The sequence below is a fragment of the Peromyscus californicus genome, unplaced genomic scaffold (assembly GCF_007827085.1).
Source record: "Peromyscus californicus insignis strain IS unplaced genomic scaffold, ASM782708v3 Scaffold_7__1_contigs__length_154581171, whole genome shotgun sequence".
In the NCBI taxonomy this organism is placed as follows: Eukaryota; Metazoa; Chordata; class Mammalia; order Rodentia; family Cricetidae; genus Peromyscus; species Peromyscus californicus.
In genome coordinates, this window is record NW_026294595.1 from 62,288,145 (window position 1) to 62,360,233 (window position 72,089).

Here is a 72,089-nt window from a genome sequence, read left to right on the forward strand (position 1 = left end):
TTTTGCTTTTCTCAGGTAAAGTTTCCTGCCCTTTTGGGCTCTCTGTAGCTCTTTACCCACACTCTCCCAAGCATTTCCCTCAGGGTACTCTGACCCACTGTCTTTTTCTGGCTTGAAGAGACAGAGCTTAGAAGAGGCTTTTAGAAACTTGTCCCTGCCTCCTGCATTGCAGGGAGGATTTTTAAAGCTTGAAAGAGAACTTAGAGAGGTTTTGCTGTCTTAAGAGGTTTGTTGTTTTCCCTTAGAGCTAATCACAGGTGGTCCCCATACTAATATCTTCAGGTGATTCTAATTTTTGTCCTGAGAAAGTTAAAGGCTTTAGTTTTTAAGTTTAAGAGCTTTTGAGAAAGATGGAGGCTTTTTAGAGAGATTTTTTCCCCCAAGTTTTCCAAGAAAAGCTTTATAGTTTAAGAGAAAGATTTTTTTCCCCAAGAGAGAAAGACCAACTTTTCCCAAAACTTCCCAACTTTAAACTTTTTGGCTTTTTACACCCCCATATTTGCCTCAGGGAGAAATCACTTTCTCCTGCCGCTTGGATTCAGCATTTCAGCTGTCCCCAGGTCAAGAAGCTTCCATAGGAAACTTTTTCTTCCCCAAAAGCTCAGAGAGCTTTTTTACTACCCGAAAAGCCCAAAGAAAGATTTTTTTCCCAGTTTGCGTTAATAGCCCCCAAAGTTAGAAAATTGGAGAGTTTTTCTGTCTAGTTGCCTTACTTATTTTTTCCTACACAATCTTACATTTCTAAGTTTTTCCTACACTATTTTACTACCCTATGCCTTATTTTTCACAGATAGAAATTGAGAAAGGGATAGAAGATAGGAAATTTTGACAGAAGAGAATTTTGCTGCAGCATCGGACATCCTTCCAGTCCGCTTTTCTTTTCTCTCGAGGATAAAACCCCTGCCTCTCAATATATATAAAAAATATATATTTTCCATAACACTGGCATGCCTTATCCACTGGCAGGGCTGAACTCAGCACTTTCGCCAAAAACTCTGTAATAAAACTATTATTTTCCTTTATCTTTAGTCCCTATTACTTTGTCTTTAGTCCCTGTTCATTTGTCTAGTCCCCCCTTTTTTTAGTCCCCCCTTTTTTTCTTTAGTCCCTTTTTTTCTTTTTTCTTTAGTCCCTGTTCATGGTGCCATTCTGTGGGGCGTTTACCCAACCACCCCCACAGTTCCCCAGAGTTTTCTTGAGTGCGAGCAGCAGGAACTATTAGATAGAAGGATTTATTGCGGAGATAAACAGATAGAAAATAAAGGATAGCCTCGAGAGGGCCTGGAACCTATTCCAACGGGCCCTGACTGTCTCTGCCCCAGGATTTTTATAGAGACGCCAAGGGGTGGAGCAAAAGACCTCCTCCCCCAGCACAGCCAAGTGCAGACCATCCCCGACACCTGCACTCAGGCCCGTGGTCTAATCATCCTCTATGCGGACCTGCTGGGTAAAGCCTCGAGGAACCCGAGAATGGGCTCCCACACAGATACAGAACACACTAGTTAGAAAAAGAAAGATCCCAACCCCCTGCACCCAAGGCCAAACTAGATACCAGAAGTCCAGCCCCCAACATGGACAGAGACTCCCTACTGGATCAGAGGTCATACCAGCTGCCAGAAATCTCGGACACAAAGACAAGTTGATCAAAGAGGAATCAGAAACCAAGGAATAAAATACACATCCAACAAAGACAGACTCAGAAATCAACAACTAGCTGTACAATTAACCCAAACCCAGATGCCTAAAGGCCCGTGTTAAGAACACAATTAGCAACAGAGAGGGCAATATAGCTCTACCAGAGCCCAACTATGTAGCTGAAGTTTTCTCTGGTCCTGCCTAGCACCTCAGACCCCGCAGCTGCTTATAAAATAATCACTCAGAAGCTTATATTAATTAAAATTGTTCAGCCATTAGCTCAGGCCTACCACTGACCAGCTCTTACATTTAAACTCAGGCCATTTCTGATAATCTATATGTTGCCACATGTTTCGTGGCTTTACCTGTGTGCTGTTACATGCTATTTCCTGGACAGCAGGCTGGTGTCTCCTGACTTAGCCTTCCAGCCTTCCCACAATTCTCCTTGTTTGCTTATCCCACCTATACTTCCTGCCTGGTTACTGGCCAATCAGCCCTTTATTTATCAACCAAGTAGAGCAACACATTCACAGCATACAGAGTGATATCCACAGCACTTCCCCTTTTCTTTTTTTTTCAAAAAGGAAGGTTTTAACTTTAGCATAGTAAAATTACATATAACAAAACAGTAATCAAGCAAGAATTACAATTACAATATCTAGTCTATTTGTATTTGACAAAATTAAAGAAAATATCTATCTATCCTATATTTGTGACTCTAAAGTTTCATATCTAATTTATCTCTTATCATAACCAAGGAAAATTATAACTATCTAATCTTCAACTACATCAAACACCTCAGAAGGATATAATATTACCTAAGTAAACAGAAAGAGCATTGTAAGCAACTTCCAAAAATCTAAAATGACAGAGAGAGCTGGCTACCTGGACAGTCATCCAAAGAATGTTGGGGCATCCACTTTCAGCCCATAGGCCTAGTCTCTCAGTCACTTTTCTCTGTGTCCTATAGAATGTCTGGCAGTTCCTTCTGTGAAACAGGAACCTGAAGGACCATCTTGCCTTGCAAAGTTCAGTGGTCACCTTTCCATGGGTCCTGCATGTCTAGTCAATAGAACATTTTGTCAAGCAGTCCAGGCAAGGACAGTTTCTTGCCCAAATGGCTATTTTTGCCAAGAAGATAAACTCTTTATGGAGTGTCTTTGATGCCCATCTTTCACTCTGAAGTAAATCAGTGCTGCCATGAGCAAACATGTCTCATTGCCCAGAAAGTCTAAGTTTTTAAAACATTTTAAGTGCCATATTCTGTAGGTCTTTGAAGATTACCTAACTAATTGAATTATATCTATGTATACCTAGAAAACTTAACTAACATGACATTAAGTTTTACTATCATAGAAGACTAATTATTAATCTGTATTTCTTGATTATCCATTACAATCTAAATGAACTGCACAAACATAATACCTTAAACAAGAGTAGAAATATACATACAATACAACAAAATTAACTTTAAATTTGTATCAATAAACTAAAATCCATAGCAATGTAAAACATTTTTAAACAAGTTGTTGCTCTTTAGATTCATTAATCTACCCTTTTATTCTATCATATCTACATCCTATTTTTCTATATCATATCTAGGGTGATTGTCCAGGCAGCTGGCTGTTTCTGTCAACTCACATTTTTTTTGGAAGCCACTTGCTTGCATTTCCTATTTTACTAGGTAATATTCTTTCCTTCTTGGGTCTCTGAGGGAATCAAAGATTAGATAGTTATAGTTATAGTTAGTTGAAGATTAGACAGTTATAATTATAGTTTTCCCTGTTAAGAATTTCAAAAAAGAAATTCACTAAAGCGATGAAAAGTGTATAAATTTGAAAGACATTATAAGACAGTTCTCTGTTAGTGATATAAGTTAGGATAGAAAATGATTAAGGTACATTTTGGGCTTACCAAAATAGGATAGATAATGGAATATTTTCTCTGAGTTTGTCAAATGCATATGGACTAGACATTGTTGAGGTATTTATTGCTTGTATATATTGTATATAGTTATTATACTTATTGTATATAGTTTTCCTTATATTAGTTATAACTTTTTTATTCTTTTTTATATTTGTGCTGAAATGTGATATTTTATTTGTATGTTAATAAATAAAGTTTGCCTGGAGATCAGAGATCATAGTCAGTCATAAACAGAAGTTAGGCAGTGGTAGCACATGTCCTTAATCAGATCACATGGCAGGCAGAGTCTCTGTGTGTTCAAGGACACAGCCAAGTGTGGTGACACATGCCTTTAATCTCAGTACCAACCATAGAGACCTGGAGGTCTATATAGACAGGCAGTGATGAGGAAGTGATGTGGCTGGGCTTAGAGCCAATGAGAAAGCAGAACAGGAAGGCAATAAAGGCTCAGGTTAGACAGGAAGAAGCTCTCTTGGGAAGCTATGGCGAGATGATAAGCTTAGGTTAGTTGGAAGCTATTGCTTTGATCACTACAGCTTATACCTTTGTATTTGGCTCTGTGTTTCTTATTTAATAAGACTGTTTAGAAATTCGTCTATACAACTATCTTATGACAGCAAGACCTGAATATTCCAACACAGCTGAAACACAAGAAAACAACCTTAAAAACAACTTTATGAAGATAGAGGTCCTGAAGGAAGAAATGAAACAAAAAATCCTTAAAGAAATTGAGGAAAAGACAAACAAAAAATTGGAGGAAATCAATAAATTCATTAAGGAATGCTAAGAAAGCCAAGAAAAACAAACAGCCAAGTGAAAGAAACTGTTAAAGACCTGAAAATGGAAGTAGAAGCAATAAAGAAAACACAAATTGAAGAAATTCTGGAAATGGAAAATCCAGGTAAGCAAACAGGAACTACAGACACAAGTATCAGTGACAGAATACAAGAGGTGGAAGGGAGAACTTCAGGCATTTCTGAGCAAATGGACCTAAAAAGCATGCTGGTGTAGCTATTCTAATATCTAACAAAATAGACCTCAACCCAAAATTAATCAAAATTAATGGTGAAGGACATTTCATGCTCATCAAAGGAAAAATCCACCAGGATGACATCTCAATTCTGAAACAGACCTATAATACCAGGTGAAACAGAAGCAATCATTGAATGTCTCCCAACCAAAAAAAGTTCAGGGACAGATGCTTTTAGTGCAGAATTCTATCACTTTCTTAGGCAGGAGCCTGTTCTGGAACTTGCTCTGTAGACCAGGCTGGCCTCAAACTCACAGAGATCCACCTGCCTCTGCCTCCTGAGTGCTGGGATTAAAGGCATGCGCCATCACCACCTGGCTTCAAATTCTACCACTTTCAAAGAAGAGTTAATGCCAGCACTCCTCAAATTATTCCACAAAGTAGAAACAGAAGGAACACTGCCAAATTCATTTTATGTGGCTATAGTTACCTTTATATCCAGACCACATAAAGACTCAACAAAGAAAGAGAATAATGGATGAATTTTTCTTATGAATATAGATGCAAAAATACTCACTAAGATACTCACAAACCCAATCCAAGAACATATAAAAAATGATCATCTGCCATGATCAAGTAGGCTTCATCCCAGAGACGCAGATATGGCTCAATATATGAAAATCAATAAATGTAATCCACCATTTAAACAAACTGAAAGAAAAATCCATAAAAGGCCTTTGACAAAATCTAACAGTCCTTATTGATAAAAGTCCAGGAGTGATTAGGGAGACAAAGGACTACCTCAACAAAATGCAGTTTACAGCAAGCCCATAGCCAATATCAGCTTCAACAGAGAGAAAATCAAATCAATTCCGTTATAACCAGGAACAAGACAAGGTTGTTTGCTCTTTTCATACCTATTCATTACAATACTTAAAGTTTTAGCTAGAGCAATAAGACAACTGAAGGAGATACAAATTGAAAAGGAAGAAGTCAAAGCATCTTTATTAGCAGGTGATATGATAGTAAACATAAGTGACACTAAAAATTCTACCAGGGAACTTCTACAGCTGATAAACACTTTCAGTAAAGTAGCTGGATACAAAGTTAACTCACAAAATCAGTAGCCCTCCTATATACAAATGACAAATGGTCTGAGAAAGAAATAAGACAAGCAACACCTTTCACAATAGCCTCCAATAATATAAAATATCTCGGGTATAACTCTAACCAAGCAAGTAAAAGACTTGTATAATAAAAACTTCAAGTCTTAACAATTCTTGCTCATATAAACCCTCCTCATCCTCACTAATTGGACTCCCAGAGATCCACCCGGGGCCTAGCCATGGATCTCTGCATCCAGATCCCTTAGTAGTTGGATGGGGTTTCTAGCACGACAATTAGGGTGTTTGGCCATCCCATCACCAGAGTAGCCAAATGAATGGAAACACATGAACTATGAACCAATGGCTGAGGGGTCACCAACTGGATCAGGCCCTCTGAATGGGTGAGACAGTTGATTGGCTTGATCTGTTTGGGAGGCATCCAGGCAGTGGGACCGGGTCCTGTGCTCATTGCATGAGTTGGCTGTTTGAAACCTGGGGCCTATGCAGGATCACTTGGCTCGGCCTGGGAGGAGGGGACTGGATCTACCTGGACTGAGTCTACCAGGTTGATCTCAGTCTGCGGGGGAGGCTTTGCCCTGGAGGAGGTGGGAATGGGGGGTGGGCTGGGAGGAAGGTGAGGGGGATGGGAGGGGGGAGAACAAGGGAATCCGTGGCTGATATGTAGAACTGAATTGTATTGCAAAATAAAAATTAAAAACAAAAAACAAAACAAAACAAAAAAAAAACTTCAAGTCTTTGAAGAAATTGAAGAAGGTATCAGTAGGTGAAAAGATTCCCCCATGCTCATGGATCGGTAAACACAGTAAAAATAGCCATCTTACCAAAAGCAATCTACACATTCCATGCAATCCAAATCAAAATTCCAACACAATTCTTCACAAAACTTAAAAGGAAAATTCTCAGATTCAATGGAAAAAGGAAGAAAAAACCCAGAATAGCTAAAACAGTCCTGAACAATTAAAAAAAAAATAAAGAATTGCTGGAAGTCTTACCCTTCCCAATTTTGAGCACCACAGAACTACAGAGCTAAATTAATAATAATAGTAATAATAAAACCTCATGGTATTGGCATAAAAACAGACATGTTGATCAATGGGATTGAATTGAAGACCCAAACATAAATCAAACCTCCATGGCCACCTGATTTTTGATAAAGAAGCCAGAAATACTGAAAAAAAGGCAGCATCTTTAACAAATGGCACAGATTTAACTGAATGATGGGGATGTAGAAGAATACAAATAGATCTGTACTTATTACCCTGCGCAAAACTCAATTCCAAATGAATTAAAGGCTTCAAGATAAAACCAGGTAAACTGAATTAGATAGACAAGAAAGTGGGGAATAGACTTAAACTCATTGTCACAGAAGACTTTCTGAACAGAACCACTGTTAGCATAGGCACTAATGTCAACAACTGATAAATAGGGCCTCATGAAATGGAAAAGCTTCTGTAGGCAAAGGACACTGTTATTCAGGCAAGGCAGCAGGTTACAGAATGGGAAAAGATTTTTTTTTTTTAAATCAACTACACAGCCAATAGAGGACTAATATCCAAAATTTTATATAATGAAGTCAAGAAACTATATATCAAAAAACCAAATAATACAATTAAAATGGAGTATAGATTGAAATGGAGAATTCTCAATAGAGGAAACTCAAATGTTAAACGTCCTTAATCATCAGAGAAATACAAATCAAAAGTACTTTGGGATTTCATCTTACACACCTGTCAGAATGGCTAAGATCAACATAAGAGACAGCGCCTGCTGGTGAGGATGTGGAATAAGGAGAACAGCTCATCCATTGCTGGTGACAGTGCAAATTCATACAACACTATGGAAATTAGTGTGGAAGTTCCTCAGAAGGATGGGAATCCACTTCAAGATCCAACTATGCTGCTCTTGGGCGTATACCTAAAGCATGCTTCATTATACCTCAAGGACACTTGCTCAACCATGTTATTTGCTACTCTGTTCATAATAGCCAGAAACTAGAAACAACCTAGATGTCCCTCAACAGAACAATGGATGAAGAAAATGGGGTAATTTTCACAATGGAATATTAGGTTTAAAAAAATTATATCATGAATTTTGCAGGCAAATGGATGGATCTAGAAAAAATCATCTTGTGTGAGGTAACCAGTTCCTGAAAGATAAATATAGTATGTATTCACTTATAGGTAGATATTACCTGTTAAATAAGTGATAACCAAGCTACAGCCTGTAGACCCAGAGAGGTTAAGTATAGAGGATGGAACTACAGCAGATTCACGGATCTCCCTGGGAATTGGAAATAGAATAGATTTTTTTGTGTGGGGGGGAAGACTGGGGGCAGGAGCGGGACACAGGAGCAGGAGGGTCCGCTGGAGAGGTGGAGGGGAGATGGAGTTGGAAGGAGTACAGGGAGAGACAGCTAGAATTGAGGGGCATTTGAGGGTTGACATGGGAAACTAGTGCAGTGGAAACTTCCTAAAAAATATGAAGGTGATCCTAATGAATGTCTCCAAATAATGAGGGAGATGGAATTCCAACTGACCATCTCTGGTCTCCTGTACCAGGACTGGGTTACATCTAATTGAGTTGTTGGTTAAAGGGATCCCATGGCAATCCCCATACAACCCAGGCTATTGCCAAGGCAATAGGTTGATCTCCACAAACTCACAACAAAGCTTTATTGCTGAAGGCAATACCCACACAGCTCATTGAACATTGAGAAGTTGAGTTGGTGCCTACATAGAACCTTCACTCCTATATTTTAAAGTCTAGTATGGGACAGTACTCTTCAGGGTATCAAATAGAAATGTAAATGCCAACCAAAACCAGCCACAGAAGCATCTCTCTACAATCCTGTCTTGCCTGCAAAATATGTTAGGGCAATTGTGGCACAAAGATTGTGGGTAACAAACCAAAGTCTGATTTGACTTAAGGCCCACTGCACAAGATGGAACCCATACCTGGCATTGCTTGGGTCACCAAGAATCAGAAACTAGATAGCTCAGAGATCTAGGGTAAAACCAAATATTACTAGACTTTAAATAAATGTAGTGATGAAATGACTCCTGTGAAATTCTGCTATACTCAGATCAGTGCCTTATTCAGCCATCAATGGAGAAACTTCCTCCTGCAGCAGATGGGAACAAATACAGAGACTCACAGCCAGGCATTACACACACACACACACACACACACACACACACACACACACAGAGAGAGAGAGAGAGAGAGAGAGAGAGAGAGAGAGAGAGAGAGAGAGAGAGAGAGAGAGAGAGAGAGAGACTTTGGATCTAAATGGGGTGTCTCCATCAAATGGCTTTCCTCAGAGCTCAGGGAACCTTGTGGAAGAGGAAGCAGAAAGAGTATAAGAGCCAGAGGGGATGAAAGACACCAGGCAAACAAGGCTCTCTGAATTAACTGGACAAAACTCATATGAACTCACAGAACTGAAGCAACCAGAAGCAACCAGCACAGGGCCTTCACAGGTCTGTGCTAGGTCTTCTCCATATTTATTATACTTTTCAGTTTAGTATTTTTATGGAACTCCCCAGAGTTTGAATGAGTGGGTCTCCCATTCTTGTGCCTTCTCTTGGAGCTCTTTTCCTTCTGTTGGTGTGCCTTATCCAAGTTCAATGAGATACTTTTTTTTCATATTGCATTTATTTATTTAGGCATACATAAACAATAACAAGTAAAGAAAAAGAGGCGATTATTTCGAGAGAAAGCAAGGAGGAAGGGGCACACATGGGGGAAGTCGAAGGGAGGAAAGGATGTAATTATTGTGGGGAGAATTGTTTTATCTTATTGTATTTCATTTTGCTATTTTTGTTGTTATCTCTTAGAAGCCTGTTCTTTTCTAATGAGAGACAGAAAGGAAGTGGATCCAGATGGGAGGGGAAAAGTGGGGAGAAACTGGAAGGAGTAGAGGAAGGGGAAATTGTAATCAAGATATATTGTATAAGGAAAGAATATATTTTCAACAAAAGGGGGAAAATGGTCATAAGAATGGTTTCTCTTCATAATTACTTGAAGTGCATTTAATAGCTGGACATACTAGTACTGTTGGTTAAAATTTTCTGTCAGTATTTATGTACTTATTATTACATAAGTTCTTTATACTCTTATTGATATTTAAGTTCTGTCAATTTTTGAGAGAATTATGTTTGCATGCCCCACTCCAACTGTGAAAACATTGTTTCTCCTTAAAGTTCTATCAATTTTTTTGCTTCATATTATTTTGAAGCTCTCTTTTGCATCGTATAAACGTTTAGGAGTGTAACATTTTCATGATAATTTAGCCTCATTATGACTATAGAATCATCTTCTTTTGCTTGATAACTTTTTTTGGTTCAAACTATACTTAGTCTAAAGTTAATATAGCTATATCCAAGTGAGAGAGAGAGAGAGAGAGAGAGAGAGAGAGAGAGAGAGAGAGAGAGAGAGAGAGAGAGAGACTTGAGATCAATACTATAAATAAAAAATGAGCTGCCAATGAAATATTACAGGAATTTGTGTTAGATATTCCTGATGGGACAAACAATAATAATTTTAGAGACAGTACTGATTGAGATAGGTAATCTGTGTCATCCATACTTATACGTTCTTCTCTTTAATGGGACCCTTCTATTCTTGCTTTCCTTTTTGTGCTAACCTATTCTTGGACTTTATTTCCTCTTCATTTTATCAAAACATTCTTACCTTTCTTGACAATTTTGATTTTTGAAAAAAGTTTTCACCTGCTCCAGATTCTTTAGCAGTTCAATAACCGTTTTTATTTATTTTTAACCTAGAGAGAAGCAAATACTACTTTGATATGTTCTTTTATATGTATGCATGCTTATAATCTGTTCAACCATGTTCCTGACCTCTAATGATAATAAACAACATTAAGAAGCATCTACTTGGTGCTTTACATTTAAGAAACACTCAGTAAACATGTCTAGCCTCTATGTCAACTAGAGATTGTTTCCTTTATTTTGGAGAACAAGGGAATAAGACACAGATAGTCTTAACTTATTTAACATAACAATAAGTAAACCTGGGATTGGGGTTGATGCTTAAATGATATGATTTCATAATGGAGGCAGAAAATGACTTCTTCCCAGATGCTACTGATATATCACTCTGCTAATGGAAGAAAAGATGATGATAAGGAGGACAGATCAGGAATGCCTGCACACACATAGACACAGACACAGACACAGACACAGACACAGACACAGACACACACACACACACACACACACACACACACACACACACACACACACACTTTGTAATGAGATCCAGTTAGAAAATAATACTTGGCCAAAATGCTATTGAGATCATTTAAAGTTTGTCCCTTCAGGTGTAAACCCATGGGGCTTAAGTTCTTTGGGGACCTGGCTCTGAATTATTGTATGCTGCTTGGATAAGGTCTTTTATTCAGTATGTGACTCAGTGTTAAGTTCAGGGATTCTTCTTCATGCCTAGGTCTATCAAGGTGGGAGATCATCTTCCCCAAGTACTTATTAAGTCACCTGTCTCAGAAAGATTACCATAATGAAGAAAATCTGATTTTATATCTTCTAGAAAGTGACCATTTTCTTTAATGTAGATAAAGGAGATGCAGAAAGGATATCCTTAAGATGTGAGTAGACTGGGTTCTTGACAATAGGAAGTTTTGAAACATGATGGAGAAACAGTAATGCTGTGAACTGGGAGGACATGATCTCTGATCCCTAAGATTTTGGTATTTTACAGAATTATCAGAGTTTACAGTTGGTCTATGTGAGTTTTTCTAAACCAATTTGCCTGTTGTTAAAGCATAAACATATAGAGATGCTTGTAGCCATAGTATACTCCATTCTTGAAAATTACTGAGGAATTTTAAATGTCTACACCATAATAAGCAATATGTATGTGAGATTAGTTAGCTTCAGTTGATCTTCATAAAAGGTAAGCATCATTGAAGTATAGTTTTCTAACATCAGAAATACATATAAATTTATTTGTCAATTGGAAACAATTCTTCACTTAATGAATGACTCAAAATAACTTGCACTCAAATAATTAATAAATAGATAATAAACTGCTTTTGAATTTGTAGCAATCTATATTACACTTTGTGTTAACACACCTATCATAGGGAGTTGCACGAGGGTAGATAAAGAGAATGTAGGACACGAACCAACCATTTCTACAATGGATAGTACTCAAGAAAAATCTAGAACTGTACATTTAAAATGCATCCAACATCAACATAAGGATACCACTATAATACTAATAAATCATCCAGGTTAAGTCATTTAAACTATTTGAAATGTGTATGGTGCTTCACTATTACCAGTCATGTGAGAAACTGCTTTTTCTTTGAAAGAGCACTTTGTTGTAGAAGTCACGTATTTTTGTATAGATTATCATACATAATAATCTAGACAATTTGAATTGTTTCTGCTATTTATTGACCCGTGTGTCACACAAAAATATAACGTTGAAGGTTTTATCTGCATTAAGCAATTATAAATTTATCATCTCACTTATTTTATTATTATTTGATTTGATTTGATAGTAGCAGTCCTATATCATAATAATTGATTTTAAGGAAGTTTATGATCATATGGAAAATCATGTAAAATAATTTTATGTTATTTTAACTTTGTGGATGCTTAATTTTCTTTGCAATTTCCATGACAAATTGCCCCCAATGTTTGTCAGACACCCTGATCTCTAGGATAGCATCTCTCATGCTCTTCCACGACAGCATAATCATTTATTGGAAGAATGCAATTGTGAGAAATTTTGACCCCTTTCCCTTTCTTCTCAATCTGTCATCTTACATTCTTTTCCTTGATGCCACTTTTGACTTCCCACCAATCATATACTGAATTTATTTTTTCTTTTCATTGAAAGATCAGTATTAAATGAAAATCATATGTTTTACTATCCTTCCAAATGGCCATCCTTTTTTTTTTCTTTTCTTTCATTTTTTTTTTTGGCCAAGTGTGCAGTTATATTTTCCACATCTCTTTATAGGGAAATACTGAAACACACACATATGTGAACTACATCTTTTTAGTATTGTTATATTTCTCATTATCCAGTAAGAATTGGATGCCATATTTAACATTTCCTTAATATATGGTATAGGATCCTAAACTCCCAGTTGTATTTACAGAGTTCCCAATAAAAGTATATCGAAGTAGAATTTTTAAAAGTGTGTGTGTGTGTGTGTGTGTGTGTGTGTGTGTGCCAGAGGAAAACCTCAGTTGCCATTCCTCAGTAGTGTCCACCTTGATTTTGAAGACTGGGTCTCCCACTGGCTTAGAACTTGCCAAGTGGGATAAGCCAGCTGGAGGGTCAGCCCAAGGGATCTACCTGTCTTTGTATCTCCAGACCTGGGACCATACAAAACACATACCATCAAGTTCAACTTTTGATTCTGAGTTCTAGGGAGCAAATTTTATTACTCATGTTTTCAGGGCAAACACTTTACAAGCTGATTTATTTCCTAAAATACTTTAGGGGGTTTCATTATTCTATCATATAGTAAGATGAAAAATGGAGAGTAATTTTCATTACAAATACGATTTTAAAATCAAAGGGACTGTTAGATCAATGTAGTTAGATAACACTAGATGGGAGAGTGTTCTGATCCCAAAGAGCTCAAGGGTTAAGTTGCTGAAGTTTGCATAAGATTTTGCACAACTGTCCAGATCTAGTAGCTAGGACTTATTACCACTCAGTTCAACAATGCTGACCAACTGTCTGTAATAGACCTGTTGAGGACAATCTGCCATTGATTTCAAATATCATTTGACTGGGTTTGGTAAGCCATAATTCTTATTCTTTTGACAGATACCAACTGACCAATGGAAGAAAAGAATCAGACTGCAGTGCCTGAGTTTCTCTTCCTCGGCATCACAGATAACCTCCATCAGAAGATTGTCCTATTCATCATCTTTTTCTTCATTTATCTTGTCACCCTGGGGGGTAACCTGGGCATGATCACTCTCATATGGGTGGACCCCAGGCTGCACACACCTATGTACTTTTTTCTCAGCCACCTGTCCTTTGTAGATGTGTGCTCCTCTTCTTCCATAGCTCCTAAGATGCTATGTGACATCTTTGCAGAGAAAAAAGCCATCTCTTTTGTGGGCTGTGCTGCGCAGATGTGGTTCTTTGGTCTCTTTGTGGCAACTGAGTGTTTCCTCCTGGCTGCCATGGCATATGATCGGTATACAGCCATCTGTAAGCCCTTGCTGTATACACTCATTATGTCCCAGAGTGTCTGTGTGCTTTTGGTTATTGGGCCTTATGCCATTGCTATTTTAAGTACAATGACTCACACAACTTTAACCTTTTGCTTACCATTTTGTGGTCCATATATTATCAACCACTTTTTCTGTGATATTTCCCCATTGCTGTCTCTAGCATGTACTGATACCCAGATTAATAAGTTGGTGCTTTTTATCTTGGCTGGAGCAGTAGGTGTGCTCAGTGGTCTGATCATCCTGGTCTCCTATGTCTGCATCTTGATGGCCATCTTGAAGATTCAGACAGCCAATGGGAGACGAAAAGCCTTCTCCACTTGCTCTTCTCACTTGGCAACGGTTTCTATCCTGTATGGGACTCTTTTCTTTATCTACGTTCGACCTAACGCCAGTTCCTCCCTGAATATCAATAAAGTGATCTCCCTATTTTATACTGTGGTGATCCCCATGTTGAATCCCCTCATCTACAGCTTGAGGAACAAAGAGGTGAAAATGGCATTCAGTAGAACATTGGAGAGGAAGCACTTCCTAACAGGTGCTTAAAATAGAATTCTCTCTGTGACATACCTAAGTTGTGGAGCAAAATATACATTAAAGACTGCCAGAGTGAGAAACAGAGGTTGCGAGAGAGTCCTTGTTCTGCCTGATTACGGACTGTTTCACAAACTTGTGACAGATTGTGATGGAAACTAGCTTACAGATGTAGCAATTTTAGTGAATTTAACTGATCATTGAAATGATTTTAGTTAACCATGCATCTTCAAGGTGAGAACCATATTTTCAACACAATGTTTCAAATCATAGCGGTGTTCCAAGTGAAACTGAAATTATGGCAAGTTCAAAATCCTAGTGAAAAATTTGAATGTTTTGATATTTTGGCTAAACACAGTCCCAGGTACAGAAAATGCATGTAGTCTTACTTGTTTCTAAGACCTATTTTTATGTATGAATATTTTGCCACATGTATGTAAGTGTAACATGTGTGTACAGTGTCTGATGAGTCCAAAAGAAGGCGTTGGATCCCCTGGAACTGGAGTTATAGACAGTTGTGCGCTGGAAATTGAACCAAGTCCTCTCGAAGAGCAGCCAGTGCTCTTAACTGCTGAGCCATCTCTCCTCTCCCCTACTTATATTTCAAGATTTCCAGAAAAAACAGTGTTTTGAAAAATTTGCTGCTTCTCTTCAGTTATCTTAAACATGTCACTTGCTAAAACTTTCAAATGGAATGCAATGAGTTGCAATATATCATTTAACATAAAGAAAAAATAGACCATGCCTGTCTCCTTGTCTCTGGCTCCCTTTGTTTCTGTTTCTGTCTCTTCTCTGTGTCTTTCTCTCTCCTTCTTGCCCTCTCGTGTGTATGTACACACCTTGGCACACACATAAAAGTCAGAGGACAACCTTAGATGTTAACTTTCACACTCTACGTTGTTTGAGACAGGCTGTCTTGTTGTTGCTCGGCCCCCCCCTCCCCCCGCCATATCAAGGGTAGCTGGCCTACCAGCTTCTGGGAAACTTTTTGCCTTTGCCTCACATCCTGTTGTACAATCACTGGGGCTATAAACGTGAGCTACACATCAGTCTTCATGTGGGTTCTAGGGATCTGAACTCAGGTCCTAAAGTTCACATAGCAAGCACTTTAAAGTTTCAGCTATCTCTTCTTCTGAAAATACCTCTTCAATAGGCTTTTCTAGGTCCTATCTGCCCCAAAACAAACATCCTTGACTTCACTACCATCTTATCTATGCCATCACTTTTTGGCAACACCTACATTTGAGAGCAACTACTTTTAAGAATGTAACACACTAAGTGTAAATTGGAACAAAAATATCCATAAGCACCTTGCGATTTCACTGAGCATTGCAACTACAATAATACCATTGAACCGGATGTTAATATGTTAATTTCATGAGTAACGATATTCCACTAGTTTGAAGTGACCCTTTTTTCTTTTACTTTTAAAATAAAATGTATAAAAAGAATGTCATTTTATTACTTAGCTATACTCATTTACTAGTGATCAGAAACTTGAGAACTTCTTGATAGTTTTAAGTGACTTTTTTGAAGGAGGAACAAATAAATAAAACTAATATCTCACAAAGTTTTTGCTTATCCATGGTGGAAGATGTCATGAAAATCATATGCAGACTGCCTTTTTTCCCTTGTCAGTTTTTGTTAGTGTTTGTATATTGAATGTGTGGCCCAAGACAATTATACCTTGTCCATAGTATTCCAGAGAAACCGAAAGTTGTACATCTGCTCTACAGCATCTACCTCAGCGAGACCATTTTGTTCTGTGTAGATAAAAGCATGTTGTAGTTTAGCAGGGAGGGAGGGTTTATGTTTTCTGTAAGGTGAGAATGTTCAGGAGAGCTGTCGAACCTCAATAACACTTGAATAGATGTCTTAATCACAGTTTTCAGTGTTCAAGTCTTTCACAGTCCCAAGGTTTTGTTTTGTTTTTCTTTCTGAGGCAGGATCTCACTGTGTAGCTCTGGTTGTCCTCAAATTCACTTTGTAGACAAGGCTGACCTCGAACTCACAGACATCCACCTGCCTCTGCCTCTGGAGTGCTGGGATTAAAGGAATGCGCCAACATGCTTGGCTTTCTTTCTTCCCAAATTTTTATCTGAGAAGTGGAGTGTTGTGAATTCAGCTTCTTTGTTCTTGCTTCTCAACATCCATCCTCAGCCTTTTCTTTTCAGCTTGCCCAGTCACGGAGAGCAGGTGATGGTCTTTAAAACTCGTTATCCTTACTTAACTTAAAATTAGTTTGGCTATTTTTATTTAATTATTTTATGTCCAGACCACAGTTTCCCCTCTCTCCTCTCCTCCCAGTCCTCTCCCACCTCTATTTTGCCTCCTCCATCCATTTCTTCTCCGTTTCTATTCAGAAACGGGCAGGCCTCCCATGGATATTGACAAAACATGGCTTATCAAGTTGTAGTAAGACTAAGCACCTTGACTTGTGTTAAGGCTGAGCAATGGTTGGCTATTTTTTAAAAGATGTAAAATTGGCCAACTTATCTAAGAAAAGTGCTCACAATCATTAATTATTAGGAAAAAGTCAAACTGAAACCACAATGAGACAACACCTCACTCCATTGACATTGATTATTAAATAAAAGAAAGAAGAAAAGTCCCATGGAATGCCAACAAGACTGTGGTAAAAGAAATAGTTAGAAGGTAAATTTTACAACCATTATGGAAAACATTGTGGAAGTGGTTCAGAGTGGAAGTAGAAACACCATAAAATCTAGTAATACCACTAATGGGTACATATCTAAATGAAATAATGAAAGATCTTCACATTGATGCTCATTACAAAGCAATTAACAACTATTCAGATAGAAAATAATTATGTGTCCATCAGCGAACAAGTTAGAAAATATTGTGTACAAATACAATCGAACAGTAATCATAAAAACATTAAAATTTTCCATTTATGACAATATGGGTACAGCCAAAGAATAATTGACATATTCTAATTAAAAATTAATTATAAGTTAAAAGAAACAAAAGAGGGATCTCTTGGTAAAGAGATCCCATGGAGAAAGATACCACCCTCTCCCATGCATAGGCATACACATACATACACGCACATATACATGCACAATTTTCCCAGAAATGGTTTCTTTGAAATAAGACGCAGTTAGGGAATAATAACCAAATATTGCTGAGATCATGTTAATTTTACCCCTTCAGATGTATGTCAGCCTTTGGGGTTTGATTTCTTTGGGGATCTGGCTCTGAATTGTGGGCTCCCAGGATGAGGTCCCTGGTTGTGTGCAATATCTGAATCAGGGATTCTCTCTTCATGCCCTGCATGGGAAGTTTATTTCTTCACCATTTACCTAGAATCTCTCAAGAGAGGGTCACCACCATGCAAGGTGTTGAATCATTCATTCTTCCGTCTAGAAAATGGTCACAGCTTCTGAAGCAGTTAAAGCCATTGCAGAAGGAAGTGAGCACACCACATTTTAGGTTATTGATGTGCCTGAAATATGGTGGAGAAACATCAGGATATCTCTGAAATTTGAAACACAAATCCCCACTGCAGATACTCTGAAGGGATCAGACTTAGGTATTTTCTTCACGTTGTCATAAGACTGAATTATGGAATGTGAACAGTTTTCTGAATTGATCTGCCTGGATTTTGAAAAATAATGCAAGGTAATTTTAATATGAATGTTCTGTATTGGAAAATCTCTAGGAGGTTTTAAGTGTCTCATGTTTTTCCTGCATGAATGGGAACAGAACATGATTATATGTGTGGAATATTACATAATAATTAAACTCTATTAATTACTTCACAATTTATACATACTTCAAAACACCACATTTTGTCTATGAATGTGAGAACTTTCATTGCCGTTTACAAGAAATAATTCTCAAAAAAAAGAAATAATTCTCTAAGAGAAAGTAAATAATGTTCTAGAGGAAGATTAAGACCACATTAGACATGATGGGTGAGAGGATTATTCTTTTCACTCCATAGAAGACTCAAAGCAACACATTTAAATGAGCACATAAATAAAACTTAAGTAGATAACTAGTGATTGACAATAAAAGAGAAGAGGGGCATACTGTTTTATTTCTTATCTCCACATGAATACATGGTTGTATTTAATGACTAAAACTAGAAACATTCAACAACAGATAATGATTCTAATGAAAATCAGCATTAGTCTTTGTTACTGCAATGAGGTAGCATTATACAAGTAACATTGATATGATAAGAATATCACGAATTAAATAGTTGATGTCATGATCAACTCTTTAAAAATTGCATATTAAGATAACAAAATTGTGACTAACATGATTTTTACATTTTGTTTATTCAAAGAGGGACATGATTGGTTCTTATAAATAATTTTTAATATAAATCATCCTACATATTGTTTTAGTAAATCTGAAATAGCTCATATTGTCTTAGCTGAGTCACTTATAAGTATTCTCTTGAGGGTTTTCCATGATTAAAATTTACAGTTGTTATTTTATATATTTTATTACTATAGTTTATTTATCACGAATGACTTGAGAGTTTATGGAAAATATGTAAAATATTTTATATTATTTTAACTCAGTAAATCTTAATTTCTACTACAATATCCATTGCATGGCAGATCTCTTAATCTCAGAGGAGGAAACTCTCATGTTAATCATATTCTTTTGTTAAAATTATGCATTTGGGGTGAGAAATATCAATCCTCCCTTTCATTTCTTACCTACTTGGCATCTAATAATATTGGTTCTTCATGCTCCCTTTAAAATAGTATCTATCCTATGGTTTATATATTTTTTCTTTTTTAAGGAAGCTCTTTATGAATGTGAACACATTTCAAATCCAATTTTATATTTCATCTGAAGGAATTTTAGATCATATAGCTAGATAGTTCCTAGAGTTACAAAATTAAACGTATCAAAATGTTGCCCAAAATTTTACAGAATATTTATACAATTGCCCAGAAACAGAATCTAGAAATACTCCCCACCTCAGAACAACATTGTTCACCTGTCTGTAACAAACATGCTTAAGGCAACTTATCATTGAATTCAAACATTTGTAATTGTTAGTGATAGTTTGTAATAAAAGAATGCACATTTGTCTCACAACAGAACCCACTGACAATGGAAGAAAAGAATCAGACCATAGTGACCGAGTTTCTCTTCCTGGGCCTCACTGATCATCTCTATCAGAAGATTGTACTTTTCACCATGCTTCTCTTTATTTATCTTGTCACCCTGGGAGGTAACCTGGGCATGATCACTCTCATATGGCAGGACCCCAGGCTGCACACACCTATGTACTTTTTTCTCAGCCACCTGTCCTTCGTAGATATGAGCTCCTCTTCTTTCATAGCCCCTAAGATGCTGTGTGACATCTTTGCAGAGAAAAAAGCCATCTCCTTTGTGGGCTGTGCTGTACAGTTATGGTTTGTTGGTCTCTTTGTGGGAACTGAATGTTTCCTCCTTGCTTCCATGGCATATGATCGGTATACAGCCATTTGTAAGCCCTTGTTGTATACTCTCATTATGTCCAAGAGGGTCTGTGTACAGTTTGTCCTAGGACCTTATGTCCTAGCTGCTATAAATATCACAACTCATACAACCTTGACTTTTGGCTTACCATTCTGTGGTCCAAATGCCATCAACCATTTCTTCTGTGATATTTCCCCAATGCTTTCCTTAGCATGTGCTGACACTTGGATCAACAAGATAGTGCTTTTTGTCTTAGATGGAACAATAGGAGTGTTTAGTGGTCTGATCATCATAGCCTCCTACATCTGCATCTTGATGGCCATCTTGAAGATCCAGACCACTGGTGGGAGGATGAAAGCTTTCTCTACTTGTTCCTCTCACTTGGCAGCGGTCTCCATCCTGTATGGAACTCTGTTCTTCATCTATGTTCGACCTAGTACAAATTCTTCCCTGGACACCAACAAAGTTATTTCTTTATTTTATACTGTCATGATTCCCATGCTGAACCCCCTCATCTATAGCTTGAGGAACAAGGAAGTGAAAGATGCATTCAGAAGAAAAGTACAAAGGAAACATTTTCCAACAGATGGGTAAGGCCAAACTCTATGCCATGCCTTAGATGTCAATGACAGATAATATAGTAAAAAAGACATATAGAAGAAACAGTTTCTTCCACTTAATAGATTATTTTTTAAAGTGGAGAATTTTCAATGTGTTTTACTGCCTGTCTTAGTCTCTCTGGCATGATTGGTGTTGTAAAATTATATGAAAGTGGTCTGAGAACATAAATATAAATATAAATATATGTATATTTATATAATAACAGTTATATAACAACATAAATAAAAACACATTCTTGGAGACAAAGGTAAATATCTATATAATGTTTACTATGTCAATACTTTTTTGTTTGTGTTTTTCTTTTTTATTATTAATTAAATTTATTAATTTATTTTACGTCTGGACCCCAGTTTCCCCTCCCTCCTTTTTTCCTATTCCCTCCCACCACTTTCCCTATTTCTCACCCTCCAACCTACTCCTCCTTCACCTCCATTCAGAAAGGAGCAGGTCTCTTTTGGTTGTCAACTAAACACGGCATATCAAGCCGTGGTAGAACCAAGCTCCTGCCACTGTAGTAAGGATGGGCAAGGCAACCCAGTATGAGGAATAGGTTCCTGGAAGACAGTCAGTGTTAGGGACAGACCCTGCTTCCACCAATAGGAGTCCCACATGCAGATCAAGCTACACAACTGTCACATCCTTGATTAGACATTAAAAATTTCTTGAAATCAAACCACCATGAATTTGAATTGAAAGAATGCACTAGGGGCTAGAGAGATGGTTCATCAGTTAAGCATTCTTGTCCTTTCAGAGGGTTCTCAGCATCCATGTTATATGGTGCACAATCTCCTTTAACTCCAACCACAGGGGGTCTGGTGCCCTCTTCTGGCCTCTGCTGGCATTCCACACACGTGGTATACATTCACACAGACACATGCACATAAGAAAAAAAAACCCAAAACAACAAAAAACAAAACAAAACAAGCTTCTAAAAACAAGAAAAGAAAGTGAGAGAAACTAGTTTTATGCAGGAGTTATGAATAAGACTGTAACCATATTCACAACCAAAATGACAAATGTTAGAAAATTCAGCCAATGAAGGGGCAGACAAATCACCAACCCAAAAATATAAATTTCTAAAAATATGTGGAAAAAGTGTTCAGTGTATTCATTTAATCATGAAGTTAAACTAAACACTCATTGTGGTACCTTTTAATGGAGCTGAAACATTAATGGTTTTCAATGTTAGCTAAGCTGTTATTCAGTATGTATACTCATTCTTTCCTGCTGAAGGGCTCCATTTTCACAAACACATTTGGAAGTTCCCAATACAAATGATAGAGTCAAGTGACTTACAGCCCAGAACAGTGTCCTCTAGAAATGCAGACCTTAGAAATAATAGTGTTAATGTAAAAATAAAACAAAACAAAACAAACAAAAAACTGGATGTATTACTGCAATAAAAATTAGAAGAAATAATTCCAATATTCATCATAAGAAGAAAAATATCCCTTCTTTGAAATATGAAGCGAATCCAAAAATGATTTAGATGTTTAGGGCCCAGAGAGATGGGCCAGTAGTTAAGAGTGCTTGATGCTCTTGCAGAAGATCCAGATTTAGCATCTGACATCCACATTGAGTGCCTCACAGGCACTTGCAACTCCATTTTCAGGGGATGCAACTCCCCTTTCTAGCTTCTCTGACACTTGCATGCATGTGGTGCACATATATGCATGCAGGTGCATGAACATTCACATAAATAAATAAAAACATATAAATATTATACATTAACTTATTGGCTTGTGGAAAACTATTTTATGCAGCCACAGGTAGGAACAACTCAAGTTGTAGATCAATACATAGTACCAATCATTTATTCACAAAGGCAAAACCATACCCTATATATTGAATAAAAATTAGTTTTAGGAGCATGTATGTAGAACCACCATTTTATTATTGATGATTTCAGTGTGTTTATACTATGTCCTCATGAGTGTGTTTATCTTTTCTTTCAGCTGTTAGGACTATCGTTTGCTTCTCTCCCTGGGCAAGTTGCACAGCACTTTCTGATATATCTTTATTAAAATTTTTATTATTATTATGAGAATATTGTGTGTGTGTTTGTGGAGTTGGTTCTTTTTTTCCACATTTTTGTGGTTCTGGAAACTGAACTCAAATCCCCAGTCTTGAACAACCAGTGTTGTTATGGACCACCAGGTCATATTGCCTAGAGATGACCATATTGCCATATGGCCCCTACAGTACATTTTCCATTATAAAAATTCTCAAATGGTTTTCCAAAATAGAAGTACAGAATACTTAAAAAATTTATTTGATGAACCCAAGATTACCATGATATTTATTCTAAACAAAGACATTACAGGAAATGAAAATTATAGGCCAATCTTATATGAACACATACACCATATTCGTCAAAAAATACTAGCAAGTAAAGTTTTACAACATACCATAATTAATCACAAATTAAGGATTTGGTTGCAAGGATGGCTACAAGCACTACATAAAAAGTATGAACAGAACCATATAAATGCAGAGATTGGTTTGACAAAGTTTAATGTCCTTTAATTATAGAACACATTAAAAAATTAGACAAGGAATAAATGCACTTCAATACAATAATGGCTATGTATGCGACAAGCCCAGAGTTAACATCACATCTAATGGTGAAAAGTTTAAAACTTGCTTTGTAATATGAGTAAATAAACAAGGGTGACTACCACTGCCCTCTTTACTCTTAAAGCAAAAGAAGCCTTAGCTAGAAAAATTAGGAAACAGCTAGTATTAAAAGGCATGCAGATAGGAAGGGAATAAGGGAAATTACCCCCATCTTCTCATGATACAATCTTGTACGTAGAAAACCAGCCACTCCTTCTCCTCCTTTTATGTCTATGTGACCCATTCATTTAATTATCATTGCTCACATGAGCATGGATGAGAGGTTGTTTACTAGAATGAGGGAAGCTTATGAGTAGCTACACTCTCGAAGAAAGCAACCACAAGAAGTTTTGGTGGGAGAAGGAGGAGGATGACAGAGGTAATGGGGTGTGTGTGAAAATGTCTAAAATTTATTATATATATGGAACTGTCAAAATTAAAATTGGGTCTGGGGCAATGTCCATGGCTCCTGTTAGCACTGAGAGTTCTGAAGTTGCCCAGGGTTAGGTCTGCCAACTGAGATCATGTTGGTGACCAAGGGCCATGCTGTAGCTGGGGCCATACTGATCTGGGTGGCCAGTGCTGCCACCAGGCCATGGTGATGTCCAGGACCAAGCTGCTGCCTAAGGCCAGGTCTGGGTCCATGGTCCTGCTGCAGCTGGGGTCTGTGATAATGTCAGGGCCTGTGTTATTATAGGGGGTCTTTGGAACCATGTTGTGCTGAGCCAACTCGCCCTTCACTGGCCCTGGGATAGCTGGTCCTGGCCCTGGCTGGATACCATAGCAAGAGAGCAGGCTCCACCCCTCAGGAGAGAGCGCCCCCACCGCTGCACTTGGGAAAGACAGCCCTACCACCCCATCACTGGTGTGGACCTCACCTGGACAGTACACTAGAGCTGACCCTGTGGTAGGAGACACAGGTGATCAGACCCTGAGGGTGTGAGAGCAAGAGAGCTGACTCTGCCCCCTCCTCAGTGCCCCCCCACCTCACCTCACCCCACCCCCGTCTGCCATGTGGTGGCATGCTTGAGAGAAAGATGCCCTTCACCCCTCACCCGTTACCACCTGCAGCAAATGAGAGAGCTGGCCATGGGGTCACAAGAGTGGGAGAGCTAGTCCTGACTCTCACCAGCTACAGCACACGAGAGAACCGGCTCTTCTCATCTGGGCAGCACAATAGAGCTGACCCTCTTGTCAGGGATGCAGGTAAGTCAGCCCTGAGGGTGTGAGAGGAATAGAGCTGACCTGACCACACTCCCCCTTGTCTGCCCTGTGGTGGCATGGGTGAGGGAAAGATGCCCTCCCGCCTCCGTCACTTGCTACCTGTGGCAGGCAAGAGAGTTGGCCCTGGGGTAATGAGAGTGAGAGAACTACTAGCCTTGCCTCTCACCAGCTGCCGCTCACAGGAGAGCAGGCCTACATCTTGCCTGGACAGCACACTAGAGCTGAGCCTGTTATCAGGGGAACAGGTGAGCCAGCCCTGAGAGTGTGAGACCAGGAGAGCTGATCACCCTCCCGCTCCCTCCCCCCCAATATGCTTTCTATAGTAATTGGGAGAGAGGGCCCTGTACCTCGCCTAGCAAAACAGTAAAGCTGGCCCTGGCGGTAAGTGAGGGGAACTGGAATCTGAGGACCAGAGAGCAGGAAAATGGGCACCGCTCTTTGCAACAGGCTGCATTGGATGAGAGGCAGTGCTGGAGACTCTCTCACCTGGGTAGTGATAATGAGGGAAAGCTGGTGGGCTGACCAACCCAGCTACTACCCAAGCTCAGGGTTATGAGTTGGCCCACCCCAGCATCCATCTCATCTATGAACTGTTGGGGCACATGAATGGGACGAACCTACAGATCGGAAACAGCAGAATCTCCACAACACAGGACAACAACAGGATGTTCAAGCCCAGTGAAAGCCCATTATCGGTGGTATAGAAGAAGCCAGATTCTTGGAGCCAGACCAATGACTTGTGGCAATGAACACTGGCAAGTAAAGATAAAGGAACTAAAGGGTACACTGTGTGACTCAATGGGCCACATTACAGTTTCCATGACAAGATTCTTCTTCTTTATTTTTTTAAAAATTATTCATTTATCTTTTTGGTTTTGTTTTGTTGCTTTGTTTTGTTTTTACTTTTAAATTTGGTTTTGTTTTGGGGGGGTTGCAAGGGCAGAGGGTGGATGCAAGGTGATGGGGAAATAAGTGGGATTGGAATGCATGATGTAAAATCTATAAGGAATCAATAAAAGTTAAAAAAATGAGTATAGAATTTATTGGAAGTCAGTCTGCAGGATTAAAATTTAAAATAAAAACTGAAAATAAATCTAAAAAAAATTAAAATAAAGTCCTCAGTACTACATTGGAAAGTGACGACCTGTAAATGAATACAATAAGGCTGGAAAATACAGAACTGAGCAACAAAAGTCAGCACTTGTTTTACACAGTAAAACGACTTAACTGAAAGAGAAACTTTCATATATGACAAAATAAAATATGTAGGAGTTTATTTCACCAGGAAGATGGAAGACCAGGACAGAGAAAATTAATCAAACACTAGAAATGGGTATTGATGAGTTTTCATACGCATTTTCTGTATCCACAGAAATAGTTTGGTTTAAAAACTCAATTAATATGAATAATTGCACTTAAACATCCAAATGTCTTTGTAAAGATGCTCTTCTGTAATATATTTCATCTGGTTGTATTTGCATTCTATTTGTCAAGATTTTGTAAGGAATTTTTACATTTATTGTCGTGAAGAATGCTATTTTGCTTTAATTTTTTTCTGGGATTTTTTTGCACACTTTTAGTACATAGAGTTATTTGAGAAGTATTTCTTGCTCATCAACAGTCTCCTCTTTTTTCTTTCTGTGTGGTGTGTATGCACAGGTGTATACGCGAAGTGGATGGCAGAGGACAACCTTGGGTGTTGTTTCTTAGGTACTGTCCAATCCTTTTTTTTTTTTAATTCTTCTCTTATATATTACATTCTGACTGCAGTTTTACCTCCCTCCCCTCCCCCAAGTCTCTTCCCACACCTCTCTTCTTCTCCAGATCTGCCCCCTTCTGCCTCCCCTGAGAAAAGAGGATGCTCCCAGGGATATCCACCAAACACTACATAAGAAGCTACAATAAGACCAGACACATACCATCACATCAAGGCTGGATGGTGCAACCCAGTAGGAGAAGAGTCATACACGTGGACAAAAGAGTCAGAGACAGCCCCCACTCCCACTGTTAGGAGTCCCACAAGAACACCAAGCAACTCAACTATAACACATAGGGAGGGGATCTAGATCAGACCTCTACAGGCTCTGTGATTTCTGCAAGTCCCCATGATTTCTGGTCAGTTGATCCTGTGGGCCACATTCTCTTGGTGTCCTTGACCCCTCTGATTCCTCAGATCCTTCCTCTCCCTCCTCCTAAGGAATCCCTGAGCTTTGCCATCTGCTCCCATCAGTTGCTGGATGAAATCTCTGGTCTCTTTGATGATGATTCTGCTAGGCTCCTGTCCCAGAAAGCTCTGCAGGCAGGACAAACTGTAGGTCGACAGTTTTGTGGCTGGGTTGATATCCTAATCCCTCAGCTTTTGAGGCCTTGCCTAGTTACAGAAGATGGCCGGTTCAGGCTCTGTGCCCCTCATTACTAGGAGCATTTATTAGGGTTACTCTCATAGATTCCATGGAGTTTCCATTGCACTAGGTTTCCACCTCACCCCTGAGATTTCCCCTCTCCCCCAATTCCAGTTCTTTCTCCCAGTATTCACCCCCAATCTTATACCTCCTATTCCTGGCCCCACCCTACTCCTAGTCCACCTATGATATCTATTCTATGTCCCCTTTCCAGGGAGATCCTTTTGTACCCCTTAAGATCTCATAGAATCCCTCTTCTCTCTCTTTGACTGGACTCCTGGAGCTCAGCCTGGTGCCTGGACGTGGATCTTTGCATCTGCTTCCATCAGTTACTGGAGAAAGGCTCTATGATGACAGTTAGAGTATTCACTGATCTAATCATTGGGGTAAGCCAGTTCAGACACCCTCTCCACTATCACTAGTAGTCTAAGCTGTGGCCGTCCTTGTGGATTCCTGGGAACTTCCCTAGCACCTGGTTTCTCCTTATCCCCATGATGTCTCCCTCTATCATGGTATCTCTTTCATTGTTCTCCCACTCCATCTCTGTTCCAGCTCAACCACCCAGTTCCCTTATGTTCTCATTCCCCATGCCCTACCCTCCATTTTCTGCCCCTCATCACCCCCAGTTTACTCATGGAGATCTCATCTATTTCCCCTTCCCAGAGAAATCTATATGTCTCCTCTTTGGGTCCTCCTTGTTAGCTAGCTTCTCTGGAGCTGTGGACGGTAGTCTGGTTATCCTTCGCTTTACATCTAGTATCCACTTATTAGTGAGTATGATTTTTGTATGAATGTCTTATCTCTTCAGGTCTTTTCTAGATGGCCTTATGAAAATGAATACACCAGAGAGTTTTATTTGAGTCTGTGTTGGACACTCTGAATTTATGCCCTCAGTGAGCATTCCAGCACCCAAGTGAGCAACAAACCACTAGAAGAAGGCTTAGACACTACTAGAATCTTACTGAAAGTGGCAATGTGTAAATTGTGGCATCAGGATTTATGTCTAAATGTTCTGGCTTCAGCATGAGGAAAGAAAATTACTTCAAGCTAAGCAAATGACTGTTTATTGCATTAGTCTGTGCTGATAGAAGATAGGGTTCTTCTACAAGTTCATTTGAATCTGAGAGAAGGTAGTGTATGATAGTACAGGGGGGACTATTATGGATGTGTAAGGGGAAAGAGGGGAAGACATAAAAAAGGTAAAAGAGAAGAGAGAGAATGAAAATGAGAGTGTGTATTTCATTAAGAATAAGGTACTGTTAGAAATTAATACTTTGCTCTGATGCTGCTGAGATCCTGTTAATTTTGTCCCTTCAGGTGTAAGCTCCTGAGGCTAAGTTCATTAGGGACCTGACTTTGAGTTATTCGTAGCTCCAAATGAGGCTCTTTATTCTGTGCAGTAAGTGGGTGAACACTCATCCAGGAATTCTTTCTCCACGACCAAGCCCACCAGCACAGGCAATTCATCTTCTTCACTGAGTACTTATGAGGTCATGCTTTGCAGAAAGGCCATCACCATGTAGGGTGATGAATCTTCCTTCCTTATTCAAAAATTGATCACTGTCTTTGAAGTGGTAAAGGAGATGCAGAAAAGATATCCTTAAAGAAGTGAGTGCATTGCAGGCTGAACTATATGAAGGTTATAAAATATGGAGGAAAAAGACTAGGAACAGTTTAAACTTTGGAAACATAAAGTCCCATGAGCCTGGAAAACTTGTTAATTAATTTTCTTATGAAGAGAATTTCCTAATTTTAAATAATTTAGAGTCATTTTTATAGCAGTGTATTGTAGCTTTAAAAATTGCTAAGAGATTTTATGTGCCCTTAAATTTTTATGCATGTCTTTATCAAGAAAAACATGAGAAAAGACTGTTACATGGTAATTTGACCAATGTGCCTATCCATAATGTATATATATTTTAAAACAACACATTGTATATAAAATGCATATAGTTTTGTCAGTTTTAAATGAATAATTTTGCAAGACTTAATGTGCAGAAGGCTTTCTAGATGCTAACATAAAGGGCATAGGAAGGACATAAAGATTATATAACATATTTTATGGAAGGTTCAAAATTACTTGCAATAAATAAATAAAAACAAACCAATCAAACAAACAGTGATTGCTCCAAAGCTAGGTGCCATGTGTACTTGCCTTTGCGCCACACAGCTATTTGTGAGAATAAACATAACACAACATAAATCATAAAACAATCATAAACATAAACATTTCTGCAATGGATAACAGTTCCCTCCCAAATTCCAGATTAATGCTTGTGACTGCTGAAAAACATCTAATTAACATTAGTCAAATAATTTTAATCACTTTATACTATTGAACCTATTTGAATAATATAGTAACTGTTAGCTACTTGAAAGTATTATATATTAAACTACAGAAATTATCAATGACTTAAATACTCTATTTCTTTTATTTATGGAGAACATAAATTGATTTGTTGCATTAACCAATTTTATTTTAATAATTATCCTATATAATCTCCTTCTAGGACTTTTAAAAAGTTGCTCTTATTAAGTCACAAAATTATCATGAATAAAAGGCATAGTCAACATTTTAGGAATGTTATTGATTGATTAAACATGCATACCTAGGAATTTTATATAAAATATCAGAAACATTGAAATATAATTTTACATTACTTTAGCATTAAATGGTTGATTTTTCTGCATAATTTCTATGGCAATTGGCTGTCAACACCAGATTCCTGTAACTCCTAGGTAAGTTTCATGTCCTTTTATGACATCAGCTGCTTTTGACACTGCATTTGTTAAAGACTTTGTATATTATTTCTTTTTATGGACAGATATTTAGTAGCATGAACAATTATAACTACTACTAAACATAGCAATTCTCTCTTAAAATGTAATTTTATTGAAGGAGATTTAGATCACATAGTTATGCAATCTTTGTGGGAAGTGTTACAGAATCCATAGGGACCAATGCCAAATATTTCACAAGCTATTTACATAGCAACTACCCACAGAGGCTAGAAATACCATCTTCTAGTTCAATAACATGGGCCAATAATCTGTTAAAAATCTCTTTAAGTCAACCTGTTATTGAATTAAAACATTTGAAATTGTTAATGATAGTTTGTAATAAAAGAATACACATCTGTCTCACAACAGAACCCAACTGACAATGGAAGAAAAGAATCAGACCACAGTGACCGAGTTTCTCTTCCTTGGCATCACAGATAACCTCCATCAGCAGATTGTCCTCTTCATCATCTTTTTCTTTATTTATCTTGTCACCCTGGGGGGTAACCTGGGCATGATCACTCTCATATGGGTGGACCCCAGGCTGCACACGCCTATGTACTTTTTTCTCAGCCACCTGTCTTTTGTAGATGTGTGCTCCTCTTCTTCCATAGCCCCTAAGATGCTGTGTGATATCTTTGCAGAGAAAAAAGCCATCTCCTTTGTGGGCTGTGTTGCACAGATGTGGTTTGTTGGTCTTTTTGTGGGAACTGAGTGCTTCCTCCTGGCAGTCATGGCATATGATCGGTATACAGCCATCTGTAAGCCCTTGCTGTATACACTCATTATGTCACAGAGGGTCTGTGTGCATCTGGTTGTAGGGCCTTATGCTTTTGCTGTTATAAACATCACAACTCATACAACCTTGACTTTTTGCTTACCATTCTGTGGTCCAAATGCCATCAACCATTTCTTCTGTGATGTTTCCCCATTATTTTCCTTAGCATGTGCTGACACCTGGATCAATAAGATTGTACTTTTTGTCTTGTCTGGAGCAATAGGAGTGTTCAGTGGTCTGATTATCATAGTTTCCTATGTCTGCATCTTGATGGCCATTTTGAAGATTCAAACTGCTGATGGAAAACGAAAAGCCTTCTCCACTTGTTCCTCTCACCTGGCAGCTGTTTCTATCCTATATGGGACTCTTTTCTTTATCTATGTTCGACCCAGTGCAAGTTTTTCCTTGAACATCAACAAAATGATTTCGTTGTTTTATACTGTGGTGATCCCCATGCTGAATCCCCTCATCTATAGCTTGAGGAACAAGGAAGTGAAAGGTGCATTCAGGAGAAAGATGAAAAAGAAACATTTTCCAGCAGGTAGGTAAGGTCGAATTGTGTTAGTGCTATGCCTTAAATGTCAGTTCATGAGTATATTCTTAAAAGGACACTGGAGTGGATTAGAGGCTGGAGGATGAGCCTGGTTCTGCCACTGTGGAGTTTATCTGAAAATTAAGGAAGTTCCAAATATTTATCTGCTTCTGTTGTATTTTTTGTGGTATATCTGTCATTGTAAAATTATATAGAGTTGGGCTGGGAACATAAATATGAGTGTATACTAGAACACTACTAGAAGTCAATATTTGCAGTGTTTGTGTGATATTCAATCTGCTGATACTTTTTAAATTCAGGCATAAAAACTAAATGATGACTGTTCACAATACTACAAATGCATTCAAAAGAAAATAACAAATGGGAGTAATTGTTTTTATACATGTGTTATCAATTAAACCACATCCATGATATATAAAGGATAATTTCAAATTAAAAACCATAACAATAAAGATAGGTAAGTAGCTATGCAAATGAAGAAACAGGTAACTCATAGAAACAAGGATGATAATCATAAAAACACGGAAAATACAACAAAAACTATTAAATCTGTATTTTGATCATAAGGTCAAATTAAAAGATCATTGCAGTATATTTCAGGGGAGATGAAATACCATGTTGGAAGGATTGCTCAAGTATGGCCCTTAGTACTGACTCTGTAAAAGATGTCAAAAGTGTCACATTCATGAATTTTTTTATATATTTATTGATTTGCATGTATGTGTGTTCACACACATGTGTACATGTCAAGATGCATGTATGTGTGTGGGCAGAGGGAAATTTGCCAGAGTCACTTCTCTCCTTCTACAACATGAGTTCTGGAGACTGAACTCAGGTCACTAGGACTGGGGGCAAATGTGCTATGTCATCTAATCAGCCTCAACATCTCAAATTTTAATGGGGCTTTTTTTTTAAACTCTCTGGATCACATTATTTTCTCTGAACATCTCCAATATTCTACCAACTACTCATGTAACTTACTGAATAAAAAGAATGTGATTCATGTAGTAGTCATTCCAGTAATTGATCATATTATCAAGAAATCTAGGAGTATTCATATAATCTTGAGATATAATTATAAATACATATTGTTCATCTTATATGAATGAGCAGCTTCCATGTGGAATAGGAAAGAATACTTTCTGAAATCCCCGAGCATATGCCCTGCTTCTGAGATCTTACAAGTGATGCACATATGTCATACTGCTGCTACTAGAACTAGTGTTGGACTGAAGAGTTTTTAATCATTGTGCACAAATTGAGTGTTTAATGTTCAGAAAGCAGATTTAAAAAGACTAGAGGGATGGTGACCTCTGCTGCAAACTTCATGTCTTCTGTAGTGGTAGTAATTCTTTGACACAAGCGTTGAGAATCCTATCACCCAAGTTGACTATTGGAAGTCTATATCTACAGCTTCTCAACAATCTTGATTCTCTCTCACTGGTGTATTCCTTCCTTATAATGGCATGAGTGTTTCTCAGGTCTTCTCAAGGGCAACAGTCATCAGATAACATATTATTTTGTTTTATATAATAAATTCCTCTTAGCATTCCCATATAGGAATTTTAAGCCTTGGAAATTCCTCCTCCAAACTCAAATATAATGATAATAATAAAAAAATTTAAAGAATGGTTCTTAATGTCTTGGATATAGACTTTCTCCTGAGTTATTGGGATTCTCCTGAATTTGTGAATTCCTCTATGGAGAGTCTTATGCTTCCTCTAACTCCAAATACATTATCAACCAAATATTTAGCTCTGTAGTAGGTATATAAACCAAGTCTTGTAATGTTTTAGAAGATTAATTTTTTTTTTTTTACTCAGTTAGGGCCATTTTTCTTCAGTTCCCACACAATACCACCTTGAAATTGGTCACTCCTTATCAGATCTAAGTTGCATAAAAGGGCTTTAGAGAGATGGCCTGGTCAGCAATGTGTTTCTTGCACAAGCATGAGGACTTGAGTTCAGATCCCCAAGACCCATATAAAAATCAGGCATGGTGACATGACTATATTGCGAATGCTGGGTCGATAAGGAGAATCCCTACAGCTTACTGGTCATTTACTGTGGCCAATCAGAGAGGTTTAGGTTTAGTAAACAACTCCATCTCAAAAAAAATTGAAGTGGAAAAATTGAGGAAGACAGTCAATGGTAGATCTGTTCACATGTGCTTTTCACCTAAAACCATATACACATGCATACACCTCACACAAATACGTATAAAAGTAATGGAAAGAAAGATGAGACTATATGTAAAGGAAGATGACTTTGTTGTGGGAATTCTCTGCATTCAGCCAATGGCTTTGAGGAAGAAAGTCCTAGGGCATGGTCTTGCCTGCATATGTGACCGCTTAAGAGCAGAGGAATAGGGGTCATGCACTCTCTTTGGTGGCAAGGACCAGATCAGGCAGCAGCGTGGAGCAGCTTGCAGTTGGTCTCCATCTTCCTTCCATGGCTTAGTCCCCTATGATCTTGGATCAACAGGATCAGCACTGGTGTCTTCCTTATTCTGTATCAGTGAGTCTGTATTTTCATGGCACCCCTTAATAAATTATTAAATAGATTTTTATGGGCTCACACTTCACAACTTTTTCTTATGAAGCACATGATTCATGTAAAACAGTGGTATGTTCTGTAGGTAAAGGAAGGCTCCTCTCTCCAAACATCACTGAAGTCTCCTTCTGAAACCCCAAACACTTCCAGAGAACTCTGTCTTAGTTCAAATATATCTTATTGTAAACTATAACATCTAAATCATTTAGAGTCCAGACTTGTGTATGAAACTTATAGAAGCTCTGAACAGACCCTCTCTATTGTTACATCTCACAACCTGATAATGTAGATTTCTTTTTTTGTTGCCTGTTATTTGATTGTAGAAGAATATTTAAAAAATTATCATTCTTATCCAGCTATAAAATAGATAAGAAATTTCTTAAAAGAACATACACATGCCTAACATGTATATGAAGAACATCAAATATCATTACTTATTACAGAAGTGGAAATCAAACCACATGATATTACATCAACAATGATTATTATTTGAAAGACAAAAGTATCTTGTGAGGATACGGATAAATTATATAGTAGCCAGGTAAATTCAGTACATTCTTTACAAAAAACAGCATAAAGGCTATACAAATGAAAATAGAATAACATCAATCCAGCAATATCACTGGGGGGTATAAGTCTAAAGGAAGGAAATAAAGTCAATGTGTTATAGACAACTACAATATTTACTACAATTTACTACTACATTTATTACAACAATTTACCACTACAATATGTATTACAACAATTCACAATCTTTAGGAAAGGGAATAAACAGAAATGTCCACCAGGAAACAAATAAATAAGAAAAAATATCACATATATACATACTGGATTACTGTACTATTATGAACAACATGAAATTCTTTCATCTTTAACAATATGAATTGATATGGAAGACATTAAACTAACTAAGTGAAATAAGTCAAGCACAGGATGAAAACACCAAATATTACTTATAAGCAAAATGCTATTAAAAAGTTAATATTATAGAATATGAGAATAGAAAAGTGGGACCAGGGTCTGGGGAGAATAGGAGAGTCTGGAGAATGTGGAGGATTCCATTAAGGAATAATGTTATTGATAAATAGGAGGAGGAGTACATTCTAATGTTCTGTGGCACAGCTTAAAGAATATAATTAACACCAGAGCACTACATATCTCAAAATAGATGAGATACTGCTTACAGGACCTGTTCTCACACTATGCTCCATTCCCTAGGGACTCCACTGAACATTATAGTGGACCCGGGTTACCATTCTCCCCTTTTCTTTGTGTCAGCCACAACTACCTAGAAAGACTGTGACTTGGGAGCCAGTAGCCACACCAGGCTGAGACCCAGGCAGTTGATCTTCACCCTCCTTCCTGTCAGTCACTGCAATCTCTGCAGTCTCCTCCCCAGCCCTGTAGCAGATCGCTTGTAGGGGACTGTCCCCCCACCTGACCTCTTTTTCCTGGGGAGTTCACCAAACTTTGGTGTGGACACAGCTTTCCTCTTCCTGTGGACCCTTTTAGCTGTTCCTTCTCACCCATCCCTATTCTATCCTGTCAGCCCCCGACACCTAGAAACACTTTCTGCTTACATGGGACCTCCATTGGACACATGTGACACGGACTCAGGTGAGTCACAGTATCCTACCTGTCCTCTGTTTTGATCTTTCCATTTTCACCCTCAGCCTGCTAACAACCTGCTTACAGATGCCCCTCCCACCTCAAATTCATCACTGAATATTTCAACTCTTGGAGTTCAGTTCAGAACAAAGGGTTCCCTCTTGGAGAATGTCTGGATTATTCTTGTCTTGCAAATTACTTGGAGGAGACCCTCTTCCCTTCACACCTCCAACTTTCTGAGGATTCTGCCTCTTCATATGGACAGGATCTCCTTAGTTCTTTCCTAAAGCCCCTTCTCAGCCTTTTCTCCTGGCTCACATCTATTCTCTGCCATTCCTCACTGCCCTGAACATCCACACAACAAAGACAAGCCCAGATATCAACACTTAGAATCACCTCAATTATCCCAAGCCCAGATACCTAGACACCAGTGCAAAAATATAATCATTAACAGCTAGTACAATATATCCCCACTAGAACCCAGAAAGGCTACTACATCAGGCCCCAAGAAATGCAATATAAACTACAAGAAAAGAACCATAAAATAGCAATTACAAATATGTTCGAGGACCTGAAAGTGGGTGTGAATAAATTCTTTAATGAAGTCTTTGAAAACATTTAAAAACAGTGGAATTAAGTGATAAAAACAGTTTAAGCCATAAAAGTAGAAATAGAATCACTAATGAAAATCAAATTGAGATAAAATTGGAAATGAAAAAAGTGGAAGTCAAACAAAAACCTTAGAAACAGAACAGAATAGAAGACATGGAAGAGAGAATCACAAGTGTTGGAGACAAGGTAGAAGAAATGGATACTTCAGTCAAGGAGAGTGTTAAATTAAAAAAAAAATTCAGACATACCACATCTAAGAAATCTAAAACATTATAACCAGATCAAATCTGTGAATAATAGGAATAAAGGAAGGAAAAGACTTTGTTTACTTAAAATGGCTGGCCTTTCCCCCCTGATCTCCAGGCAAGCTTTATTTATCAAAGCACAAATAAAATATCACTACATTTCAGCACAAATAAAACATCACCACAAATATCTATCCAAAATATATAAAGAACTTTAAAAAAACCACTAGATGTCAAGAATTAAAAATTTAAAAAATGGGGTGCAGATATAAACAGAGAATTCTCCATAGAGGACACTTAAATGACTTAGAAACACTTAAAGAAATGTTCACATCCTTCACCACCAGGGAAATGCAATTCAAAACTACTTAGATTTTTATCTTAGAACCCCTTAGAATGCCTAAGATCAATAAAACAAATGCCAGCTCATGTTGGTGAGGATGTGGAGTAAGGGGGACACTCATCCATTTCTGGTAGGACTGCAAACTTGTATGACCACTAGGAAATCAGTGTTGTCAGTTTCCCAGGAATCTGGGAATAGATCTTCCCTAAGAACTGGCTATTTCATTCTTGGGCATATATTCAAAGGACTCTAGACACCACTACAGAGATACTTGCTTATCCATGTTCATTGCTGCTCTATTCATAATAGATAGAATTTGGAAACAGCCTTGATATCCATCAATAGATGAATGAATAATGCAAATGTTGTACATTGACACAATGGAATATTGTTTAACTGTTAAAAATGAAATCATGAACATCCCAGGTAAATTGATGGAACTAGAAAAAAATCATCTGGAGAGCTTTTTAAACTCAACCTAGATTAAAAATGACAAATATGTCATGTATTTTCTTACACGTGGTTGTTGGCTGTTATCTTCTGTTAGTATAACATGGCATAGCATGTATAACCATAAAGTTTGGTATAGAGTAAGGGAGTTGGGGGCAGGGGAGGATCTCCCGAGGAAAAGGAAATAAAATTTATAGTTCATTGCAAAGATTAAATGAAGAGGGGGAGGGAAGAGGTGGGTAAGGGAGAAAATTCATGGAGGGACAACCAACATTAATGGCCATTTGAGGGGTCATGTGGAAACTTCCCACAGTAGTAGCTTCTAAAAATATATCATGAGATATGAAAGACTCACCAAACAACAGGGAGGACCAATCCTTAAATAGACATCTTTTACCACCAAATGAAACTTCCAGTTCTAGGAATGGACTATATCTAATGGAAGTGTTGGCCAATGGTGCTCCATGGAAACACCCAAACAACTCAGGCTGCTGCCATGGCTACTAGTTGCTGTCCACAAAGTTTTAGTAAATACCTCTTGGTGAAGACAACGTCTATGTAACTCATTGCACATGGGAAAGTTGAGCTGGTGTTAAATTAGATCCTTTATCACTACTGATTAGTATTCATGGTAGTGAGGAGTACTCTGCATGTATCCAGAGGAGAAAGGTATGTACCAAACCCGTTATGAACTCTGCAGTTTACAACAGTGACCTGCCTGTATAATAAACTGGTGCAATACTGACACAGACATTGTGGTTGTAACCAACCACTCTCCGGTTGAATTTAAGTCCCACTCTATGATATGGAACCCATCCCCAACACTGCTTGGGTGGTCAAAAATCTCCAACTAAATATGCTATGGACCTAGTAGAAAATCAAATGCTATTTTTTTCCCTAAAGTAACATAGCAATACAATGACAAAGACATCATTCTTCTATATCCATAGACCAGTGTCTTGCTAGGCATCATCAGAGAAGATTTTACCTTCAGGAGATGGAAACTAATATAGGGATTCACAACTGGAAAATGTGAATCAGAGACTTTACAACACTCGGTACTTAATGGGATGTATTTATCAAACCCCTTCCCCCAGGGCTCAGGGTTCTATGTAGAAGAGGCGGAAGAGGAGGTAGAAAGACTGTAAAAGCCAGAGGAGATGGATAACACCAAGGAAACAGCTTCTTCTAGACACAACAGCACCGATGCACATATGAATTCACAGACTGACAGCATACCCAGGGTATGCACAAGTCCAAGCCAGATGGTGTCCCAAATCTAAGAGGAAAAATGGATTGTTAACTCCTTTTCATAATCAATAAGCTGTCTCCAACTGACATATACTTGCAAAGGAAAAACTAGTTTTTTTTTTTCCAATGGCATTGGATATACAAACTATACTTAGGGGAAGCCCCATCCACAGCAGTAGAAGGCCAATACAAAACAAACTCAGTGCTGTTTTGGGGTGTTTTTTTTGGTCTCATATTTCTTTGGTCATTTTTTTTTAATCTTACTCGTCTTTTCTTTAAATATTATGTTTTCCTATTTTGTATTTTTATGGTGTGTATGTGTGTTTCTCACTCTTTTTTGTTTGTTTTGTTACATTTTTAAAAATTGCCTGTTTATTTCTAAAGAGAGGGGAAGAAGGTTTGATGTTGGATGGGTGGGAGACAGGGGGCATTTAGGAAGACATGAGAGAGGGGAAATGTAGCATGAATCTTAAAATTTCTTGTTAATAAAAACAAACCCAGGGCCAGTTATTGGGGTGAATGCTGGAAGATCAGAAAGGCAGAACAAGCCACAGCTACCTCACCTCGCCAGTTCCTCAGCTGATCCTGTTTCCTCAGACTGGAAGCCTCTGAGTCCTCATCCAGAATGAATCTCAGCTGAACTGTTGCTCCAAAGCCTGAAAGCTTAATCAGCTAAAAGCTTCTAGTTTCTGGTCTTCAGGCCTTATATTTCTTTCTGCTTTCTGCTATCACTCCCTGGGATTAAAGGCTCACTTTCTGGGATTAAAGGCGTGAGTCACCATGCTTGGCTGTATCCTTGAATATACAGAGATACAGGTAGATCTCTGCCTCTGGAATGCTAGGATCAAAGGCATGTGCTATCACTGCCTAACCTCTATGTTTAATATTGTGGCTGTTCTGTCTCTGACCCCAGATAAGTTTATTAGTGTGCACAATGTTTCGGGGAACACAATACCACCACAGGGAAATGGTAATCAGAATATCTTGTGTGAAAAAATTATTTTCAATAATAGAAAAAAAGGAGCTTAATACAATCATATAAAATCTTGACATGAAATTAAGATGTTGATAACCAAAGATCAATTTCCCATATACACATGAATTGAGGCATTATATCCTATCTCACAATGCACACAATATGTTATGAAAAACTTTTCCAATCAAAATAATAATAATGATTTGGAAAACAAAATTTATCCCTTTCCTATTTTGATGCCATGTTTTGATTTTAAAATTATGTGACTTGAATTCATTATTTTAATATTTTAGCATATTAATAGTATTTAGCAATACTAGTCTCAGTGTGAATGTGATCAAAGAAGCTCAAAGGCATGGGTGAAATGTCATGATACAATATTTTTATTTAATTAACATATTCTATTTAAGAATAATTGCAAGTAGAAAGAAAGAGGCAAGTTTTGACAAAGAGGGTCCCTGGAAGGACTGTGCACACACACACACACACACACACACACACACACACACACACACACACACACCCCACTCTCACACAATTTTATTAGGAATATTCTCTTTGAGAAAAGATGCACTTAAACAAATTGTACTTGGCAATAATGTTGATATCTAGTTGATTTTGTCCCTTCAGAGGTAAGCCCCTGAGGCTTAAGGTCTTTGGAGACCTGCTTCTGAATAATTGTAAGATCCCAGTATCAGGTCCCTTATTTTGTGAAGTAAGGGAGCCAATAATCAGGTCAAAATTTTCTCCCTTTGTGTCTAGGCCTATCAGGATAGGAAGTTCATCTTTTTCACCGACTGCTTAGTAAGTCAGCCATCTCAGAAGGTTCACTGCCATGAAGGTTGTTAAAATTCTTTCCTGCGCTTTAGAAAATGATCATTGTCTTTGAAGCAACCAAATAAGATGCAGAAAGGGTATCTTTTAAGAAGTGAGTACATTGCATTTTGGACTATAGGATATGCTTGAAATACTGAGGGGAAACACCAGGTTCAGTTTAAACTTTAATTTTTTAAATAAATATTTTATTTATTTTTAAAAATTTATTCTTCTCTCATATATCGCATCCCGACCACAGTTCCCTCTCCTTGCTGTCCTCCCAGTCCCCCTCATCCCCTCTCCCTCATCCCCAGTCCTTTTTTCCCTTCAGAAAAGGCAGGCCTCCCAGTGATATCAACCAAACATGGAATGTCAAGTTATAATAAAACTAGGCACTTCCCCTCATATTAAGTCTGGATAAGGCCAGCCAGTAGGAGGAAAAGTGTCCCCAAAGCAGGCAAAGGAGTCAGTGACATCCCCTACTCCCACTGTTAGGAGTCCCACAAAAACACAAAGCTACACAATCACAACATACATGCACAGGATGTAGGTCAGAGTCATACATGATCCCTGATTGTCAGTCGAGTCTCTGTGAGCCCCTAAGAGCCCTGGTTAGTAGAATCTGTGGGCTGTTTTCTTGTAATGTCCTTGACCCCTCAGGTTTCTACAATCCTTCCTAACCCCCTTTTGCAGGATTCTCTGAGCTCCCTCTAATGTCTGACTATGGGTCTCTGCATCTCTCCCTTCAGTTGCTGGATGAAGCCTCTCTGATGATGATTATGCTAAGCTCCAGTCTACAAGTACAGCTGAGTATCATTAAGAAACCTTTCATTGCCTTTATTCTTTTTTCTGATTGTGTTTAGTTCTGTCCTTCATTTCTGGACTATACAAACTCTGGTTCCTGGCCTTCCAGGCAGTGTTTGACATGGGTTCTTCTAATGTATGGGTCTCAATTCACAAATCCCCCTTCAGGTGCTTCATTTTGGTCACATTGACTAAACTATTGCTCTGTGTCACATTTTCAAAATTGATATGCTTCAATTTTTTAAAATTAAATTTATTTATTTTATATCCCAACTCCAGTTTCTGCTCCCTCCTCTCCTTCCCATTCCCTCCTACCACCTACCCCCCAAATCCATTCTTCTGTTTCTGTTCAGAAAGGGGCAGGCATCCCATGGGTATCAACAAAGCATAGCATATAAAGTTGCAGTACGACTAAGAACCTCTCCTTGTATTCCAGGATGAGGAATAGGTTCCCCAAAGCTAGCCAAAGCATTTGAGACAGCCCTTGCTCCCACCATTAGGACTCCTACAAATAGATCAAGCTACACAATGTCACATGTATGTAGAGGTCCTAGGTTGGTCCCATGCAGGCTCCCTGGTTATCAGTTCAGACTCTGTGAGCTCCTATGAGGCCAGGTTAGTTGTTTCTATGGGTTTTCTTGTAGTATCCTTGACCCCTCTGGCTTGTACAATCCATCCTTCCTTTCTCCAGCAGGATTCCCTAAGCTCAGCTTAATGTTTGCCTGTGGGTCTCTGCATCTGTTTCCATCAGTTTCTGGATAAAGGCTCTCTGATGACAATTGGGGTAGTCACCAATCTATGAGTATAGCAGACTATTGTTAGGCATCATTATGTTGACATCTTTTGTTTTTTTCCAGTCATGTTTGGTTCTATCCTATGTCTCTGGACCATATGGCCTCTGGATTCTCACACCCTAGGCGATGTCAGGGGTGGGCTCACTCTAGCTGCATGGGTCTCATCGCCTCAACTTTTGATAAGAATGTATACCTTTTTGAAAATTGCTAGGAAGGTTTAAATGTCCTTATGTCTTTTTCATATCCTTCACAAGTATGAACAAAACATGTCTGTGTATAATATTATATAAGTTAATTAGCATATATGTCCACATTCTCATAGTAATTTTCATAGGTCATACAATATACATACTTCAAAATACTACATCATACATGCAATATATACAATTTTTACTATCAGTCATAGTTACAAAATATACATTTGACATCTCCTATATATAAATTGATTTCATAATTTATACCTAAGTATTTATATAAGATATTACAAATCACATAAAATCTTTTAATTGTTTTAACTTAGTAGATACTTCCTTCCCCACACAATTTTCATTGTAAGTTTTTGCCAATATTTATGAGATTTGTTGATGTCAGAGGTATGACTCTGATGTCCTTTTGGTGACATCATATTCTTTAGGTCTAATTATGCAGTCAGGAGTCATGTCTACCACCCCATTCCTCACTTGATTTCTTCCATTTCATAATGATGCTTTTAGCTTTAAATCTGTTGAGAACTATATTTATATTTCTAAGGGAAGAACTTCATGACCACGATCAATTGCAACTTTATTTCTAAACATAGTAATTTAATTATCATTTAAAATATTATTTTCTAATCTGAAGGATTTTAGATCATATAGGCAGACACTATTTGATGGGAGTAGTTACAGAATCCAAAGAGATCAAGAGAAAGCTACTTCCAAGGTTTTGAAGGGCATTTGCACAACTACTCAGAAGTTAAAGTTAAGAATATTAATTATTTCTCAGTTCAATAGTATTTCCAATCATGTTACAGGATATTTAATGTAAGAATATTGAATTAAAAATTATTATAGTTGTATCTGCCTCCATCAGTCACTGGACAAAGGCTCTGTGATGACAGCTAGGTATCAAGGTCTCCCATGGGGAGTCAGCAGAACCCAGCACACTGAGCCTAGGCAGGTCCAAGCCCTTTCCCACTGCACCAAGGCTGTGCAAGGTGTCACACCACAGGCACCAGGTTCCAGAGGCTTGCCCATAGACCAGGGACAGATCCTGATCCCCCTGCCAGGGTGCCCCCCAAACAGTTTGAGCCAAACAACTGTCTTCCGTATCCAGAGGGCCTAGTCCAGTCCCATTGGGGCTCCACAGCCACCAGACCACAGTTCATGGGTTTCTAGTGTGGCCGGTCATCTCTGCATGTCCTTCCATCATGATCTCCACATCCCTCGCCTGCAGTATCTCTCCTCTCTCATCAATTGGATTCCTGGAGCTCGGGGTGGGAGGAGGGAGGAGGGGGGAATCTGTGGATAGTATGTGGAGTGAGTAGAAATTTTCTTAATAAAGAAAAATGATAGAAAAAAATTATTATAGCTGTTAGTGATTATAATTAAATAATAGAGTTCACATATTAAGTTGAAAACTAAATAGTAATTATCATGTCAAATATGATTTTATAATGTGAGTGTGCTTTACATCAATCACATGCTAGACAACTCTTGATGAGAAGGGATACAGAATTGAAAGAGCTCAAGGGTAAGTTACTGACGTTTGCATAGGATTTTTGCATGACTGCCTGCATCTATCCTTACAGTTCATAATGTTGATGAGTTATCTGTAACAGACCTATTGAGGACAATCCAACGTTGATTTCAAATATCACTTGGCTGAGCTTGGTAAGGCCTGATTCTTGTTCTTTTGACAGATCCCAACTGACCAATGGAAGAAAAGAATCAGACTGCGGTGACCGAGTTTCTCTTCCTTGGCATCACAGATAACCTCCAACAGAAGATTGTCCTCTTCATCATCTTTTTCTTCATTTATCTTGTCACCCTGGGGGGTAACCTGGGCATGATCACTCTCATATGGGTGGACCCCAGGCTGCACACACCTATGTACTTTTTTCTCAGCCACCTGTCCTTTGTAGATGTGTGCTCCTCTTCTTCCATAGCTCCAAAGATGCTGTGTGACATCTTTGCAGAGAAAAAAGCCATCTCTTTTGTGGGCTGTGCTGCGCAGATGTGGTTCTTTGGTCTCTTTGTGACAACTGATTGTTTCCTCCTGGCTGTCATGGCATATGATCGATATACAGCCATCTGTAAGCCCTTGCTGTATACACTCATTATGTCACAGAGGGTCTGTGTGTGGTTTGTCATAGGACCTTATATCCTAGCTGCTATAAACATCACAACTCATACAACCTTGACTTTTGCCTTACCATTCTGTGGTACAAATACCATAAACCATTTCTTCTGTGATGTTTCCCCACTGCTTTCATTAGCATGTGCTGACACGTGGATTAACAAGGTAGTGCTTTTTGTCCTGGCTGGAGTGATAGGAGTTCCTAGTGGTCTGATCATCTTGGTCTCCTACATCTGCATCCTGGTGGCTATCTTGAAGATCAAGACTGCTGATGGGAGGCAGAAAGCCTTTTCCACATGTTCTTCTCACCTAGCAGCTGTTTCCATTCTTTATGGGACACTTTTCTTCATTTATGTTCGACCTAATGCGAGTTCTTCCCTGGATATCAATAAAGTGATCTCCCTATTTTATACTGTGGTGATCCCTATGCTGAATCCGCTTATCTACAGCTTGAGGAACAAAGAGGTGAAAAATGCATTCGGTAGAACACTGGAGAGGAAGCACTTCCTAATCGATGCTTAAGATAGAATTCTCTTTGTGTCAGACCTAAGATGTTGGTGCAAAATTTATGTTAAAGATCACTGGAATGGGAATTAGAGGCCACATAATGAACCTGGTAATGCAGTTTGTAGTCTGTTTGAAAAGTCAAGACATGCCAGGCTGTGGTGGCAAATGCCTTTAATCCCAGTTATTTGAGAGGGAGAGGAGGCAGATCTCTGAGTTTGAGCCCAGCCTGGTCTACAGAGCTAGTTCCAGGAGTACACAGAGAAATACTGTATCGTACTCCCCTTCCCCCTCAAAAAGTGAAGATTCTTCTAAATACTTTTATGCGCAGCCTTTTTTGATGTAATAGCTCTAGCTAAATAATAGAGGTATATTGAGAAGAGATGTATAAATATATACTAGAAGGTAACTCAGATGAATATTATATGAATGCATGAATATTTCTTGATATAGACATGGAAACTAAATATTAGAAATGATAAATCAAAGCATGTAAAATAAAATACAATAAAAGCAAAGATGTTTTCATATATGTTCCATCATGAATAACATTTATAATGTACAAAGGAGCATTATATCAGTAAACCAATGATTAAAAGTAATTAAGCTGGAAAATAACTGAGTAGACAATGAGAGCACAAATCACCAAATATGTGAAAGTTAATCTTGTTTTTTCTTTAAATCAACTAAGGAAGAATAATTGATCAGTGCAGTAGGTTCCATCTCACATGAAACACTGGAAGTTTATTTTCATTTTTTTTAAAAATAATGCTTGATGAGCTTCCTGTTTGACTATATGCGTAACTGTTTTTGCTGATGATCCAATTCTACTCCACAAAGACTTTTGGTAGTTTCTATTGAAAAATGAAAAATTTACATGGGTTTCTCTTCAGAAAACTGCTTTAGATATCTGTATCCCACATATGTAAGTGCCAGGGCATACAATTGTACACATTTCAACAGTATGTGTAGTAGAACGAAAATAGGGGGCAATTACTCAAAAGCCCACCATTAAAGGAAAAGATCATTCTTTTTATAAATATTGTACAGTTTGCATAATGAATGACATTGAGAGAACAATTTTATATTGTTACAGTAACATAGAAAGAATCAAATTGAAAATCATTTTGCTGTACTTATTAGATTTTCAAAAAGAGTAAAAGTATATTTGAATAAAATCTGCATGCATATATATTTGTGTAGAACCTAGGGAAGTGGTAAATAACACACACTTATCTGTGGATACTGATTACTTTGTCAAGAATAGATTGATAGTAAATTAGACCTTTATTCACCTACATATGGATCCCAGATCTTTCATCCTCTCTGCTTTCACTAGGCTCAGCTCAGGTGTACCCTTTCACCATAGGATGGACTGCTGCTGTGTTTTTTTAGCTTTGTTTATTGGAGGATATGACCAGATTCTGCTCACTGGGGGCAGGTTTGGATGCACGGCAAGATGACACCTCATATACAAAAGTTAGTTTTTCATCAAGAAGTAGAAACAGACCAGAAGCTGCTTCTCAAAATATATATATTTCATGGCAGCAAATTGCATGGGTTTGCTTTTGAATTTGAGACCCAAGTTAACTTCCCACTTTGTCATAAGTGAGCAGCATCCTGCTTTTTTTTTTTTATACCACTTTAACTTTGAGTTTCACAGATTCTCTTGTATTATTGCATATCAAGTGACAGAGCTGCTTGTGGTGATGAGTCCCTCTTCTGCTCTGCCTTCCACTTGACACTAGCAGCTTTCTGTGCTATTTGCTGTTTGGGCTGGGACAGTATTGCTGGGATGGAATGTGTTGCTCCCACATCTGGTGAGTTTAGCGGAATACTGCACCTCTTTCATTGTGAATATAACTTGTGTGTGGTGTTCAAGTATGGTCTTTGGTTCCAGACCAGTAAAAGCCCCTTCCACCACCACCGAAATACATCATTTTACCCTTTCCTTTTCTTTACTCCACTCCCTCTTATGATAATTTTCTATTTTTGTCTCGTTACATAGGTGTCTCAATGTGTGGTACTTCAATATGCCTCAAGCTATCTGTAGAGAAGAAATGTGAATGAGTTTATCTTGTATTCTCTGAATTGTATGTATTTCTCTAGACTTCCAATATTATAGCAATTGCTTATGTAACCCACTGTGTAGGTTATCTGTGTTGTGGCTAGTATGTTATTTGAGTGATCTTTAAGAAGACAGATATCTTCAGATTATATGACTGAGGAAGGTAGGAGTGTTAATACTGATTACAGCATAGATATTATGGAAGAAATATGAAGCCATAATTTTTAAAACAAAATGCCATTGAAAACACAAATACCAACACCAAAAAGAAACATCATGATGACCACAGTTAGTACATATTTCACTAAAAATTTTAAATATTATTGGCTTCAATTCTCTAATCAAAGGACCTAGATATCCTGAACGGATCCAGAGGCTAAATCCTTTTATTTGTTGTCTATAAGGAACATACCTTAAACTTAAAGATAAGCACTGCCTCAAAAGGATGAACAAAAGTACTCCAATCAAATGGGACCAAGAAGCAAACATATACCACTATCTCAATATCTGACAAAATAGACTTTAAACTAAAACTAATAAGAAGAGATAAAGAGGGATACTTCATTCTAATCAAGGGAACAGTTATTGAAGAAGACATTACTATCCTAAACACATGTGCACTAAACTCTGGGGCACTAAACTTCATTTAAAAATGTACTGCTGGATTTAAAGACATAGCTTTGCATCAATCCATTAATAGTAGGTGATTTCAATACCCTACTTTGTCTATTATACAGGTCATTTGAACAAAACATAAACAGAAAAATCAGAATTATTTGATTTCATGCATCAAATGGACATAATAGATATCTACAGAATATTCTACACAAACAAAACAGAATACACATTCTATTCAGGATCAGAAGGAAGCCTTTCTAAAGTAGACCACATCTTGGGACACGAAGCAAATCTCTACAAATCCAAAAAGATTAAAATAATTTTTTACATCTTATTTGACCACAATGTAACAAAACATATTGGCAGTAAACAAATCTCTAGTTAATACACAAACCCATGGATATTAAACTACTTATTACTGAATGATGACTAGGTCAAAGAAGAAATCAAGAAAGAAATAAAACCTTCATGGAACTAAATGGAAATGAAAACATAACACAATAAAAATTCTGGGACACATTGACCGCAGTTCCATGAGGAAAATCTATTAAGTGCCTACATTTAAAAAATTAGAAAAAGTATAAACAAATGATTTAATAATATGACTCAAAAGTTGGAAAACCAAGAAGAAATCAATCCAAACCCAGTCAATGGCAAGAAATAACACAAATCAGAACAGAAATCAATGAAATATAGACAAATAAAATAGCACAAAGAATCAATGAAATTAAGAGCTGATTCTTTGACAAGATAAACAAGATTGACAGACACTTGGTGCAATTAACCAAAAGAAAAAAGAGATGATCCAAATGAACAGAATTGGAAATGAACAGGGAAACATTACAACAGACACCAAAAAAATCAGAATAACAATGGAATATTTTAAAAGTCTGTGTTTCATTAAACTGGAAAACCTAAAAGAAATGGATGGATTTCTAGATTTAACCAAACCACCAAAATTAAACTAAGAAGGATGAAAAAATCCAACAAACCAATAACAAATGTAGAGATAGAAATAGTAATATAAAGTCTTTCAGAAAAAAAGTCCATGGAATTCTACCAGAAAATTAACTGAGATCTTAAACTATTCAATACAACAGCAACATGAGCACTTGACAGTTCCCTCTATGTAGCCAGTAGCCAGTATTGTTTGAACACCAAAACCTAGCAAAGACACAGCAACCACAACCACATCTATAACCACCAGCACTAGCACCAGCACCGCCACCACCACCACCACCACCACCACCATCACCATCACCATGACAACAACCGAGGAAACTATAGGACAATATCCCTGATGAAAATAGACTAAAAAATTCTCAGTAGAATGTTTGTGAACAGAATGCAAATATACATCAAAAAGAGTACCCATGATGACCAAGTGACTTTATCCTTGAAATGCAGGGATGTTTCAATATATGTAAATAGATAAATATAATAATCCACATAAATGGACTTAAATACAAAAATCACACAATCATCTTAATAGATACATCAAAGCCTTTGATGAAATCCAACATACATACATGATAAAATTACTAGAGAAGGTAGGGCTAGGGGAACATACCTTAACATAATAAAAAGCCTTACATAAGAAACCTACAGCCAATATCACCCTAACTCCCACTGAAGTCAGGAACAAGACAGGGATGTCCATTATCTCTGCTTTTTTGTAATATTGTGCTCAAAATACTAATGGTAACAATGAGGTAAGAGAAGGAAATTAAAAGGGTACAAATAGGGAAAGAAGAAGTCTCTATCCATGTTTGTAGATGATGTGATGCTATACGTTTGAGATTCAAAAAATCTGACCAGAAAACTTTAAGAAATGATAAACAAGTCCAGCAATGTGGAAGGATACAGAATCACCTCTTACAAATAGTTTTTCTGTATACCACCAACCAATATACAGAGAAGGCTATCACGAAAAAATTTCAATTCACAATAGCCTCAAAGAAAATAACATATATAGGAATCATCTTAACCAAGGTTTGTGAAGGAGCTCTACAATGAAAACATTTAACCTCTGAAGAAAGAGGTAGAAGAAGATGCTAGAAAATGGAAAGACATCTTATGTTCATGGATTAGAAGAAGTAATATTGTGAAAATGACCATTTTGGTAAGAGCTATTTGTAGATTCAATGCAATCTCAATTAAAATCTCATTCTTCATAGTAAAAAAACCTATCCTAAACTATAAATGGAGCCACAAAAGACCCCACTTAGCCCAAGTAATTCTGAGCAAAAAGATTAATACTGGAGTGATTAACCTTTAACATAAAGTTACTGCTAAACCTCACTGATCTTTACTATTAGATAACAAACATTAAATACATGTGTGGTGGTATTTTACTTATACTGAAATGTGATTTTAATTGTATGTTAATAAATAAAGTTGTCTGGGGGTCAGAGCTATTAGAGTCATAGCAAGTGCGTGGCGGCGGTGGCGCATGCCTTTAAGGACCTGGAGGGTGGTACATACAGGCAGTGACGAGGCAGTCACATGTTTGGGTTTACAACCAATGAGAAGGCAGAACAGAAAGACTATAAAGACATACACACACAGGAAGTAGGTCCCTTTTCGGAGAGCTCTCTTGGCTGGAGAGGATCCCTGAATCAGGAAGGGTGAGGCTCTTAGCTCTGACCTCTTGGCTTTCTTCTCTGAATTGGCTCTGTGTTTCTTATTTTATAAGACCGTTGGTTACATCTACATATGGCGTCCAATGTGGTGGCAAGAGTTTCCACCTAAAAACTGAAAAAAAAAGATTCTAAAACGGAGCCAAAAACAGCTTCCTAATTGTGTCTCTCAAATGAGCGGCAGCTGCCGGTTTGAGCTACTGGCGGGTTCCTAGCGTGCGCGCTCGACCTGCAGTATGGCGGAAATGAGATGGCAGAAATGAGGCCTCTGCAAGTGGCACATTAAGCTGCGTGGTGGATTTAGACTTTGCTAGTATAAAACAAAAAAAGAGGTTTCTGGGCTACACGCTGCTTGGATAAAAGCATAGAGACCCACGATAGCTCCCAGACCTGGTGGAAAAACGTGCCACCGCCATGTTGGGAAGCTGAGGTGGGTGGAGCCAGCAGCCACAGCTGCTGCAGCTTAAAGCAATAGATTCACAATAAGACAGATTCAGATGTAATAGTTTACAATGTGTGTAAAAGATACGTAGGCTTGAAAGAGACAAAAAAGATGATATATAGAGTTATAGAAACAAATACATAGTTTTAAAAAATAAAGTCTTGAAAGAGAGAGTAAAATTAATATAAAAAATAAGCCACGTAAAGATGAATATTACACAGAGAATCTGGATTGTGTTGTCTTTGGGATTCTTAACTGCAGAGAGATATTTGATTGTAAAGGAAGCTGAGTTAAACCAATATGTATACTTTAAAGATACCTTGACTTCAAAATTTGGATATAAGAATATGTTGCTTTGGGAAAGAGTCTCTTTTGTTCCCACAGAAAGCCAGAGGCTAAGGATTTGTTCCAGATTAAGATACATCAGGTTTGACCAGCCAAGACCCCCTGAAAGGTCTCCGATGACACCATGGCCCAGATGATCCAACATCCAGAACCGTTTCAAGGCAACTGGCTCAGACGATACACCCTCATGGACTACTCCGTAATCCTAAAATATTCTTTGTGTCCCCATAAGATACAGTGCCCCCCTCCAGCAGGAAGTAGTAAGAGAAGCTACGCCCAAATTCCCAAATATACCAAGCTGATTTTGGAGATGTGTAAAGGTTAAAACCTTCCTTTTTAAGAAAAGAAAAGGGGAAGTGCTGTGGGATGGTCTGTATGTCAAATGTGTTGCTGATTGGTCAATAAATAAATCACTGATTGGCCCGTGGCCAGGCAGGAAGTATAGGCGGGACAAGGAGGAGAATAGAGCTGGGAAGTGGAAGGCTGAGTTAGAGAGACACTGCCAGCTGCCATGATGACAAACAGCACGTGAAGACGCTGGTAAGCCACGAGCCATGTGGCAAGGTATAGATTAATGGAAATGGATTAATTTAAGCTGTAAGAATAGTTAGCAAGAAGCCTGCCATGGCCATACAGTTTGAAACCAATATAAGTCTCTGTGTTTATTTGGTCGGGTTTGAGCGGTTGTGGGACTGGCGGGTGGCAGAGATTTATCCTGACTGTGGGCCAGGCAGGAAAACTCTAGCAACATACATGTGTGGTTTTATTACATGTTTCCTTATAGATCTGAGCGTGTTCTGTCATAGAGATCCAGATAATTCAGGAATCAAGAAAGTTGAGGCTTCAGAAAATTCATGACTATTTTCAAGCAAGAAAGCTTAAAATAATGGGCTCAAGAGAGGATGAGTTGGCAAAATGATGGGTGACTTTGAGCTAGGAAAATTTGATTGGAACAGAGATACAGGTTTGAAGAACAGAGAAAAACAGAGAAGTAAAAAAAGTTACAATTCTTTAGTTAAGTTGGTCAAATTTACCACGTACTTCCAGAACTGATTGCAGAAATAGTGTTGGCATAGAATCCCAAGTAATGTTATTGGTTGCTCTAAGGCCCTCATGGTGGATATGATTCCACAGCCCCTGAATTCTATGAGGCGAGACAGTGGACATAGCACTGAGTGAGATGTCCATGTCTGCCATGTCATTGTTTATCTCTTGCTGAATGATGTTATAATAGTCCTTGTATAAGAACTGAATGAAAGTGGTCTTCAACCAACCTACTGATACTTACAAATCACTTTAATATATAAATCTGGATATACGTATTTTTGACATTGAATCTCTTCATTCTTTAATCTATAACCTTTTGCATGTACTATGAGCAATTTTATTCTTGTAATAAACTTGAAGCTTCTTGCTTTTAATATTCTCTTGCTTTAGTCAGAAAAGGAGACTAAAATATTTCCTAATAAAACTGTAAGAGATTTTCTTTTCTTATGCTGTTCAACATGAGCGGAGAAATTAATGACCCCAAGGACTTCTTCTGGTTTGGGTCTTCACCTCTGTTGTCATTTTTGATTTCTTAGAGCAGCATGGGATGAAGATGTTCAGAATGGGTCAGACATAAATCTCTTCCACATATCCAGTGCTAGCTTTCTATTTCCATAAGTGGTTTCTTCATATCTATTTAATTATAGTGGTATTGCAGATTGTCTATTATCAATTTATTCTTAGTAAATCAGGTATTTAGATGTCCATATAAGCAGCCCATATAGCTGGCACTAGCTATATTTTTCTCAATATCTATAATATATAACAAGTATTCATTCTTCGGACTCTAGAACTCTCTTGCAAATACCAAACATGATTTAAACAAACAAACAAACAAACAAACAAAACAAAAGCAAAACAAAACAAGCAAAAAAACTTAGCTTCTGTATAAAGTATTTCTCCAAGCAGTTTAAGATAGGCCAGGTATAAAGTGTAAATATCTTTTTTTTGTGGGGGATGGGGAGGTCCAAGCCAGGGTTTCTCTGTGTAGCTTTGGTGCCTGTCCTGGATCTTGCTTTGTAGACCAGGCTGGCCTCGAACTCAATGAGACCCACCTGGCTCTGCCTCCCGAGTGCTAGGATTAAAGGTGTGTGCCAGCATGGCCGGCTAAGCACAAATATCTTAGAAGCAGTCATTCCACATTGATCTCTCAACATATTCTAGCACAGCAACTTTGATTGTCCTTAGGATCTTATTCCATGTCTTTTCAAAATCGACTACTCTTAGATCTAAAGACATTGAAAATTTGATGTTGAAACCTTATAATATTCCCTGGTCCATGCCAAGGGGTAAAGGCTTCTGGTTAGATTCTGACAGGGAGCAGCCTGTCACTCAGAGACAGACAATAAGTACATGTGTAGGGTCTCCTCTCTCTCATGAAGCCACCAGAATGTATCCATTGGACTCTACATCATGATTCATCAAATTATAGTCTCTCCAAAGGCCCCACCTAGAAGAGACAAGGGCCACAATCAGAATAAATTTGTGGGGATGGAGAGATAGTTCCATATTTTGCTCCTTTTGCAGAGGGACCTGGGTTTGTTCCCAGTGCCCAGATGGCAGCTTACAAATGTCCATAACTCTAGTTACAGGGGATCCAGATGACCTTTTTTGACTTCTGTAGGCACCAGGCATGGCTGTGTTGAACAGACATATATGCAGACAAAGCACAACACACATAAAATAAATAAATAAATAAATATTAAAAAAAAATTTCCATCTCCTTGACTTGGGGCTGTAGGGCAAATCATTCAAATTGTAGGGTGTGAGGGCAAGAAAACTATTATCTAAACAATTTCCATAAATCTACAACTGTACTATAAAACTACATTGTGTCAGGCTTGGTAGCAAATGCCTTTGGTCCCAGTACTCCTGAGGTAGAAGCAGGCATGTCTCTGTGTTCCAGGTCAGCCTGATCTAAATAATGCCTTCCAGCACTGCCAGAGCATCAAAGTGAGATCTTGTTTCAAACACACACAACCTCTCCACCTTCCCAACCCCAACCCCTGCCACCAAAACAAACAAAAGCCAGGCCTGGTGGTACAGAATTTCAATCCCAGCACTTGGGAAACAGAGGCATATGGGGATCTCAGTGAGTTCTAGATCAGTCAGGGCTGCAGAGTGAGGCACTCCACTCCTACCAGGAAAATCAGGCATCCAAGGCCATCCTTGGTTATATAGTGAGTTGTGGGTCAGTCTTGAGTGTTGCAGGAGAATTGTCCATACAGTCAATCCACTGTGCCAGTAAAGCAACCTTGAATCAAATGATGAGTCAGCGATTGGCTGACTGGGATTAGCCATAAAGTCCTTGGAGGATTTAGGAGGGCGGAAAGAGGAGGGAAGAATTCCCGGCAATTTCTAGGGCTGGCTTGGGAAAAACGTGGAGAGAGGGTCAGCCAATTGCTTCGCTTTCATGAATTTTTCATATCTTTATCTCCATTTCTGACTCCTGAGTTTTTATTATACTGGAACAAATTAGCTAATTGTTACATCCTCATCTGGTGCCCAACATGCAGTGTTATTAAACTACTCCAAGGAGGTGAACCTGTTAACACTGTGGCTGTGACTGTAGTGGCCAGCATTATCTCCCTTCCCATAGGCCTTCCATACCTGTTTTTCCATGTCTGGAGTTTTTCCGTTGTAGTCTTTACACAGCAGCCTTCAGCTGCTGTCTGTCCCTGCCCCTAAAACTCCGCTGGGGTTAGCAGCCCCACTGCCAGCCCATGCCCTCACTTCCCACCATGCAAGCAGACCGCCTACCCATGCCAGAGCAGCTGCTTTGAGACCCAGTTGGGGCTTGGACTCTTACTGCTGTTTTCACTGACACAAGTTACCGAGGAGCCCTGCTATGGCCAGCTTTGCAGCACAGCCATAACCAGCAGTCCACACTTTTGGTCAACCACCTCAATGATGCTAGTGGCAGCCAGGTGGTTCTATCCCACGCTGCATCCCAGTCACTCAGATTTCTCCTACGGGTTTCTTCACATTAGCTCTTCAGACAGCTCATGCCCTTTCCTGCATGGCACATAAGCAGCCTCATTCGCCCCCAGTCCAAGTGTGCAATTAGAACAGGTCAGAGCACACTGCCACACATCCTATATGCAAACAGCTACAGGTGCCCTCAGCCAGGCCTGTGTAACACAGCAACAGCTTGCTGCGACTCTAGTGCCCACCATGCTAGTCTGGCTGCCTGGGTACCCTGACGCCACTACAGCTGGCTACCTAATCCTCCACCCCTTCCCTGTGCATCTCTGCCTACACTGTCAGCATCATCAGATGTGGTAAGACACTTGGGATTTTTTAAACAAGGAATTAGGTTATAAAAAAGGGAGAGGGGCAAAATCTTTCTCATGTTAAGAATTGAGAATATTACAATGCAGGGAGTTAGGACCCTGTTTATTGCTACTATAGTGTAGCACAAATTGTTAGAAGATCTTATTAATAAGAACAAACCTGAGGCCAGTTATTGGGGTGAATGCTGGAAGATCAGAGAAGCAGAACAAGCCACAGCTTCCTCACCTCGATAGTTCCTCAGCTGATCCTGTTTCCTCAGACTGGAAGCTTCTATGTCCTCATCCCAATGGCTCTCAGCTGAACTGCTGCTCCAAAGCCTGAAAGCTTACCCAGCTAAAACCTTCTAGTTCTTGGTCTTCACGCCTATATATCTTTCTGCTATCTGCCATCACTCCCTGGGATTAAAGGCTCACTTTCTGGGATTAAAGGCGTGAGTCACCATGCTTGGCTGTATCCTTGAACACATGGATTTCTGCCTCTGGAATGCTAGGATTAAGGGCGTGTGTCACATGTCTGGCTGTTTCCAATGTGGCCTTGAACTCACAGAGATCCAGAGGGATTTCTGCCTCTGGAATGCTAGGATTAAAGGCATGTGCTACCACTGTCTATCCTCTATATTTAATATTGTGGCTGTCCTGTTCTCTGACCCCAGGTAAGTTTATTAGCATGCACAATATTTTGGGGAACACAATACCACCACACTATGGAAAACTTGCAAATGGAAAAAATAAATGAGGGGATACACAACTTAACTGGGATTGACATAATCTCAATCATAATTATTATATAGTATAATCTGTTTGGTAATTCATATTTTAGCATTAAAAAAGTGGTTTGATAACTGTGTCAAATATTGTAATTTGACTGATAAAAGACAAGCCTTAGAAAGATTTACATTAACAACACTCAAGACTTAGAAAAACTCACTATTGATAAGATACAAGCTTTAGAAAGACTTACTACTGATAAGATACAATCCTTAGAAAGACCTACTAATAAAAATAAGAAAAAATGCTCAGACACAGACAGAGGAATTTAGAGCAGAACCTACCACATCATTGCATTATGAAACTGAAGAGAAGCAGCCTATCGTTATTAGAAAACCAACCTTAATTTATCAAGTTACCACACAAAAACAACCACCAGATCATAGGCATCCCCATATCCAGAAGTTAATTGAGATCCTGTAGAAATGTTAGATTTGAGGAGATTTAAGGAAGCAGTTGTTTCATATGGTATGCATTCACCCTTTGTGAAGCAGATGTCAAGTTCATGGGCAACTCAGAACTGGATTATTCCACAAGACTGGAAATATTAGCTGGTCTTTGGTTAAGATGGAAAACATGGCGGAAAGAGAAAGTTAGGGTCATAGAACAATGAGGCAGGGCTAGAGGTATGGAAATTTCCCAAGACCAGCTGATGTGCAAAGGCAGTCTAGATTTGATGATAACACCTTGGTGCAATGTCATAGAAGCTTTGAATGCTTGGGACAGGGTTGAAGAATCAAGAAAAAGGACTGAGTCATTTATTAAAGTTATACAAGGCCCCAAAGAAGCCTTACAAAGATTGACTTCAGTTGTAAATAGAATGATATCCGATCCAGATGTGTAACATGAATCTTAAAAGGTCTTATTAATAAAAAAAAAACAAAACCCAGAGCCAGATATTGGGGTGAAAACTGAAAGACCAAAGAAGCAGAATAAGACAGCCACATTCTTACCTCTATGAAATCCTCAGTCTCAAGAGAGTGAGTTCCCGTTTCCTCAAACCTTATATACCTTTCTGCGACCTGCCATATTACTTCCTGGGATTAAAGGGCATGTGTCACCATTGCCTAGCTCTGTTTCTCTCATGTAGCCTGCTGTTGCCTTGAATTAACAGAGATCCAGATGGATCTCTGCCTCCCGAGTGATAGGATTAAAGGTGTATGCTACCACTGCCTGACCTCTATTTTAATATAGTGGCTGGCTTTGTCCTCTGATCCCCATGCAAGCTTTATAGGGGTACACAATACATCACCACACAGATGTTAGACAAATATTGAGTCTTTGGCTTTTGAAAATGCTAATTCAGAATGCAAAAGAGAGATTAGGCCTTTAAAGGCAAGATTCACTGTGGGATGTCTTTCTGGTTGCTGTGAACAAGTGTGGCTCCCATTGGATAATAAATAAAGCTGTTTTGGCCCATGGCAAGAAAGCTTACAGCCAGGTGGGAAATCCAAGCAGAGATGCAGAGAGAAGAAGGGTGGAGTCAGGTGAGACTCCAGCTGCAGCCTAAGGAAAACAAGATGCCAACAGACTGGTAACACCATGGCCACATGGCAACATACAGATTAATAGGAATGGGTTAATTAAGATGAAAGAGCTAGCTAGCAAGAAGCTGAAGCCATAGGCCATACAGTTTATAATTTAATATATAACTCAAGTAATTATTTTATAAGCAGCTGTGGGACTGTAGGTGGGATAGATTCATTGAAGCTGCTGGGCAAGGCAGGACTGGAGAAATTCCCATCTACAAAAATTGGCCTCAATAAATGAATTAGAAATATGGCTGATACTGGATCTCATACTATAATGCTGCTTTGATAGGAGAAGTAATTTCTAGAAATTTTAAGACAAATCAGAATGGCAGATGCTTTAATTGTGATAAACAAGGTCATTTGAAAAGGGATTGAAGGTGAGGTGTTCCTAGAAACAATGCTTCTTCTAGAGATAGGTCAAACAGAGGGCCCCAGCTTTCTGGAGTATGTAGAAGGTGTAGCAAAGCCTAGCATTGAACTAATGAATGCAGATCAACAAGGGACAGACAAGGTAACCCTTTGCCATCTGGAAACTCCCTGAGAGGCTTCTCACAGGCTGCAATATCAAATTTGGCTCCATTATTCCCTGTCAGCATCAAAGAAACTCATTCACTGGGAACTTAAAGGACTTAATATCTGTTGTTAAAAACCACACTGCTCAGGATGTGACCAAAGACAGAATAACGTCTATAGATACAACAAAAACTTCAGGAGAATCTAGGAACCAAATATTTTGGCAAAATGCTATAAATGATCAGAGACCAAACCTAAAATTAAAAATAAATGGCATTAAAGCTCAGGATCTGGTAGACATAGGGGTAGATGTAACAATAATTTCATCAAAATCTTGGCAACCAAATTGGCCTCTTAAGGAGCTAAATTTTCAGTTTTTGGTGATTGAAACTTCATCTCAGCTAAAACAAAGACTAAGATAGGTTAAGTGTATAGGACCAGAAGGACAGATAGGAAAATTAAAACCATATGTGAATAACATAGCAATGAATTTATGAGGATGTGATTTGTTTCAATAATGGAAAATATATATTAATGTTCAATCCCAGAAGCAAACCACACAATAAAGGATGCTTCTGAGAGAAATATTAAAAGATACTCTCAAGAACAGTTATAGACTATTTATGTTGTACATAAGCAGGGCACAACAGCTGATGATCTTTCAAAGTTACCACAGCCTTACCTTTAAAATAGTTAATTGACAAGCCCTACCTTTAAAATAGTTAATTGACAAGCCCTACCTTTGAAATAAAACAGTTAAACCTGTCTGGATGAAACAATGGCCTTTGACATCAGAAAAGTTACAGGCATTAGAACAGCTGGTATAGGAGTAGCTAAATGCTCAACATACTGAAGAATCGACCAGTCCTTGGAATTCTCCTATATTTGTCATTAAAAATAAACCTGGAAAATGTTAACAGATTTAAGAGCCATAAGTAAGGTGATTCAGCCAATGGGCTCTTTATGGCATAGGATTCCCTTGCCTCTCTATTACCTAAAGGATGGTTTATCATAGTGATTGATTCAAAAGACCACTTTTTTACTATACCTTTACAAGAACAGGATAGAGAAAAATTTGCCTTCACAGTGCCTACTTATAATAATTCCCAGACTATTAAAAGGTATCAGTGGAAAGTTCTTCCACAGGGATGTTAAACAGCCCCACCATGTGCTAATATTTTGCACAGCAGTTATTGGAAATAATTCATAAGTTTGCCTCAATCTATAATTTGCCATTATATGAATGATATCTTAATAGCTGATTCAGATGTGAATACCTAAGAAAAAATTGTTTAAAGAAGCAAAGAAAAATTTGCCTTGTTGGGGATTACAAACTGCTCCTGAAAAAATACAGAGAGGAGATTCTACTAATTATCTATGATATAAGATGGGTTTACAAAAAATTCAACCATAGAAAGTACAAATCAAGAGAGATCAATTATGAACTCTTAATGATTTCAAATTTGCTGGGAGATATAAATTGGCTATAGCCCACAATTGGATTGACAACTCAAGAACTAAGTAATTTATTTCAAACATTGCAAGGTGATAAGGACTTAAATAGCCCAAGAAAATTATCAGCTGAGGCTGAGAAAGAATTGGCCTTGGTAGAAAAGAAACTGCAGGATGTACATGTATATCGTTAGGATCCAAAGCTTGATTGTATCCTGGTCATACTACTCTCTATGCATTCTCCTACAGGAATTCTTATGCAGAGAGGAGATAATATTTTAGAATGGATATTTTTGCCACCCAAACAGAGTAAAAAATGAAAGACTTATGTAGAAAAGGCTTCTAAATTGATTCTGAAAGGAAAATTGAGACTTTGTCAAATAGCAGGAATAGACCCAACAGAAATTGTAGTACCTTTTACTGACGCTGAAATTTCCTCATTATAGAAAGAAAATAAACATTGGCAAAGAGCTTGCAATAATTTCCTGGGAGAGATTAGCAACAAATAAATTTACAAATAGAACTAATTTAATTCTTCCTCACATTGTGCAAGGAACACTTATTTCTGGAGCCATTACATTCTGTACTGATGCAAATACATCAGGAAAGGCAGGTTATAAGTCAGTAGATCTAAGTAAAGCGGCTCAAAGCCCTTATGTTTCTCTTCAAAAGTCAGAATTATATGCTATTCTCTTGGTATTATTAGATTTTCCAGAACCTCTTAATATAGTTACCAACTCTCAATATGCAGAAAGAGTTGTTTTCCATATTGGAACTGCTGGACTTATTTTAGATGTTTCAGAATTAACTTCACTATTTATTTAATTACAAGAAATAATCTGAAATAGAAATCATCCCTTGTATAAAACACATACCAGATTCCATGTGGGTCTACCAGGCCCTCTAGTACAAGGTAATGATGAAATTGAACAGCTGTTGATAGGAAATGTGCTAAAAGTCTCAGAATTTCATAAGAAACACCTGTTAATAGCAAGAATTTTAAGAAAGATTTTTCTATCATTTGGCAATAAGCCAAGAGAATTTTAAGGAAATTTACTACTTGTTCTTTGTATAAACAAACTCCACTACATGCAGGAAATAATCCTAAGGGTACCCAAAGAAATAAAATTTGGCAAGTGGATGTGTTTCATTTTGCAGAGTTTGGAAAATTAAAGTATGTGCATCATACCATAGATACATATTCAGGATTTCAATGGGCAATTGCTTTGAGCTCTAAAAAGCCTGATTCTGTAACCACAAATTTATTAGAGGTTATGGCCATTATGGGAATACCTGTGCAAATTAAGACTGATAAGGCTCCAGCATACATCACTAGTAAATTGAAACTTTTTGCATATTACAACATAAAGCATATTACAGTTATACCACACAATCCCACAAGAAGTTATAGAATGACCTAACTACACTTTAAAAGGTATGTTTAATAAATGGAAAGGGATAATAAAGACCCCCAGAGATAGATTATACAATGCTTTATTAACTTTAAAAGTTATAAATGCTAATGAGAAAGGAACAGCTGCTGTGAAGAGACATTGGATAGTAGAAAAAAAAAAACACTGAACTAAATCAGCCTGTGTACTTTAAGAATGCTTTGAACTTAGAATGAAAACCAGGATGTGTTAGTTTGGGGAAGAGATTTTGCTTTTGTTTCCACAGAACAAGAAAAGCTATTAATACCATCAAAACTGATAAAGATTTTATTTGAACAAGAGAGACCTCTTGATTAGGAGACATGGTAGTTTATCAAACAGCATGGCAAAAAGGAAAACTCCCCAAAGTTAAGGTTGGGGCAGTGTTTTGCTTTTTTGTTTTTCGAGGAGAATAAAAAAATTAAAACAAGGAATCTGAAGACCACTGGACAGATGAGACATCTGGAGAAGAAGAATAAATCATCAAGAAAATGCCCCAAGAAAAAGAATAAATTGGCCTAATGGCATAGTGCACTTCCAATCGGATAAAAATCTCATAAATCTTCCCAAATGTTTGTCTCTACTGTTCTCTACAGACATACAAGGCAAATGGTCTTTTTGTAGTCCCAATTCAATTAAAAATTAAAGCTGGCTTTGGTGTTGGAGCAGGGATCTTTCCTTCTCTAAACCCAAGCATGCTTATTAAAGGAAAATCCAAAAATCTCTGTCTCATGTTAGGAGAGCCATCTGGTATGGGACAGAAGAAAAACCAAAATTAGGAACTATTCTATTACCACTAATCTCATGATCTTTTGGTTTTCTTTTGACTCTTTAAAACTTTTCTTAAGGTATAAATATTATTTCAAAATTTATAATATATATGTATATATATTAACCTTCTATCATAATATTAATGATCACATAGAGCACTAACTGATTCTAGAAATAGGCTTCTTCTACCTTCCTATATGTAATTTTGGCCTTGAATCTGAAGCAGGTAACTAGGAAGTAAGTTTTTGTACCCCAGATGTATTTAATAGACTGTGGTCCTTTAACCTCTCTGATATCATCTGCACATGACATCTAAAATGTTTAGTTTTCCTGCAGTGAACCATGACCTAACAGTGATACTTGTAGTCTCCAAAAGGATATTGGGGCCCCACAATAATGACTCCACCTGGATTGTGGTAATGCCACTAAGCTAACAAACACTACCCAAAGATCAGCTTCGGACTACAAACGGCTGAAGAGAACTTCAAAACAGTGAGCTAAGATGGTCCAGCTTTGCAGATTACTCCAGTCAGGACTTCATATAAGTCTTGCATCCTCCCGTCACACCAAGGCTGGACAACAGGCAGCAGCTATCCCAGGACTTTACCTCAAATTTTTCAGGGTCCTCTAAAGATGCCATTGCCCCCAGACAACAGAAAGTAATTTTAAGAACATGACACCCACATTCCCAAGAGGCTAGGTGAGTGTTTTTTTGGTCCTTCAGTGGATGTTTGCAATCATTTAGGGGGGCTGGTCACAGGTTGTTATTGGTCATGGTCAGAGAGGAAACTAAGCAAAGGAAATTAGATTTGGGGATCTCATTCTAAAAAGAAAAAAGGGGATATAGAAATGATAGGATAAAAAGGTAGATTATTATATCTACTTTCAAACTTAAAAAGCAGCCACTAGTCTCAAACATTTTACATTGGTATGGATTTTTATATATTGATACATATTTTTGTTATACTTTGACTGCTAACAGTATACTGTCCAAACTGTATAAGTAGGACTCAAAAGAAAGTGACTGCTGAACTTTGCCAAGACAGGCTAGGACAGTCCTTCAAAATTCCTGCTTCACAGAAAAATCTGTTGAATATTCTAGGCCCATAGGCCAAAGATAGATGCCCCAACATTAGAGACCAACCTTGGGGTGACTGTCCATGCAGAGAGATACCTGTCATTTCTTAGTTTTGGAAGTTGCTTGCTCTGCACTTCCTGTTTACTCAGATAATATTATATCCTTTTTGGGTCTCTTATGAGGTTGAAGATTAGATAGTTATAGTGACAGTTTTCCTTAGTTGGTATAGAAAGTAAATTAGATACAAAACTTTGGACTCACCAAGGTAAGATAGATAATAGAGTATTTTCTCTGAATTTGCCAAATATCAATGGACTGGACATTATGAATGTATTTCTGACTTGATAATACTCTTATTGTATATAGTTTTGCATTGTTAGAGTTAAAAATATTTCTTTTTTATTCAGACAAAAAGGGGGAAATGTTGCAGGAGAATTGTTTGTACAGCCAACCCACTGTGCCATTAAAGCAATCTTGAATCATAGGATTGAGTCAGTGATTGGCTGACCAGGATTAGCCATAAAGTTCTTGGATGACTTAATAGAGTGGCTGGAAAGGACAGGAAGAGAGGAGGGAGGAGTGTAGCATGAATCCTAAATGGTCTTAATAATGAAAACTAAGAGTCAGATATCAGGGTGAAAGCTGAAAGATCAAAGAAGCAGAGCAACCAGCAACTAGAAAGACTTCTTACCTCTACTGAATCCTCAGACTCAAAGGGGACTCAGCTCCTGTTTCCTCCTGTTTTATATTCCTCTCTCCACCCAGCCATATCACTTTCTGTCTCCACCTCTGTAGTGCTGAGATAAAAGGTGTGAACCATCACCACCACCTGCCTCTCTTTCTCTTTTAGACTGGATCAATCTTGTGTAGCCCAGGGTGGCCTTGAACTCACAGAAATCCATCTGCCTCTGCATCTTTTTTTTTTTTCTCTAAAAGTCAACCAGTTCTGCCCAGATTTACAAAGATCCTTACAGAAGTGTCAGGGCAAGGTTTTAGTGCAAAAGATTAAGTTGTGATGGTTCCTCTCATGAGTCAAAGAGTGTCTAGAAAAGAGGGAACCCAGGCTCACAAATACAAGGGGCTCTGAGGTGAGGAGGTGGCTCCCACCTGGAGCAGCTGGAGCCAAAGCAAGTGATCAGATCTGGGAATACCAGCATTCTCTTTGGGTCTTGTGTGGCAGTGGGATGAAGGGACAAGAAGGTATCATACTTCCTCCATTCCCTTCTACCCCCACTAAACACCAGCACAGATCTGGGCATGTCTTCTCTGGCAGAGATCACTTATACAGAGGGCTTTGTTTGACCACAGTGTTTGGCATTCCCTGCAGAGCTCCCAGGAAGTTTACCACCTCAACACAAGGGGCCATCCCACTGGGTGGAAGGTGGGGCTGCGCTGAAAGCAAATCACTGAAGCAGGCACTGTCATTCAAGAAAAATGGACATACCTTGGTAGTCCTGTCAGGAACCTAGTGGACTGAACAGAGTAAACTGCCACAGCCCTTCCCATAGGAAGGCCGGGGCTATTGGAAGTCGTTGCAGATCAATGTTCTGACCTGTATGACAAACGGCCAGTGCACAGAATGACACACACACTGGAGCAGCAATCAAAGAGAGATGACTCAAGTTGATACTGGAAGGATCTGAGAAGAAAAGAAACACTGAGATGTAAGAACAAAACAAATTTCAATTACAGAGAATAAAATGGAACAAGAAAGGCCACATAGTGTTCCCCAGGGCTGACCAGGTTGACATTTAAAGGCTGGGTTGACCTTTCACTTGACCTTTAACCCAGGCCAGGCTGACCTTTTTTTAAAAAAAAAAAATTAATTAATTTATTTGACATCTTGACCACAGCCTCTCTTCCCCCTTCTCCCCTCAGTCGTCCCCTCAACCCACCCCTCCTCCTTAATTGCTCAGAAAGGGGCAGGCCTCCCTTGGGCTTCAGCAAAGCATGGCAGATCAAGCTGCCATAAGATGAAGCAGCTCCCCTGTATTGAGGCTGGGCAAGGCAATCCAGCACTAGAAATAGTTTCCCCAGAGCCAGTCAAAGCACTGGGGCAGCTCCCGCTCCCATTGCCAGGAGTCCCACAAATAGACCAAGCTACATACACAGCTGTCACATACATGCAGGGGGGCTAGGTAGTTCAGGCTCTGTGAGTTTCCAGGAGCCAGGCTGGTGTTTTCCATTGGTTTTCCTGGATGTTCCTCCCCTCCCCACACCTTACCCTGTTTTCTACAATCCCTCCTCCCTCTCCTCAGCAGGATTCCTCAGCTGGGTCTCTGAATCTCCTCAGTTAGTCATTAGACTAACTATTTACACTTGGGGAGTGGGAAGGAGCCAGGAATGAAGTGTTTTGGTTTTCAAAACTCTGCACACTGGCCTCTTTTTATTTATTAGCAGCTTTTATGTATTTTCAATATTATCCCTGAAAGTAGCTCTTTCTCTGAGTTCCCTCTCACATCTGCCTGTCACTTCAGGTTTCCAGGTGTTAACTTGCTGATCTGAGCTGTGATTGATAAGAGCAGAGCCCAAGGTGACTTTCTGGATTTGGAATTTTGCTTCCAAGCCCAAGGATTGCTTAGAGCCCCTGCACACACAGCGAGGCTCTGACAGCCACTGGCTTACTCTTTCCTCATAAGTACTATTTCTGAGGTGTTAATACTAACACAGCATTTGCCAGACTGATGTTAATTATGTTTATGTTTTTTTCCTCCACTAAATCATAAGACTCTGAAGAAAACACTTCCTAAAATCAATTAGTACATATTTTGCATGATGCAAATAAATATTGCACAGTTAAATGGGGGAGAAAAAGAAGAAGACGAAGGAAGCCATGCTTGGTACTGGAAGTCTACCTTACAACTACTCAGTGCTAGGAAAACCGTGGTTATTAGAGGAGAAATCTATAACCACTAATTTGCTAAGCCAATATACCACCTAACAATAATCTATAAAATTGTTCTTATATCCACAGACAAGTGTAGTCTTCACCCTCAGCAAGGAAATTTCTCTTTCAACATACAGAGACCACTACCCAAACCCACAACCAATCAAAATGAGAGTTATAGAGCCAAGTCCCAATGGATACATCTAAAAAAAGTTCCTGGGATCCATCCCTGGTGCATGGGCAAGCTTTTGGGAGTCCAGTGCCTGCGGTGTGACGCCTTGCGCAGCCTTGGTGCAGTGGGAAGGGGCTTGGACCTGCCTAAGCTCAGTGTGCCGGGGAGACCTTAATTTGGGGGATGTGGGGTGGCTTGGGAGGGAGGGCTAGGGGGTGGGAGGAGGGAAGAAGTGGGTGGTATGTAGCGTGAGTAGAAAATTTCTTAATAAAGAAAAATGAAAAAAAAAGGAAAACATTAAAAAATGTTCCCACACTTAAGGCTCAGGGATAGGAGCCTGTTGTGTGATGTTTTGTTCATCCTCTGACAAATAAAGTTTGCCTGTAGATCAGAGGGCAGAGCTAGCCACTAGTTAACCACAGAGGTCAGGCAGTGGTGGTACACACCTTTAATCCCAGCACTTAGGAGGAGGAAGCAGGAAAATCAGGAGTTCTAGGCCACCCTGGGCTACATGAGATTGAACCAGTCTAAAAGAGAAACAGGGCTGGTGGTGGTGCTACATGCCCTTAATCCTAGCACTCAGGAGGTGGAGGACAGGAATATAAGGTGGGTGGAGACAGGATCTTGGCCCCCCCCATACAATCTGAGGATTAGTAGGGGTAAGAAGTTTCTGGTGGTTACTGCTCTGCTTCTCTGATCTCCAGACAAGCTTTATTTGTCAGAACACAAACAAAATATCATACAGCAGGGGCCAGAAAAATTATAAGAGGCAGAGGATAAAGGAGTTTGCTGTGAGATTGTGTCTGCTAAAATCAGAAGCTATACTCATAAAGTCTCACCAACAAGACTTCTCACATGTGAGCTGAACAAAGATAATACCAATAAACATGCCAAAGTTGACAGAGAGAAGTTCATAGGGACTCAGTCCTACACAAAATATTACAGGAAACTGAAAAAACATGGAACAAAAGAGGTAACCTTCCCCAGGAAAGAGCATACTAATTGAATGTCTAGTACCACAGGGTTACCCCCGCTCAAATACACACAAGTCACATTACATGGACTCAACAGGTTATATTGGGGAATATATATGTGTGTATAAATATGTATGTACAATCAATAACAATTGATGATCAGAGTCCATGAATTTGAAGGAGAGTTTAGAATGGTATATAGGAGGTTTGGAGGGAGTAAAGGAAGGGGAGAAATGTTGTAATTAAAACACAATCTCAAAAACAAACAATAAAGAGCTAAGGAAGAGAACTGGAGAATGCTTACGGCAGTTCATTCATGTGCTTATCCATTTATGTTTTCTGATTGCTGAAAATTGAATTATTGCTTCTACATTCTCCCAGAGACCAGAAGCAAAAAACATTCTCTTTCTGATATAACTCCCAAGGACTTGAGAGTGCTAGACCTGGATTGTAAAACTGACTACATGTTAGAAATATTTATTAGCATGCTGAAAGGATCAAGAAAGAATGCAGAGTTTTGCGTTTACTAAAATAATTCTCCATGAAAACCTTGGAAGACCTTACATTCCATGCTAAATCAGTCCAAAGTTCAGTCAAGGTGAACAGGAGTGTCAGGCAGTCTTAGTAGGAAGCATATATGATCAAATATAGCAAAAATGCAAGTTTTCCAAAGCAGTAACAATGTGGCTGTGGGAAAACTCACAAGGCCTCTACCCTAACAAAGAACTATAGGTAACCAAGGACTGCTAAGAGTGGGACAAATAGTCTTCCCTAGGAAATAGCACAACAGCTAGTTATCTAATACCAAACAGTTAGTACTGAAAACATACATTCATATACAAGCAACATTATACAGACTGAGAATGTTGTACTTATGTATGTAACAACAATTAAAGAAATAAAAAGTCATGAATCAGAAAGAGAGCAAGGAGGGGGTAAATGGAGGGAAGCAAGGGAAAGGAGAAATGATGTAATTATATTATAAGCTCAAAATATAAAATTATTTAATAATGTTTTAGGGGATCATTATTGTTTCATAGAAGTCAAAATCATTATTATAAACAAATTAGAATATATGCAAAAGTGAAATAATTTTTACCATTGTATTGAAAGACAAAATATTAGTTATCATTGTATTAAAAGTTTACACATTTTTTTTGTCTTAGGTATATAAATACAAAGGTATATTGGCATAATCCCCCAAGCTACTAGCATAGTTTAAATAGAGACTACAGTGTGTATACAACTTCTTTGTAAAATATCCACTCCAAATATGAAAATACTTGTAAAAAGGGGTGTGATTGCTTACTACCTGATCATATGCTTATAACTGTTTATTTGAACAGCTTCAACATTAAGCATTATGTTTTAGTTCTGTGAAGAGACACCATAACCATGGAAACTCTTATTAAGGAAAACATTTCATTGGAGCTGGCTTACAGTTTCATAGGTTTAGTACATTATCATCATGATGAGAAGCATGAAAGCATGCAGACAGAGAAGAGAGCGGAGAGTTCTCCATCTTGATTCACAGGCAGCAGAATGAGACTGCCACACTAGGTCTTGCTTGAGCAAATGAGACCTCAAAGTCCACCTCCATGGTGACACATTTCCTCCAATAAGGCTACACCTACCCAAGAAGGCCACACTTCCTGATAGTGCTACTCCCTATGGGCCAAGCATTCAAACACATTGGTCTGTGTGGGCCATTCTTACTAAAACCACAACAAATTATGAAATATCCTATTATAAGGGACTTGGCCTCCTGTAAAACACAGCTGAGGTATTATGAAATTCATTGCTTACTAAGTTTTATTGTTTCTTAGCTTAACAGAGTCTGTTATTTTTAGTCACAAGGCCTCATAATTTTGCTAAAGTTGTACATCCTATATACCATTCAGTTTAAAGGTCTAAATTTCTTGTGATTGAAAGAAAAAAAAAAACTGAAATAGGGTATCTAATAATGCTTATATCTAAAATATTTTATCTTGCAAATTGTAGCAAAATTGCTTTTCAAATGTCCTGATGAATGCATCTTTGACTTCCTTATTTCTCAGGCTATAGATGAATGGGTTCAACATGGGGATAACGGTGGTATAAAATAATGACACAACTTTATTGATATCCAGAGAGAAGCTGGTGCTTGGACATACATAGATAAAGAAGAGAGTCCCGTAAAGGATAGAGACAGCTGCCAGGTGTGAAGAACAGGTGGAGAAGGCTTTGCGCCTCCCATCAGCAGAGTGGATTTTCAGGATAGCGATGACAATGTAAATGTAGGACACCAAGATGATCATACCACTGAATACACCCAGGATCCCAGCCAAGACGTAAAGCAAAAGTTTATTTACCTGAGTATCTGCACATGCCAATGAGAAAACAGGAAGAAGGTCACAGAAAAAGTGATTGATGAGATTTGGACCACAGTAGGGCAGGATAAAGGTAAAAGTAGTATGTACCATGGTGCTTATAAGGGCTATGCCATAAGGCCCTATTACTAGCTGCACACAAACCTGCTGGGACATAATGAGTGTATAGAGCAAAGGCTTACAGACAGCGACATACCTATCATATGCCATGGAAGCCAGGAGAAAACATTCTGTCACCACAAACTGGCTGAATAAACAAAGCTGGATAGCACAACCAAGGAATGAGATGACTTTTTTCTCCACAAAGATGTCAGACAACATCTTAGGACTGATGACTGAAGAAGAGCAGGCATCTACAAAGGACAAGTGGCTGAGCAAAAAGTACATGGGGATGTGGAGTCGAGTGTCCAGGCGAATGAGAATGATCATTCCCAGGTTCCCCAGAAGAGTTAAAAGATAAACACAGAGAAATATCAGGAAGAGGACAATTTGGAGCTGGAAGGAGTTGGTTAAACCCATGAAGAAAAACTCAGTCACTACAGTTTGATTTCTGTGCTTCATTCCTCTGGATCAATCTGTTATGACAAAGACAGAATTTCTTTCTCTGCAGTAAATTCACAATTAAAGTTCAATTTTTGTTAACTTGAGTTTACTCTTCGTCTTCCTGCTAGTCATTAGAGGTTCCTTCTCCAGAGCTTGGGCACCTCTGAGTCAGTAACAATCCTCATTAGGTCTTTGATTTCCTCATTATTTTTTTAATGAATGAGAATTTTATACCTACAATGTGAACTTTGGAGATTATGTCACAGATGTTTCCTACCTTCAAGCTTAGTTTGTCTGTCTCAAAAGACCTGTTGATGAAACAAGGATATTTTAGGAAACATTACATGAGAAAAAGTAATTGGATGAATAAGTGAATTTAGATTATCTTAACCAACTCAAGGACAGGCAAGTGTTATGTGTATAGTCTCCATCCCTACACACTTACACCCTACAGAACTAAGTCTCTATGCTATCTAAGATATAATTTACAATGTCTAAGATATAGAATGGTATACTAAGAAAAGATGCTGCAACTTTGGAATAGGACTCACACAACTACAGAGTACACTCTCTTTCACACATTTACTGACCCATCTAAATCCTAAATATCACAGCCACAATTCCTCATATTTTGTGGATCCCAAAGAAGGGTTCAATTTTAAATACTGATTATTGACAGGATCTTTGGAGAGAAAAATAAACAATTTGAGAATAAAAGCAGACACTTCATATTCATCCCAGAGAAATAATCTATATCCACATAATAAACTATATGTAATTGTTCATGGAAGCTTCATTTATAGTGGCCAAGAATTTGAAATGGCCAAAATTCCAGTAAGTTAGTGAAATATTCAAGTATGATACAGTCAACAACATGAACAGATATCAATAACATTTCACTGAGTTGGAAGAAGCCAGGCCTGACCTAAAATATCTTATAGAGTATGAGTTCAATGAGATGGCATTCTCCTAGGGGCAAAATTATGTGAATAGGCAACACCTGAGTGTTTGCTAGTGATATTGTGACTATAGAGGAAATGTCCCACATTTGTCTATGTAGGTATAGAACATTTCTGGCTGTGGGGTTTTTGAACAATTTCACCCCTGTAATAGAATGATCAAGAATTATACAGACATGTTGTTTCCACATCATTATTGATCATGACACCAACCACAATCACATAATATTTACCACTGATAAAAATTAGAGAAAGATTACCAAGGACATAATTATATCCCCTTGTTTTCTGAGCATCTGTGATTTTTTTTCTAACTTAAGCACTTATTTAGGAAAAATGAAATCACATGGAGGAGCAGGAGAAGAAAGATCAGTGCAGTAAAACTAGGGAAGAGAGATATGCAGTTGAAATGATCGTAGCTATTTCAAAAATTGTAGAAAAACAACCTCAGGATGTGCTATGACCTCAAGATGTACTACCTGAAACTATCGACATGTATCTACTGACTTTCTCTCTGGCAGGAAAAGTGGGGAGGGTTTTTATTTACAGAAAGCTATTAATGAGAAAAGCCTTTCCAGTTTCAAAGGCAATGGGAGGTGAGAAAACACCCAGATGAATATGACTAAGGTTGGTCAGAAAAACTCATAGTATTAAAAAAAGTCAAAAATTTTATACTTTCCAGGTATAGAAACTCACTTCTGGTTATTTATATTTTTTCATTATTAAATCAAGAGGTTAGAAATAAAGCATTTTATATGCCACTACTAAAGTTATAGAAAAAATTGTGAGGCAAATGAGAATGCATAAAATTGTGTCCCATATAATTGCCTCTGTTAAACAAAGTTATTAAATGCATACAATTTTATATGATAATTATTATACTTTTAAACTGTGTTCAAAGTGAAATGGTGTGTGAAATGATATTCTAGTTGTATGAAATTTATTAGACTTTATGTTTTCCATCTCACCTTGGACACTAGCTGCCTGAAATTTAAATGAGCTGATTCAGATATGTGTTTTTTTTCTAATTATAATTAAAGGAGCTGTGAATGGGTGAATAAATTAGTTATCACTAAAAACAAGACTTCTCAACTCTAAGATACGATTAGCCAATAAATTTTTCTTCATATTGTACTGTCCCTATGCCAACTCCTACACCCCTACTTCAACATAAATCACACTATCATGTACATTCAAGTTAAGCCATTTAAGGCAAAAGACATGGGCAAAATAGTCAACCAATGCCTAATTTATTTTTCATGGTTAACTTACAAATGACATTTTCCCAGGTCACTGAATTCATTTTAGTTACCTGGCCTCTGAAGGTATTTATGTATTAATTAATTCATATTTCAGAAGAAATTTGCCACAAACCACCTGCCCATGTAACAGTGAAGTATCACATTTATGGTTCTTTGCATGAGAATGACTTACCCTGAAAATATACACCTGTTGTCTTCAGTTTTCCTGGTTATCCAGAAGTATAAATACTATGTCATAGCATCTTGAAGCTGAACATTAATAAGCTGATTTAATTCTGCACAGGATGCAGAAAAGTGTTTTCTAAAGAATGGGAATAAATTGGTGTCAGCTCCCTCAAGGAATCAGAATCCCAAGAGATAAGGTCTATGAGGAAAATGTTAACAAATTTTTATTACTAGATTTATTAGGCTCTAGATCATAAATAGAAGTTGCATAGATGGAGCTGGGGATAGCTCTTTGCTAGAACGCATGTGTAGTCCCAGACTCAATCCCCACCACGCTCACACAAAATGGTAATATTTATATACAATATGATATTTTGGTATATGTATAAATTGTAAAAATCTTCAATCTAAATTAACATATTTATCCTCTGTGATGACAACACATGAGATCTACTCTCTTAGACAATTTCACATAGATAAATATCATTAACTAGAGTCACCTTGATGTAAAAAAGATCTATAGTATGTAGCAGAATTACTGTTTTTGAAAAAATGATATTGGAGACTGAATCAAATTGAAGTGTCTAAAATAAAACTCTTACTGCCAAC

The 72,089-nt window shown here is 38.2% G+C and overlaps 5 protein-coding genes across 5 annotated transcripts; 4 read left to right on the forward strand and 1 right to left on the reverse strand.

Moving 5' to 3' along the window:
• The first annotated feature begins 13,502 nt into the window (after positions 1 to 13,502).
• LOC128102231 (olfactory receptor 998-like) lies at positions 13,503 to 14,447 on the forward strand. The gene has a single exon (XM_052725807.1). It carries the CDS (start codon positions 13,503 to 13,505, stop codon positions 14,445 to 14,447), a length of 945 nt encoding a protein of 314 aa, XP_052581767.1.
• Positions 14,448 to 19,535: 5,088 nt separating this feature from the next.
• LOC128100880 (olfactory receptor 998-like) lies at positions 19,536 to 20,480 on the forward strand. The gene has a single exon (XM_052723628.1). The coding sequence runs from the start codon at positions 19,536 to 19,538 to the stop codon at positions 20,478 to 20,480; it is 945 nt and encodes a 314-aa protein (XP_052579588.1).
• A 9,432-nt stretch (positions 20,481 to 29,912) lies between these two features.
• On the forward strand, positions 29,913 to 30,857 carry LOC128102274 (olfactory receptor 998). The gene has a single exon (XM_052725861.1). It carries the CDS (start codon positions 29,913 to 29,915, stop codon positions 30,855 to 30,857), a length of 945 nt encoding a protein of 314 aa, XP_052581821.1.
• Positions 30,858 to 43,226: 12,369 nt separating this feature from the next.
• LOC128102273 (olfactory receptor 998-like) lies at positions 43,227 to 44,171 on the forward strand. Its single transcript, XM_052725860.1, has one exon. It carries the CDS (start codon positions 43,227 to 43,229, stop codon positions 44,169 to 44,171), a length of 945 nt encoding a protein of 314 aa, XP_052581820.1.
• Positions 44,172 to 68,155: 23,984 nt separating this feature from the next.
• Positions 68,156 to 69,112, reverse strand: LOC128100881 (olfactory receptor 1002). The gene has a single exon (XM_052723629.1). The coding sequence runs from the start codon at positions 69,110 to 69,112 to the stop codon at positions 68,156 to 68,158; it is 957 nt and encodes a 318-aa protein (XP_052579589.1).
• Positions 69,113 to 72,089: the final 2,977 nt, after the last annotated feature.

Excerpts from the sequence above, each read along its gene's own strand:
- LOC128102273 (XM_052725860.1), top strand. The coding sequence starts at position 43,227 with ATGGAAGAAAAGAATCAGACTGCGGTGACCGAGTTTCTCTTCCTTGGC.
- LOC128102231 (XM_052725807.1), top strand. The coding sequence starts at position 13,503 with ATGGAAGAAAAGAATCAGACTGCAGTGCCTGAGTTTCTCTTCCTCGGC.
- LOC128102274 (XM_052725861.1), top strand. The coding sequence starts at position 29,913 with ATGGAAGAAAAGAATCAGACCACAGTGACCGAGTTTCTCTTCCTTGGC.
- LOC128100880 (XM_052723628.1), top strand. The coding sequence starts at position 19,536 with ATGGAAGAAAAGAATCAGACCATAGTGACCGAGTTTCTCTTCCTGGGC.
- LOC128100881 (XM_052723629.1), bottom strand. The coding sequence starts at position 69,112 with ATGAAGCACAGAAATCAAACTGTAGTGACTGAGTTTTTCTTCATGGGT.